The 72,089-nt window shown below is 36.2% G+C and overlaps 2 protein-coding genes, 1 long non-coding RNA gene and 1 pseudogene across 3 annotated transcripts; 2 read left to right on the plus strand and 2 right to left on the minus strand.

The window, feature by feature from the left end:
* Positions 1-18,395: 18,395 nt before the first annotated feature.
* LOC128133301 (uncharacterized) lies at positions 18,396-30,427 on the minus strand. The gene is made up of 3 exons (XR_008231738.1): positions 29,923-30,427; positions 20,640-20,865; positions 18,396-18,621 (listed from the first exon to the last, which is right to left on the minus strand). It is a non-coding gene; the product is annotated as an uncharacterized LOC128133301 (long non-coding RNA).
* A 3,231-nt stretch (positions 30,428-33,658) lies between these two features.
* LOC111877072 (transcription factor MYBS3) lies at positions 33,659-36,670 on the plus strand. The gene is made up of 3 exons (XM_023873609.3): positions 33,659-34,197; positions 35,571-35,779; positions 35,876-36,670. The coding sequence occupies exons 1-3, from the start codon at positions 33,927-33,929 to the stop codon at positions 36,431-36,433; spliced, it is 1,038 nt and encodes a 345-aa protein (XP_023729377.1). The 5' UTR covers positions 33,659-33,926; the 3' UTR covers positions 36,434-36,670.
* A 17,607-nt stretch (positions 36,671-54,277) lies between these two features.
* Positions 54,278-55,965, plus strand: LOC111877081 (probable protein phosphatase 2C 6). The gene is made up of 3 exons (XM_023873621.1): positions 54,278-54,577; positions 54,671-54,782; positions 55,664-55,965. Exons 1-3 carry the CDS (start codon positions 54,278-54,280, stop codon positions 55,963-55,965), a joined length of 714 nt encoding a protein of 237 aa, XP_023729389.1.
* Positions 55,966-63,672: 7,707 nt separating this feature from the next.
* LOC111906269 (uncharacterized) lies at positions 63,673-64,403 on the minus strand (annotated as a pseudogene).
* Between the last annotated feature and the right edge of the window lie 7,686 nt (positions 64,404-72,089).

Raw genomic sequence — 72,089 nt, forward strand, 5'->3', positions numbered from 1 at the left:
TCGGTCTCTAGAGGCTTTCAATCATTCATGAATCTGAACGATCTTCTCTGTCGTTTCTCGTATGATTTCCGGACCGGTGAGAGTGCTTTCAGGAACTCTTCCTCTAGCTAACTGGGTATCGCCAACTTCAGTCCAGCACAGAGGGGATCTGCACTTTCGACCATAGAGGGCTTCAAACGGAGCAGCCTTTATGCTTGTATGATAACTATTGTTGTATGAAAATTCGACAAGGGGTAAATGGATATCCCATGCCTTTCCAAAGTTAATCACGCAGGCTCTTAGCATATCTTCTAAAGTTTGTATCGTTCTCTCACTTTGCCCGTCTGTTTGTGGGTGGTAGGCTGTACTCATGTCTAGCCTAGTCCCCAAGGAACTTTGTAGTGACTGCCAGAATCTTGAAGTGAATCTACTATCTCTATCGGAGATAATGGATATCGGAACACCATGCAGTCGCACTACTTCCCTTAAGTAAGTTCTTGTAAGCTTTTCCATTTTGTCAGTCTCCTTGATGGGTAGGAAATGTGCGGATTTGGTTAATCTGTCGACGATGACCCATATGGTATCGAGTCCACTCGTCATCTTGGGTAACTTGGTTATGAAGTCTATAGTAATCCGCTCCCATTTCCATTCTGGTATCTCCGGTTGTTGTAGTAATCCTGACGGTTTCTGATACTCGACCTTAACCTTAGCGCAAGTAAGGCATTTACTTACGAAGGTAGCAATTTCTGCTTTCATGTTAGGCCACCAGTACAGTCTCTTAAGATCCAGATACATTTTATTCGAACTTGGGTGAACGGAATATCTTGAGTTGTGTGCTTCGGTCATGACTACGTTTCTGAAACCACTATGTTTCGGGGTCCAGATTCGGTCCATGAGATAGTAGGCTCCGCCACCCTTGACTTCTAGATTCTTTTCCATTCCTCGCAAGGATTCACCCGCCACATTTTCAGGTTGCAAAGCTTCCATTTGTGTCGCCTTAATTTGTGTGGATAAGTGGGAATGGATAGTCATAGTCAGAGATTTGACCCTCCGACCAGTGTATTCCTTTCGACTGAGGGCGTCAGCTACCACGTTGGCCTTGCCAGGATGATAACGAATTTCGCATTCGTAGTCATTTAGTAACTCAACCCATCGTCGTTGCCGCATGTTGAGTTCCTTCTGATCGAAAATGTGTTGAAGGCTCTTGTGATCGGTGAAAATAGTACTCTTTGTTCCGTATAAGTAGTGTCTCCAGATCTTCAGAGCAAATACCACTGCTCCTAACTCAAGATCGTGTGTCGTATAGTTCACTTCGTGTGTCTTAAGCTATCGGGAGGCATAAGCAATAACCTTCCCTCTCTGCATAAGAACACAACCAAGTCCTTGATTTGACGCATCGCAATACACTACGAAGTCTTCTATCCCTTCGGGGAGGGATAGTATTGGTGCGGTGCACAAGGCCTGTTTTAGCGTCTGGAATGCCTTCTCTTGTTTCGCTTCCCAGCCAAAGGCCACGCCTTTCTGGGTTAATGTAGTAAGAGGTTTCGCAATGCTAGAGAAAGTTCTTTATGAATCTGCGATAGTAGCCAGCGAGACCTAGAAATTGACGAATTTCTGTAGGTGTCTTTGGTGCCGACCAGTTCTCAATGGCCTTAATTTTGGAGGGGTCCACGTGTATACCTTTCTCGCTAACAACGTGGCCTAAAAATTCGACTCTACGAATCCAAAATTCGCATTTATAGAACTTCGCATAGAGTTTCTCCGTTCGCAGTGTTTCTAGGACTTTTCGTAGGTGCTGACTATGCTCTTCCTCACTTGGGGAGTAGACAAGTATATCATTGATAAAGACGATGACGAACTGATCCAAGTAAGGACGGCATACCCTATTCATTAGGTCCATAAATACTGCTGGTGCATTGGTTAATCCGAACGGCATCACTACAAATTCGTAGTGTCCATAACGAGTTCGGAAAGCTGTCTTTGGAATATCCCCCTTTAGAACTCGTAATTGGTGATATCCGGATCGTAGATCTATCTTTGAGAAGTAGTTTGCTCCTTGAAGTTGATCGAATAGGTCATCAATACGGGGTAGAGGATAACGGTTCTTTACAGTAAGTTTGTTCAGCTCTCTGTAGTCGATGCACATACGGAACGATCCGTCCTTCTTCTTTACAAACAGGACCGGTGCTCCCCAAGGTGAGAAACTTGGTCTTATGAATCCTTTTTGAAGGAGTTCATTAAGTTGACTGGAAAGTTCCTGCATCTCTGCTGGTGCGAGACGATAAGGTAACTTCGCTACTGGGGTAGCCTCTGGAATTAAGTCGATTCTGAATTCGACTTGGCGTTGTGGTGGTAATCCTGGTAGTTCTTCTGGAAAGATATCGGGAAAGTCGCGTACTACCGAAATGTTCTTGATGTCCTTCAGTTCTTGACTTGTATCAACGATGTGCGCTAGGAATGCTCGACAATCCTTCCGCAAGCACTTTCGAGCTTGGATGCACGAAATGATGCGAAGGTTTGTACTTGACTTGTCGCCGTAGATAACTAATGTTTCGTTGTTAGGGAGATTAAGACGGACTGCTTTCTCAAAGCACATGATGTCGGCGCGAAGAAGACTCAACCAATCCATGCCAACTATGACGTCGAAACTTTTAATTTGGACCGGCATGAGATTGATTGGAAAAGAATGGCCGTCTAAAGTTAACGTACAGCCCATGTATATGTAGTTAGTGTTTTCGGTTTTTCCATTGGCCATCTCTACAGTGAAGGATTTTTCTAACTTGCTAGGTTTAGGTTTAAGTAAATGAATAAAGTTTTGACTCACGAAGCTTCTCTCCGCTCCACTATCGAATAATATGCATGCATATGAATTATCGAGAAGGAACGTACCAGCAACTACAGTTGGGTCAGCTACAGCTTCGTCGTGGCCTATCGCCAAAACTCGTCCCACACCGCTGGTGCCTGCTGCCTTAGGGCAGTTCCTCTTGTAGTGGCCCACCTCGCCACAACCGTAGCAAGTCTGGCCTACACCCGTACTGGGAACTTGAGTGATCGGTTTTGCGGGGTCCTTGCAAAAACGGGCTGTGTGTCCCTTCCTGTTGCAGTTGGCGCACTGCATTTCCCGACAAGGTCCATGGTGGTGGTAAGTGCATTTGGTGCACTTTGGAAGGTTACCCACATAAGGCTTTGTGGGGTAGGGATTTGTAGGGACTGTAGTAGGTACAGTGGTAGCATTCACTGAAACCAGTTGTTTCTTTGCGGATTCTTGGGAAGATCCACCCTTCCCTTTATTCCATACTCTCTTCCTGTTGTTGTTGTTGTTGTTGTTTCCTTTCTGTGGTTCTGGTGCAGAAACGGTTGAGTTCTGATGACCTCCGTAGTCAATCAGAGATTGTGCCAGTTCCTTAGCACTTTCAAAGGTGTTAGGTTTGGAAGCTAACACGCTTGATCGTATTTGGGGCGTCAGTCCCCAGATGTATCTTTCTATTTTCTTGCTCTCGGGAGCAATCATATCTGGGCAAAGGATTGCCAGATCGCAGAATCGGTTGGTATAAGTTGCGATGTCGGTACCAACCATGCCGAGAGTCCATAGTTCGTGTTCGAGCTTTTGAATCTCTCCCTGTGGGCAGTATTCTCTCATCATCATGGCTTTTAGGCTCTCCCAGCTTATGGAGTTTGCCACTACCAGGGTAAGTACTTTAACGTGGCCATTCCACCAAGTTAAAGCTCTATCAATAAGGGTGAAAGTTGCAAATTTGACTTTGCTGTGCTCGGGACAGGAGCAGATTTCAAAGACTGACTCTGTCCTTTCAATCCACTGTCTCAGGGCTATCACACCACCATATCCATAAAACATCCGGGGCTTGGCATTAGTAAAGTCCTTATAGGTTCATTCCCGGGGTGGTCCATGACTCTCGCCATGGTTGGATGGGTGTGTGCCAGATCCCGAGCCATTAGTACTCGAGTTATTGATCTGTGACATGGCAGCTGCTACCACTGCGGTGACTGCTGCTTGGAACATAACAGCATCAAATTAAGGTGGTGGAGGTGGTGGTGGTACAGGTGCTTCCCCACCGTTGTTTCGCCATGGATTCCTACGCGGAGGCATCCTTCAACTATAGGTTGAAAAGGTAAAGATAAGAATTCCATAGAATAGAGAATTAATGTGTCTCATGAACTAAATTGCTATAGTTCAATAATAGATGCTAGTATGAGTCTTAAAATAGAAGAATGAAAGTTATTTGTAAGACTGAAAGTATGAAACAAGTATTTGGAGGCCACTCGATCATTTGTCTCTCTTGCACTTAGCAAGAGGTGTTTTGAGTCTTCGGGCATGTTGGATTTGTTAGGTTTTGAGCATTCTAACACTCCTAAGTGTACATGCAACCCTAAATACCTTGGATCTATGTTTTCTGGTATTCATCCTAACTAGCATAATAAAACTTTGATTGACATGAAATATAACAAGTTAGAATACATACCTCTTTGATGTAGAATGACTCCATGATGCTCGAGAGCCTAGTGCCCCAAGTGTGACAGCTCAAATGGTTCACACAACACCAAATGCACATGGAATAGATTAGAGAGAAACCCACACTTCATGAAAATCGGCTGGCCCTTTTCTCTCACACATAGTGCCCGATTTTGTCAACAATAAGATGCTTATATAGTTAGTGACAATTAGGGTAAACCCTAATTGTCATGGCTTTCCATGTCCTTGGATCCATGGGTTCAAATATACCATGGAGCATCCTATGGGTTTTAGCCCAACTTGATAATCCATGGAGCATTAGCCCACTATACAAGTATGGATGATTTACACAATCAACCCATATATTTAATTAGTCTTCTTTTTTTATCACTTAATTAATTCTAGATTAATTCTTGATCAATACTAATTAAATAATCTTATTAATATATTAGAACTTATAATATATTAATAAACCTTAAGTGTTATTTCTCTCATTTTAGTCTATCCAAATGCATGATGTCATGCAACCCAAATGGACTATGCCGGGTCGAGTCAAGTATATACCAATTATAGTTATGGACTTAGACACTAATCTAATAGGATTGTCCTTTAAAGGTCGAGATTGTTGACGACCGATATGTACGGGCATCATAGGTTTTCAGAGATTGCATCTTGAGATTGTACGACGAGCGGTATCTTATGTATTTGGTTCCCATTCCTTTGAGCGGGAACAAGGTTATCATCGGCATGGACTGGTTGAGCCATAATGGGCGATGATCGATTGTGCGCAGCAACTGGTACGCGTCAGGACCCAAGTAGGGGAGAGCTGGTGATTCAGGGTGAGAGGCCGCAACGTTGACCAACTTTGTGTTCGGCAGCGAGGGTTAAGCGCTACCTCCAGCAGGGTTGCGCAGGGTATGTCGCCTACATTACGGATACTCAGGAGGCGGGTAAGGCGACCATGAGTGATGTGCCAGTTGTGCGAGAGTACTCGGACGTATTTGCAGAGGAGTTGCCTGGGATACCTCCGGAGAGACAAGTGGAGTTCAGGATCGACCTAGTCCTTGGTGCGACTCTGATAACCAAGGCACCATATCAGTTGGATCCTCCTGAGATGCAGGAGTTGTCTACACAGCTGAAGGAGCTGTTAAATAAGGGATTCATTAGGTTGAGCGGTTCGCCTTGGGGAGCCCCGATCTTGTTTGTGAAAAAGAAGGGCGGGTCGCATCGGATGTGTAGAGATTACCGAGAGTTGAACAAGGTAACGGTGAAGAACCGTTACCCACTCCCGAGGATTAATGATCTCTTCGACTAGCTACAGGGGGCATCTTGGTTTTCCAAGATAGATTTGCGTTCATGCTACCACCAGATGTGATTCGGAGATGAGGATGTACAGAAGACAACTTTTAGGACTCATTGTGGTCACTATGAGTTTGTGGTGATGTCGTTTGGGCTCACCAATGCTCTATTCGCGTTCATGGACCTTATGAACCGCGTGTGCAGACCGATGTTGGATCAGCCTGTGATAGTCTTCATTTATGACATCTTGGTTTATTCCAAGACTCAGGAGCAACATGAGGGGAACCCGAGGGAGGTGCTGGAGACATTGAGGAGGGAGATACTTTTTGAAAAGTTCTCCAAGTGTGATTTCTGGTTGTGCGAGGTGCAGTTTCTGGTAGGGATGAGCATATGGACCGGGGAACCGGCCGAAACCAGAACCGGCACCGAAAGCGGAACCCTATGGAATCGGTCGGGCCGGGACCCGAACGTTATTTTTGTGGATTTTTTGAACCAGGAACCGGTAGGAACCGGAACCGATACAACCGGAACCGGTAGAACCAGCAAAAACCGGTAGAACCAACAAAAACTAGAACCGTATGATGCTATTTTTCGGGGACCGGTTCCAACATTTGAAGACACGAAAAGAACCGGTAGGAACCGGGAACCGGTAGAACCGTCGGGCCGGTTCGGTTCTTGATTTTGATCAAAGCCGGTTCCCGGGTGGGGTCCGGTTCGGGCCGATTTCGGTCCTTTTGCTCATCCCTAGTTTCTGGGGCACCTTGTCAACCAGAAAGGTATTCTGGTCGATCCGGCCAAGATAGAGCCTGTGATGCAGTGGGAGGTTTTGAGGTCTCCAACTAAGATTCGGAGTTTTCTTGGTTTAGCAAACTATTGCTAGAGATTCATACAGGACTTCTCCAAGATAGCAGTACCCTTGACTCGGCTAACGAAGAAGGCCATTGTATTTCGTTGGGGGCCTAAGCAGCAGACAATGTTTGAGACGTTGAGGAAAAGATTGTGCTAGGCGCCGATTTTAGCCCTGCCAGAGGGTACCGAGAAATTTGTAGTATACTGCGATGCGTCCATTTCAGGTTTGGGTGCAGTGTTGATGTAGAGAGGGCGCGTCATCGCCTACACCTCGAGGCAGCTGAAGCCTCACGAGGCGAACTACCCGACGCACGACCTGGAGTTGGGGGTGATTGTTTTCGCCCTCAAGGTTTGGCGACACTACCTTTATGGGGTCCAATGTACCATTTACACTAACCACAAGAGTTTGAGGTACCTCATGGATCAGCCGAATCTAAACATGGGCAGCGCCGGTGGTTAGATGTGGTGAAGGATTACGTTTGTGAGATCCTTTACCACCCGGGAAAGGCCAATGTTGTGGCTGATGCCCTTAGCCGCAAGGAATTCGTGGCCCTGATCAGAGACATTTGTCTGAGGATGACAGTAGTGACTCTGCTTCTGGAGAAGATCCGGGAGGCCCAACAGAAGGTTATGAAGGAGGAACGCCGGAAGTGTGAGCGGATCATAGGTCAGGTGGCCTCGTTTGACTATGACAGTCATGGGCTGCTAACCCTGCATGGGAGAGTATGGGTTCCATACTGGGGCGGAGTACGACATATTCTAATGGATGAGGCCCACAAGTCCATATTTTCCATCCATACCGGGGCGATGAAGATGTACAGAGATCTTCATTCTGATTACTGGTGGCCCTGCATGAAGTGGGATGTAGCCTGGTATGTCGAGAGATGTTTGGCCTGCAGAAAGGTCAAGGCAGAGCACCGGAGGCCTCACAGTAAGACGCAACCATTGGATATCCCTGTGTGGAAGTGGAAGGAAATTACTATGGATTTCATCACGAAGCTTCTCAGGACCGCACGGGGAGTGGATTCGATTTGGGTCATCGTGGATCGGTTGACCAAGAGTGCCCATTTTATCCCGATCCAGGAGAGCATTTCGACCGAGAAGCTGGTCGACGTCTACATCTGAGAGGTAGTAGCTCGACACGGAGTGTCAGTTTCCATGATTTCTAACCGAGATGTACGCTTCACTTCCAGGTTCTGATAGAAATTTCACGACGAGTTAGGCACTCGCCTGCATTTTAGTACGACTTTTCACCCCCAGACGGATGGTCAGAGCGAGTAGACCATCCAGACTTTGGAGGATATGCTGCGAGAGTGTGTCTTAGACTTCAGTGGTAGCTGTGATACCTACCTTCCCTTGGCAGAGTTTTCCTATAATAATAGCTACCACGCGGCCATCGACCGTCCTCCATTCAAGATGTTATATGGGAGGAAGTGCAGAACCTTAATATGTTGGGGTGAGGTTGGACAGAGGATCATGGGGAGTACCGAAGTGGTATTCAAGATGACAGAGAGGATCCAACAGGTCCAGAGTAGGCTCCGGGCTGCTCAGAGTCGACAGAAAAGTTATGCCGACAAGTGACGTTCAGACCTAGAGTTTCAGATAGGAGATATGGTTCTCCTGAAAGTGTCACCTTGGAAAGGTGTCATCCAGTTCAGGAAGCGGGGCAAGTTGGGCCCCAAGTACATTGGTCCTTTCAAGGTTTTACCCCGGGTGGGCAAGGTGACGTATAGGCTGGATCTTCCATCCGAGCTTAGTCAGATCCACAACACCTTTCATGTCTCCCAGCTGCAAAGTGCTTGGTAGATGACTTTGCAGTGGTGCCTCTAGAGGATATTCAGGTGGATGACAGCTTGAACTACATCGAGCGACCGATAGCCATCCTTGACAGGAAGACGAAGGATATGAGGAACAAGAGGGTCGAGTTATTGATGGTGCAATGGCAGCATCGCAAGGGCTTGGAATGCACTTGGGAGCCGAAGGAAGAGATGAAGGAGCACTACCCAAAGTTATTCCCAAACGCAGCAGACTTCGAGGACGAAGTCTTAAATAAGTACGGGAGATTTGTAACGCCCGGATCCTGGTATGTATTTTAAAATAAATTATTCATTTTTGCAAAGGAACTCGACGAGTTGTAGGCCCCAAAATCGTCGAGTAGGAATGGAATTTGGACGTGAGACTTGAAGTTTACTCGACGAGTCGAGAGCCTCAACTCGACGAGTAAGGTTGCCATAGTGAAACCCTAATTTTCAGGGTTTGCACCCTATTTATGATGGGTTTTGGTCCTAAGAACATCCTATGTGCTCATACAAACCCTAATGCTTGGATCTAGGTTTCTCTATTGTACATGCAAGTTATCCAAGACTATAAACTCTAGATCTAGCATATAACAATCAATATAACATATAATTAGGGTTTAGATCATACCTTGATTGTTATGTAGCAATAACAATCCCAAATCCTTCTTCTATTGACTTTAGAAAGCTTAGATTCACAAATGTCACTCCTCTAATGGTTCACAAACACCAAGAGCAAGAGGATGAAGAGGAGAGAGGATGGAGGCTGCCCAAAACCGTGTGAAACCCTAGAAGAAGTCTTAGCCACGTTTTTAGGTCATAAGGGATGTGTATATAGTTAGGCTATTAGGGTTATCTAACAAGGAAACCCTAATTTGGATGCTTAAGCCCTAAGTAACCCATGGATCCCTTTCCTTAAGGCCTTGGACAATTTCTTATGGGCTTCCCCATAGAATTCGTCCACTCCTTAATATAAGGCAATCCATGGCCCAAATTGCAATTATCTTATAATTATAATTCCAGTCCCTTAAGTTTAATTAATCTCTTTTAGTCACAAAACTAATTACCAATTAATTATTAACTAATATTAATTAAACAATATTATTTCTCCTTTAATATATTATTCTCACAATATATTAATAAATCATATTTAATCCTTTCTCTCCATAATTCATCCTATCAAGTTGCTTTGGTGAAGGCAACCCAAAAGGACCATGCACCATCGGGTCAAGTACATACCAAAATAGTTATGGACTTAGACTCTAATCCAACAGTCTCCCACTTGGATAAGTCTAATAACTATTATGCGTATGACTTCAGATCCTGATCTTCAATCGTAGCTTTCCAAAGTCGTTGTCAACTCTGATCCTATCAGATACGCGTGTCCTTTAGATAAGGGATCATATATTCCTCCATTCTAGATATCATATGAGACATGATTTCTAACCATTCTCTTTGTACTATTTCTCGACTTCTAATTTATGATGACTGGCTAATTGAACAAATCAAATTAGCCCTAGTCCGGCCGAGCATTTACATTTGTCATCACTAAATCATCGAGGGGCCCAAAGATATCGCTTTTATCCTACTTTGGATAAAAGGAACGGATAAACTTTGATACAATGCTTGCTTGCACTCACCCACCAAATTACACACAACAATATGTTTTATAACACCAAGTTACTAGTGCATTTACATATTATCAATGTGCAACCAATTTGCAAGATACAACTCACACATCTTGGTTTCAAGAATATAAAATGTTATCGTCTCACCAATCACTCGTGACACAATCCATGGAGTGATCCAAGTGAGCGTGGGTCTAATCCAATGCTCAAATCATATCCATAAGCACTCATGAACGTTGCAGCAAACATTTGCTTATGTCTAATACTCTTTAGACAATCCACACACCAATTCACGACAGTCTTCATTCATACTTACTTCCAACATATGAACGACTGTGGCCCGTTCGAATAATTTGACTGTTCTTAACCAATTAAATTATTCAGGAAGTCAAAACATGCAAAGTGAAACACAAGAATAATACTAATCCCATATGGCCTCAACCCTTTGAGCATAAATAAAACACCTTTTATTTATCACCATATCGATTACTCATTATTTGTCGTTTCGGGTAATCAACTTCTTACTTTAATTATTACACTTGTCCCATGCTCTTAGTATGCACACAATGTTTACCTATGGTTCTTACTTTGTGAAATAGATCGCATTGAACACATTTCCAATCATACTTATTTCACAACTCCAAATCCTTTTTCATAAGTGAAAGAATATCAAATTCTTGCCACTTATAGAATATGCTAGATTCCAACATTTTATGCAATGATCCTTTCGTAACATCACTGCACCAAAGTCACAAAGACTACTGCCAATGATATTACAAAGTTCTCTATCGGATATTGTTACAATACAACTCCCTAGATATGATGTCTCTCATTCAAAGTACATTCCTTTGAACATCCTTTTGCATAAAAGTTTCTAATCTAGACATAGATTTTCAATATTCAATTCCCAATATGGACACATTTCCATATTTTCCATATGACAACTTATAGAATCTTATCTATTTGTAATAGTGTCGATATGGTCCATCCAATATGGAAACATTTCCATATTTTCCATATGACAACTCATAGAATCTTTTCTATAATAATGTCGATATGGTCCACTCAATACCATGCTTCCAACTACTCACAAGCAACCAATCCTCGTCGAACTTTGGATTGTCCTTTGATAGTTGTTTAATTATTTTAGTCAAAACCGATTCTAGTCCCTTTTCCCTCTAAATGCGCTAGACATTTGGAAAATTTTAGAATGGTCAAATATCCAAGCATTTGCAATCGATCCTATACCCAAAGCGTATGAGACACGATGCATAATGTCTTACATAAAGATTTGATACTTTATCAATCTTCCGCCATAATATTTCATTTGCTATGTTCTAAAAATTCAAATTGTGAAGAGGAATGTCGTAATCATAATCGAAATTTTAAGAACACACTATATACCTTTGACTAAATTTATTAACATTTTGAAATGAAGCATAATATTCTCTCCCTTAATTATAGCAAAACAACTATTTCGTCCTTACAACTCTGCAAAGAATGACTCTTGTTTTCTATAATTAATATTGCCAACTTGCAATACTTTCCTTAATAATCATACAATCATAACATTTATGCTCCCACTATCATGATGATTATTATAAACATAACACTTATGCTCCCACTAGCTTTGACATGTATTCAGAAATAGCTTAACTTTCAGAAAACAATGCTTATTGAATTTCTTAAGTTCATGTTTCTAATACTTAGTGCTTTGATAATCTTTTATCAAGGATTCTTGAACTTATACACCTTTGCCTTAGATAGTTCATATGTGTGTCTAAACAATTGCCAAACCTCACAATTCAAATTATGGAAAGGGATACCGTAACCACAATCGAATTCGAGAATGCAATTTTTACAATCACTATCTTCTTAAAATCTTTCTTAGTGAAAGTATTTCCTCACAATCATTTTCAGGAAGGAGGAAATCTTATGACACTTAGATTTAAACGGTGTATATGTTCCTATCCATGTGAATTTGTCAAAACCAAAGTTTACGATAAATTCAAACTCATATGGATCGAACTTTCTTAATCTCGATTTCTTGCCTTATGGTAGCACAACTGCCCACCATGTCTTCCAAGTAGTTAAGCATCCCACCCTTTCCTATCAATGTACCTTTCATTGATTAAGGTGCCTTGCCTTTTATGCGTTCAAATGAGAACTCATAGGACTCACATGCATAATTAACTCAATTAGAATGGCACAGAAACAAAATAGTGTCAACACGATAGGTTGTAAACCTCAACTCGTGTGCTAGTGATGATCGATGAGGTCTATTTTGATTTGTTCTTGAAACCTTTCAAGAGCATTAAGACTCCCACTGAATCCTTGACATATAAGATTCTCTTGTCAATAAACATTTCTTGACAACCAAATATTCAAGAGTTAGTGTAGTTTTTATCAAAACACTTCGTAAATTGGTCTTAGTTGGTCTTTGTCTTATCCAAGACATCACAACGCTCCATATTTGATGAATGTTATAAACCTTCTTAATACTTGTCACTCAATGTCACAATCTTAACTCTAAGACTTGTTTGGGAACGAAGTATGATTGACCTCTTGATTTAACCATTTCTTCAATTCTTGATTCTTCTTCTTAGACATACAATTGTACTAAGACTCACTTAGAGGATCAATTGAGATATGGTTCTTAATCATCAAGACCTATCATAAAGCATAAAAGGTACTCTCCCTTCTTCATAGAATGGAGAAACTTTTATCTTTCTGCCTACTTGATTCTTTTTATTCGTTCTGCTATTGATTTAAACCTTTTCAATCAATTCACAATTACACTTAATCTTATAAGTGTAATCATATTTACTAAGCCTTTAGTAAACCATGACGAATATCTTTGTTACTCTTATGGTGGACTTTTATCAACACACAACTTTGTGTACTTGATCTCCCATTCCTTCACTTGACACTTTGTCAATGAATTAGTCTAATTTCCAAATATGAAATTTCTCATTCATCGTGCAACCAAGTTGCATGATTCCAAGTTTCTGTCCAATTGAACCTTGGGCGATGAGAAACTCTCCCTATTTGGTAAATTCTCGACATTTCCATAAATAACATAAATAAGAATCATATCCATTCTTTGTAGAAATATGCAAACATCAATTTTCATAACGATTTCATTGCAAGGAATTAAACAAATAAATAAGTAAGTCAAATCAAATTTTATTTTATTTATAAAAGCAGCGGAAAACATTTGTCCTTACAATGCAAAATCCATTGAAAACACTGTGTATTTCAAAAGAAAATTTCTAACAACTCTATCATAACTATCTAAGCTCAAAATCTAATCTTCAAGTCTATGCGATCAAGATCCATTTCTCGTGATTAGATTCATCTTGCTCTTTCACCAAGTTTCCTTTCTTTTCACCGATCCTGCAAAACATTCAAATGCAATCTTATCACATCATGTATTAAGAATCAATGAATAGGAACTTAACGAAGTTAGATAGTGGATTTTACCTGAAGCACATCCATACTCTTTGACTCTCCCATCTTCTGGACTCTTCAGGCTCCTTGGGCAGACTTGTATCCAACGCCCTTTCTCTTGGCAGCAAACGCAAGTCGGTTCTCCTAAAACGTCCTTGGAAGCATGGTCGGTCGACTTTCCCAACAAATACACTCCATTGCTTCGCCAAATCATTTCTGATTCAGCAACAATGTGCATGTAAGTTAGGTCAATGAGGTTGTCTTCATGATCCATCATATAATACTTTCTTTTGAATTCATTATATGATTCATGAAGTGACTGCAAAACCCAATTCACAGCCAACTCATCCGGGAATGACACACCCAACATTATCAACCTATCAATGTGTGATTTGGCACACACGGGTTTACCATCTTCATGTTTCATTTCCAATAGGGCTTTAGTGATATTGAACCTTTCAATTCTTCGATCTTGTGGTTTAGGGAGAACAATTGGAGGAGGTGGAGGAAATTCCTCGATCGAATCGTGGAATACCATCTTCATGTGGAATGCTTGTTCCACGGGATTTGGGAAGACCATAGTTGTCGAACTTTGACATCTACAAAACGGGAGAAAACGAATTCAAGTTAGTTGATTGATTGAGTCCTTAGTAAATCACCCAAATGAGATACTAAGGCTAGGACCCAACACAATATTCTACAACTTGGGAGAGGGATGTCGTAACCCAAATTGCAGAACATTTGAAGGTAAGTGAATGACGATTCACTAATTTCCACTATGAAAAACGAAAAAGAAAGTTAAGTTTTAAATCTATGAAAACTCCTAGATCTTATGAGATTCATTGAACATTTCAATGACATGTTTTAAATCTCGATATGCCCCTCTTATTTGTGACTGGGATGCCGAGGATCACAAAGCGGGTGTGAATAACCATGCAAACTACATGGTGCCCCCACATGTTATAGTCACCTATTCGATGTGCCGGTAAACCACACACGCTCCACCGAACTATGACAAACATTGAGTCACCCTTTGCTACCTTTGTTTAGAACCATTTAGTGTGCTGGTAAACCACACACGCTCCACTAATGTCTTCGCAGGGGTACAAAGTGTAATTTCATGGAATTGCATCAATTCACTTTGCCTAAGTAACTAAGATTGGGAATTTGAAAAACATTTAGTTACTTTAGTAATTCATTATATTTATAATGGAAGGTTTCGTCCTATCCTACCCGTTCGGCTAACGACCCTCCATTAGTCAAGAGTGCGGTGGGTAAGAGTGGATACCCATTCAATCGTCATTTTATAGGCAATTTCCTTAAACACCCCTTATAGACCAACTTTGTGAATGAGGCCTACTAACGGTAAGACTGACTTTTACTCATACATATATATAATGTTAGACTTTTAATGTTATATATAGTATAGGGTGTGTTTTACACCTTTAAAATATTAGGTGGTCAAATTTAACAATTATACTTTTAATTCAATTAAATTGTAAACCAAAACTTTTATGGATTTATTAAACCTCTTTTAATTATACACCTTAATTAATTAATAAAACCATAAGGGTGTGATTTGAACTTTTTCAAAACAATACTAGGGTTTTAGAATTTAACATTCCTAACTAAACTTTTAATCAACTTTTAAATTCCAAAACTTGAGGGAAAGTTTTGAAACATTTCAAAACATTAGGGTTTAGAATTTAAATATACATCAAAATTAAACAATTAATCAAAATTTAAATTCCAAAACTTGAGGGAAAGTTTTGAAACCTTTTTCAAAACATTAGGGTTTCAACTATTTAAATTTCAAAACAACAAAACTTTTGAGGTCAAATTTAAACTATAAAACCTAAAGGTGAAAATGTGAAAGTTTTCATAACAGAATGATCAAATAACAAATAATCTAAATTAACAATTAATCACATAATTATCCATATTTGATTTATTTAACGATTTCTTGCAAAACAATTTATCAATTTAATCAAGATAATTAATCAATTATCACAAAAGGAAACACATATTTTATTAATTGATAAATATCTTCAATTAGATCAAGAATATAGTCATATATATATATATATATATATATATATATATATATATATATATATATATATATATATCAAAAAATCGGATTTATATTGATCTAATATGATAAGGCAAGTATCCTCAAGCAAAAACAGCAAGAAATCCCGGTTTTCCCTCTTACTGACCAGCCGACTCGTCGAGTCAGGCATGGACTCGCCGAGTTAGCATGAACTCGACGAGTTCATCTAAAAAACTCGGCGAGTTCAGCCCCCAGAAACACAAAAATCGAATTTTTTTCAACATACAAAGCATCAATACAATAGAAACCAATCTAGGCTCTGATACCACTGATGGGTTTTGGTCCTAAGAACATCCTATGTGCTCATACAAACCCTAATGCTTGGATCTAGGTTTCTCTATTGTACATGCAAGTTATCCAAGACTATAAACCCTAGATCTAGCATATGACAATCAATATAACATATAATTAGGGTTTAGATCATACCTTGATTGTTATGTAGCAATAACAATCCCAAATCCTTCTTCTATTGACTTTAGAAAGCTTAGAGTCACAAATATCACTCCTCTAATGGTTCACAAACACCAAGAGTAAGAGGATGAAGAGGAGAGAGGATGGAAGCTGCCCAAAACCGTGTGAAACCCTAGAAGAAGTCTTAGCCACGTTTTTGGGTCATAAGGGATGTATATATAGTTAGGCTATTAGGGTTATCTAACAAGGAAACCCTAATTTGGATGCTTAAGCCCTAAGCAACCCATGGATCCCTTTCCTTAAGGCCTTGGACGATTTCTTATGGGCTTCCCTATAGAATTCGTCCACTCCTTAATATAAGGCAATCCATGGCCCAAATTGCAATTATCTTATAATTACAATTCCAGTCCCTTAAGTTTAATTAATCTCTTTTAGTCACAAAACTAATTACCAATTAATTATTGACTAATATTAATTAAACAATATGATTTCTCCTTTAATATATTACTCTCACAATATATTAATAAATCATATTTAATCCTTTCTCTCCATAATTCATCCTATCAAGTTGCTTTGGTGAAGGCAACCCAAAAGGACCATGCACCATCGGGTCAAGTACATATCAAAATAGTTATGGACTTAGACACTAATCCAACAATTTAAACATATTAACCTCCAAATGGTGGCCTCATTTCTAGCCTACATCACTTCAAACCCTAACCATGAAACCCTAATCCACCATTGAGTGTTCTTGAGCCATTTTTGTGTGTTCTTGGTGATTTTGAAGTTTAAGAAGGAAGGATAAGCTTGAGGATTCAAGAGGAAGCCAGTAGATCCGGAAGTTGAGTTGCATTTCTGACTTATTTGAGGTATAAAGCTGGTACCTTGGCTTTCTATTCCTTGGATCTCCATTTAGGGTTGTATTTTGTCATTTTTGGGCCATATTGAAGTCATTTTCGGGATTAGAGTGTATCATGAGGTTTTGACAACAAATCTAGACACCCATCAGCTTATGAGGCTTAAAGTTGTCAGCTTTATCAAGCCTTTTCCCTTTCTCATGCCCTAGACCTCTTGTATAGCTTAGTTTTGGTGTTTCTAGCTTCATGGCACCATGCATGAGCATAAAGTTAGCAACTTTACGTGGTAACCTAGTCCTAGGGGACCATATCTATGGTTTGGAAGCACTGAACTTGATTAGAAGTCACTGAATGGATTTGGACCAAGGGGGACTCGAAGAGTTGTTCATCAAACTCGGCGAGTTGGGTCATGGTCCCCCAACCTTTTCTGTTACTAGGCAAACTCGTTGAGTCTAGGAGATGAGTCAACGAGTTGGCCATGGTTTTGGGTTTTGAAGATTGAAGAACTCGACAAGTTCAAGGAGGAACTCAACGATTTGAGAGGGAAATGTCTCGACTCTGTTATGAGGAGGAACTCCACGAGTTAATGAAAGAAATCGACGAGTTGTATTGAGATTTCCAGGGTTTTATGGATCATAGAACTCGACGAGTTGATGGACAAACTCGGTGAGTTGAGTCAATCAGGATGTTGACTTTGACATTGACTTTGACCATTGACCAGAGTTGACCCTTAAAGGGGTTATGAGTATGAAATGGTAATTAAAGGAAATTTTTATGTGTAGGAGTTTGAGAGGGTTTGATCCAAAGCCAAGGACAGTTCAGCTACTACACGACATTTGAGGTGAGTTACCTTCCAATAGAAGTGGGTCGAAGGCACCAATGTTGGCCCACTAGTAAGAGTTATAGTAGAGATGATTGTCTTTGTGATAATTATCTGGTATGTTACAATTTGTTATGATTTATGTGCCAGTATGCTATGATATTGTGTGATAGTGGTAGGAGGTGTAGGATAGGCCCCAATACAGGTCGAAAGGACCGAAGGGGTATGGCAGCACTCTAAAAAGCTAGGTAGTATATGACTTATGTGTTTATGAGTTAGGATGTTATATGGTAGAAGTAGGGGTGAAATAGCCCCCAGTACCGGTCGAAAGGATCGAAGGGGTAGGCCAGCACCCTGATATGCTAGGCAAGTTACCGGTTGAAAGAGACCGAAGGGGTAGGCCAGCACCCTAATATGCTAGGCAGTTACCGGTTGAAAGAGACCGAAAGGGTAGTCCAATACTTGGATATGTTAGACAATATGTTTAGTGTATGGTATGTGGTATGATGGGGGAACTCACTAAGCTTTGTGCTTACAGTTTTCAGTTTTTGTTTCAGGTCCTTCTTCTTCGAAGGGAAAGGAGTTGACACGGTAGCAGCGCATTGCACACACGATTTTCCGCACATGAGATTCTTAGGATTTGTACTCTGACATTATTTTCCTATGATATGTTTTTGAGATGGTTGACTTATGGTTTTTCATGATATGAGATAACATTGATGGAATTTTCAGTAATCTGTTTTATGAATCTTTAAATTAAAAATGAAATTTTTGGTCTTGGATTTTGGGATGTTACAATAATCACATATGAATACAACATAAAAAAATTCGAATAAAAATAATTAACTATTATTATATAATAATAAATGAATAAGGCGAGATCTTTTCCACTTTGTAATGTTTGGTTGTATATTAACACTCCAACATCCCATTTGTAGAAACTACACACTGTCAAATAAAGAAGTAAATATAATTAACAATCAATTAAATGAAAAGGATTTAGAAAAGCACATATGAAGTCAAATTATAAATGAAGAGACATGAAAAAAATATAAAATACATATGAATTCCTATAATTGTAATTATATTCATACATGAATATATATATATATATATATATATATATATATATATATATATATATATATACATATCATTAATAAAAAATGAATACATTTCTAATCATAAATTAATATCATAGTATAAATTACATTAGGTTCTAAAATTGTTTGATTCCCCTAAATATTTATATCAATCGAGAAACAATTGAGAAGAAGTGAAGGGAAAACAAAAAATAACTCACCTACAGAAGTAATGCTTGGAAGAAAATCATATAGACAAGAAAATGATTAATCTTAAAATGGAATACTTCAAAATCATGCAAATTCAAAGAAAATCATAGTTAGGCATTTCATTAAACACTTACTATGCACAACAATCATTTTCATATCACCTGATATTATTTCAAAGCATGGTCAGAACCTGGTTCTAAGTTAAAAAACCGATTAGGTTTTTGTAGAGAGTGCGATATAAAAAGAAGAAGAAAACAGGGGAGAGAGGCGGTGGAATAGGGGGCTCCGGTATCAACTGAAGATCAGAAGACGATTCAAAAAATTGAATAAAGAAAAAACTAGTAAACATTTAGGTTGATGGTGGCTCCGGTATCGATTGAAGATCAGAAGGCGACAATTAGCGGTGGTGACAGAAGATCGGGTGGCGGCGTTCCAGTGTCGTTTGAAGATCAGGAGGCGGCGATTAGCTGTTACGATTGAAGACCAGGTACCGACGATTGAAAGTGTCGATTGAATTGGATGTCGACTGAATTTGATGAGAAGAAGGGCTAAGAAACGAACGAGGATTGAAGATAGTAATGGTGGCTGCATAGTGAGATGCACCGGTGAACAGATTCAGGTGGTGTATGGATGATGGAGGCATAACTATTAATGAAGCCCTAGGTATCCAAGGGATAAAGAAAGAGATGGGAATATGAAAGGAAATAGATGGGAGTTGAGAAATTTTAGGAGTTAGCTAAAGTTTTAATTACTGTTATACCCTTATGACAATTTTAAAGTTACACTTTAATTCCTAGAATTTTAAGAATTTACATAAATGGCCCATTCGATAATAACCTTAGATTTTGTTTTTTAAATGGTTCAGATCTGTTCTCGTGTTCTCAACCTTTTGGGTATTCTCATTTGATCCTACTCATATATATATATATATATATATATATATATATATATATATATATATATATATATATATATATATATATATATATATATGCTAGGCGAATACTCGCGTGTTGCACGCGGATATAATTATATAATTAAAATAATAACTTTTAACAAATTCTAATTTAATATCTATACATGAAAAACTAATGTCGGTAACAAAACAAAACATATAGTTAACCGATTAGTTTTATTAACCGTAATAGGTTTATATAATTGGTTATTTCTACTATTAATTGATGATATTATAAGCTGTTTTAAGTTGTGTAAATTATATATCAAATGTATGTTGATTTCTATATATAAAAAATAACAAAATTGTATGAAACATACTATAACTTTTAATAACATAAAAACACTACAACATCTATTATAACATTTACATCAAACAAAACATGTTAAACACTTATAAATCATTCAGAATGAATATTTGTAAATCAATATACATTTGATATATAGAAACATGGTTATCCAAAAAAAATCGCATTGAAATAAACATTGATGCGGCATAACTCATTTTTTTCAACTCTTTCATATTTGAATCACAAATCTTTTTAAATATATAATATTTTTTTATCAAAACTTACTTATATACTAGTAATATAATTACAATGTATAAACTAATGGAAAATAAAAAGACATTATCCAGATCTTAATAAAAGAATCATTTTTGTCCACGTGCCTTTTTTCAACCTAAAAATTTATAGAGTGAACTTTTGAATTTGCACTTACCATTTAAAATAAGAGTTTGTGATCAGGTTATATTTGAATTTCAAGAACTAATTTTCATCTTTCTCTCCAGACTTCTTAGCACTCTCTAAAGTAAAACCATATACCTCCCATCAGAACCATCCTTGCTACCACCATCATAGGTCTCCAATGCCATTTAGCATCACTCAATCCTTCGTCGTCATTATCACACACCTTTTGTTGCAATTTCGTCCAATATTTGACAAACCTGTTCTAATTTTACATCATCAAATGAAGAAAAACCGATAAATTGGTTAGCATATTCCTGTCATTTTTCATTTTTCTTTTGATTCTTATATATTATTTTATGGATTTCTCAAATTCGAGATTTTATTTATTGATTACCCCTAAACCATCCCCCCTCTCTAATTGTGTATATGTGTTTGTATTTACAAGTACTGAAATTGTTTAACGATTTCATCTTCATCATTGGATATATGGTTACAAGTATAGGTATATCATAGGTTTCATTGTTCTTTTTTCACTTAGTGATTTGAATGGTGAGAAACAACACCGATCTTTATGTATTGATTATGTCAGTTTTAAAACAAATGTTGGTATGATTGGCTTTTATTTTAGATTAACGACAACCTTTTCATTTTTAGATCGACTGATAAAACAATGCACCACATGTGTTCGACAAAATGTGTCAAAGAATTATTTCATGTCTTCTTCTATATCAATCAAAATAGCAATATTAAAAAACTAAATGTTTTAAATTGTTTAAAAAAAGTACTTATAGAGTTTGGATTTCTAAAATTTCACATTCTAGAAGATTAGTGGCGTCTTAAAAAGATGAATATAAGGTCTCGTTTGATAGCTTTTGTTTGAGAAAGTGTTGTTTGGGAAAAAATTTTGATTGGGAAAGGAACCATGTTATTTGATTATACATATGACTGACTGTGCTGAATGATGAAAAATGACCATATTACCCTATTGTTCTCTACTATGATGGATGAAGTTGTTGAATGATTATAAAAACATACAAATTGTCATGAAAAATAAAAATTACACAATAATTGAAACGTCCCAATGGGTTCGGGTACGGGGGATCGAGCTTAGCCAATGTGTCCTAATGGCTCAATGTACTGAGCAAGGGGTCGGGCCTAGCCAATGTGTCCCAGTAGGATTATGTTTGTTTCTGATTCCTTCTTTGACATGCATACATAGTTATGTGTTGATACCGTTTGTATCTGTGTATAGGGGTAAGGATTGTTTGATATGGTATCGTGTATGTGTGAAATTCACTAAACTTTGTGTTTACCATTTTTCCCTTTAAAAATATTGTTTCAGCTACACAGGCTGATAGGGCATGATCGTACACACTAGCTCGAGGCGGGTTATTTGATTGATTGTGTTTTCATAAATTTTAGAATTATAATTGACAACGGTTTTTGGAAATTGAATTAATCTTGGGTTTGGTTTTAAATTTATTTTGAATAAAATATATTAAATGGATGATTTATGTTATTTTAAAAAGTTCAAATTTATTAGAAAATTTGGGATGTTACAAGCTCACAGGTTTTAACTCTGTGTATTTTTATAACAAAAATATGTTTATACAGCATATAGTTGCTTCACTAGCTTATATAAAATGTACTTTTTATTACTGATAGTGTATATAAAAAATATATAAATATTATATACTTATATCAAAATATTACTTTTTTCTAAACCAAAAAGTATAAAATATAGTGTATAAGTATCTACTTGACTTATAATGGTTAGCATAGTATATTATGTATATGTATTTATATTGTTTTGTGTTCAACCCATGTATCATTATCTTTGTATCTTGTATATATATATATATATATATATATATATATATATATATATATATATATATATATATATATATATATATATTGAGGATAATTAATGAAAAGGGTTTTGACAGGAAAATAAAGTCAACTTCATGGTATCAGAGTAGATATAAATAAACCCTACCAGTCGAACACTTCTTGTCGACAACTTATCTTCTCATTAATCTTATTCTCCTCTTTCAGTCTTCTTCTTCCTTATATTACCCTCAATCTTCTTCTTCCTTATATTACTCTCAATATGTCTGATTTTACATCTGACAAACCCTCATCTACAATCAACATAAAACATGTTGTTCCATTCGCCTTGGATCTTGAACAGATGAATTACGATATCTAGCGAGAACCTTTTGAGATTCATTGCATCGGTTATGGAGTTGATCACCATCTCAAACCTCCTACTCAATCCACCCCAGCCGAAAATAGATAAGGATAGATGCCACTGCCAAATGGATACGCAATGACTCGATTGTTCAATCATGGCTATACGGTACCCTCTCCATCTCTCTTCTCAATATGACATTCAAGAAAAATGCTATTGCCTTTCAAGTTTGGGAGAATCTTGAGAAGGTTTTTCACGATAATAAAGCTTCCAAAGTCATACAACTCGACAGAGAATTGCGAAACATCTCCCTCGGTAACTCTTCCATTACTGATTACTGCAATAAAATAAAAACTCTTGTTGATCGCTTAGAGCACTAGGACGCAAAGGTTCCTGAAACAAATCTTGTGGCATACATGCTTAATGATTTGACTCAAAAATTTCGTTATATTGCTAACAACTTTAGACATCGTGACCCACCTCTTACGTTCTGGGATGCAAGATCACTTCTAATCTGTGAAGAGCAACAAATCTTGCAGGATGAACAGCGTGATGCTTCTATTATTCACTTAGATAACTTGTCTTCTCCCAATGCCCTCATTGTTAAATCTCAAAACATCAATAACAATCATGGAGGAAGTTAAGGGGATTACAGTGGGCGTCGTGGTGGCCGAGGAGGTGTCACTACGATAATCGCTCCAATATCATGATATGGACATATTTAGTCATATAATTCATGCATTATCTTAATACCTTATGTTGTTGTTGTCTCATTTAATGAACAAAAGGTGCTTAATTAGTTTATAATTTCATTTTTCAGCAACAATTACATGCTCGGATGGAAAAGGAAGCGGAACTAGCGATTGGAAGCTTGGATCTTGGATTTTGAAGAAAGAAGGATGTTGTTGGACAGCTTGACCCCTCGTCAGTGTTTTGGCCATATCTCATGAACCGTATATCCGATTGACGATATTCAAATTTTTCTGAAAACTAGACACAATTTCGGACGACTTTCGTGTTTTGAAAAAATGCTGATTCCAAACGGAATCGACGAGTAGGCCATAAACTCGACGAGTCACTTCGAACTTTCGCGATTCTGGACGCGCTGACTTGCCGTACACGGGTTTTAAGTGACGGACTAGCTGAGTAGGTCACTGGACTTGACGAGTCACCTATGTTTTGTGAAAATCTATATAAAGGGACTTTCAGATCGATACCCTAGGATAGAGATGAACCCTTGGAGGCCAATTGTCGACTAAAGGTGTTGCTGGAGTGTAGGAAGCTAAGGAATCAACCCTACATTCAATTTTAAGGAGAATCAAGTCAAAATCAAGTTTACTCATACCTAATCTCTTGTTTGAACTATGTTTTTACCAATTGATTTCGTTTTTGAGCTTGTTTCTGTTGTAATCATGAGCTAAAACTCATAACTTCTGTTTAGGTAGATGAATTTATGAACATGGATTGATTATTTGATTAGGATTAATTTTAATTGGTGATTATGTTTTATTAAGCTTGTTAACAAACCTTATGTGTTAACAATAACTATTCTTCTGTTAATAAATTAGTAATTAAGTTGTATGAACATCTCTTAGTTATTAATTTCATATGATTTATTGTGACCACATAGTTGTATGTCTAGGAATAGCGAATGTGAAACTAGAATTAACTAGAAGATAGGTAAGTTAATGTGTGAGCTTGTTTGATGAACATCAACAAGAGGTTAATTGAAGGGCCAATTTAATTAACCATTACAAGTCTTATTTAACCCGAATCAATAACTAGGAAATCTGTTAATTTAGACAACTGGCCACTGCTTGAGTTAATTTTTTTCCTAAAGATTAGTAATAGCGAACGTGAAACTAATCATCTTAGTCGGTAGCCAATGAAGAATTAATCCGATACATTGAAATCATCCATGGGAATAAATGAGTCGAACCTAAACAGAAGTCCTCTTTATTATTGAATATAGTTGATTTTTATTTGCTTAGCTTTTAGTTTCTTAGTTTAAGTTTTAGTTAATTGTTTAAGTTTCTAGTCTTGCAAAACTAGAGAAACCCCCCTTTCTATTACTTGTTTTATTTAGATAATATTAGCATTTCTTTTAATTGTTTACCGTTCCTTGTGTTTGATACCCTACTTACCTGAACTAAACTGCTAATCGATAGGTACACTGCCTTTCGTGTGTTCGTCTTTGTGTTTAAGTTAGTAAGATTAAAACTAGTTGGTTTTACACGCATCATATCACCAGTTTCAACAACACCGATGGCAGACTGAATTTCAGTGGAGGTCAACAACATCCAAGGGGAGGTAATTGGGCATATGGATGGTATCAAATTCATCAGCCCTCAATAAATGGGTATTCTCAACAAGGCCTGTTACTAACTCCTCAAGCTATTAGGCCAAGACAATAACCGATCCATCAACAACATCAACTTTTTACATCTTCTCAGCCCAACAGCAACCCAATTCAGCGACAACGGACTTTTCAGGTCCAAAAACAAAGTCACAAGCCCACTATTCTTCCCCAAATGTTCAACACCATGACGTTAAATGATCCGGGTCAAGTTGAATGGTTCATGGACACTGGTGCCACCTCCCACCTTCACTCGGATGCAGGTATTCTCAAGTTTGTTTCGGTTAAAAATAGTAATTGTTCTTCATCTGTGTTAGTTAGTGACGGATCTTCTATTTCTGTAACTAACATGGGTGATACCACTTTTCCACTTTCCAATCATTATTGTACTTTGCACCTTAAAAATGTTTTAATTACCCTTTCCATCATTAAAAATTTAATTTATGTTCGTCGTTCTGTTCGTGAAAATAATTGTTCCATTGAATTGGCTCATTTGGATTTTGTGTGAAGGATTTCCGCACCAAACAAACTCTCCTTTGATGTGATAGCTCTGGTGATCTCTACCCCGTTACTTCTCCAACTACTCAAGCTTTTATCTCCATCACTCTCACTATATGGAATCAACGTCTTGGTCATCCGGGTCATCATATTTTCAAACATTTAGTTAATGGTCATTTTATTTCTTGTTCTTCAAGAAAAGACTCTACTTTATGTCATGCATGTCAAATGGGAAAACATGTTAAATTGCCATTTAGTTCGTCTACTTCTGTCTCTCAGTTTCCTTTTGAATTAATTCATTCTAATGTTTGGATATTTCCCATTGAAAGTTTGAGTGGAATTAAATACTATGTCATATTTTTGGATGATTTCTCTCATTATGTGTGGGTTTATCCCATTCGTGCCAAATATGATGTTTTTGACAAATTCATGCATTTTAGTCATTTGTCAATAAACAATTTGAAACTGACATTAAAACGTTTCAGTGTGATAATGGAGGTGCGTATGACAACAATAAATTTCATATCTTTTTTGCCCAACATGGCATTAAAATGCGTTTTTCATGCCCATACACTTCTCAAAAGAATGGTAAATATGAACGTATGTTACATACCTTAAACAATGCCATTCGTACCCTCCTGTTTCATGCAAGACTTCCTCCCATATATTGGACAGAAGCTCTTCATATGGCGGCCCATATTCTCAACATCCTTCCATCCACCACTCTTGGCAATGACATGCCTTTTCATAAACTTTACAACAAAAATCCTACTTATGATCACCTTCGTGTCTTTGGTTGTCTTTGTTTTCCTCACATCAATGCTCTTCACAAACTCTCCTCACGATCCACCCCATGCATTTTTCTCGGTTACCCTAATAACCATAAAGGCTATCGTTGCCTTAATCTGGACACTAATCAAATCATCATATCCCGCCATGTTGTTTTTGACGAAACTGTGTTCCCTTTTGGATCCATGACACCCAAATAAAGCCCCATCTTACTCCTTTCTTGACACCTATGACATACCTCACCCTCTTTCTTCTACTCTGTCTCCTACTCCCATATTCATGAATGGTGCTCCTCACGAGCCCTCCTCAGATCCTACACCTACCACTCCTTCCTTGGACACTTCCACTACCTCAAACTCTCCTCCCCTCGGCTCATATCATCCAGTTTTGCCTTCATTAAGTCCTTAGTTCTCAAATACCACTACATCCTCTATGCCTTTTAATTCCCCTGTCTCTACTTCATCACCTCAGTTGTCCAATCTCCCCTTCAGTGTCACCCAATCTCAACATTCGGTGGTTACTCGTGCCAAACAAGGAATTTTTAAACCCATTCACAAACTCAATCTTCATGTTGACACCTCCTCTTTTGTCCCAAAAAATTATTTACACGCTTTTAAAGATCCTAACTGGCTCAATGCAATGACTGAAGAATATACTGCTCTTATCTCTAACAAAACTTGGGTACTTGTTCCGAGACCACATGTTGCTAATGTTATTAACTGTATTTGGCTGTTTAAAAAGAAATGTAATGCATATGGATCTTTATCTCGCTACAAAGCTCGTCTGGTTGCTAATGGGCGAATTTAACGACCTGATATTGATTATGATCAGACTTTTAGCCCCGTTGTTAAGACCGCCATTAAGCGCACTGTTCTTACCATTGCTGTCACCCACAAGTAGCCTATTAGACAACTTGATCTGTAGAATGCATTTCTTCATGGGAACTTACAGGAAACTGTATACATGCAACAGCCACCGGGATTTCGAGATCCTACTCAACCAGATTTTGTGTTTCTTCTTCAGAAGTCTCTTTATGGTCTCAAGCAGGATTCTAGGGCATGGTTTTAGAGGTTTTCCATGTTCATTTCACGCATTGGTTTTGTTCATAGCAGATGTGACACATCTTTGTTTATCTACAAACACGACTCTCATACAACATACTTATTATTGTATGTGGATGATATTGTTCTTATCAGCTCTCCCCCTGAGTTACTGACCCACATCATCTTTTTATTGAGCTTAGAGTTCTCTATGACAGATCTTGGTGATCTTCACTATTTTCTGGGGGTTTCAGCTACTCGCTTGGCCGATAAGTTATTCTTGTCTCAACAAAAATATGCCACTGAGATTCTTGATCGATCTGCTATGTGTAATTGCAAACCCGCTTCTACTCCTGCTGATTTATCTACCAAGCTTGATGGATCTGGCCCACCTGTTGTAGATCCCACTTTATATCATAGTTTAGCCGGTGCTTTACAATATCTCACATTCACTCAGCCTGACATTACTTATGTTGTGCAACAGATTTGTCTATACATGCATGACCCACGGGAGCCTCACTTCACTGCTCTCAAACGCATTTTGCGTTATGTTCGAGGTACTATTGCTTATGGGTTTCAGTTATATTCTTCACCCAGTCGTTCTCTCGTGGCATAGTCCGATGTTGACTGGGGTGGGTGTCCAGTGACTCACCGCTCTACTTCTGGATATTGTGTCTTTTTAGGTCACAACCTTCTCTCGTGGTCCTCAAAACGTTAGAACACCACATCTAGATCAAGCGCTGAAGCTGATTACAGGGGAGTTGCAAATGCGGTGGCTGAAACATGTTGGACTCGCAATTTACTTCTTGAACTTCATTACATGTCTGGCAAAGCTACCATCGTCTATTGCGATAACGTTAATGTTGTTTACATGTCCTCCAATCCAGTTCATCATCAGCGCACCAAACATATCGAGATTGATCTTCATTTTGTTCGAGATAAAGTTGCCACCGGTCATGTACGTGTTCTTCATGTACCGTCTTTGTCTCAGTATGCATATATTTTTCAATGTTTTAAAACCCGGGTTTTTAGTTGACCCGGTGTGATGACCGGTTCATGGGTCAACCGGTTCAACCGGTTGAACCGTTGGGTCTACCCCGTTTATGATTTTTTTCTATTTTTATATATTTTTACTTTCATGCATAATCCATAAACATATAAAACCAATAATTTGATGTCCACAAAGTTTAAACATTGAAAAACATTAAAGAAACTGCAAACGGCTTGTTGTTTTGGCGTTCGATACTTGTATCCAACTATCCAAACCCTATTAAAACGGATCAATCCGGTTTTAACCGGTTCGATATAAGCGGTCGAACCGCGGTTTAGGGAAAACCCGGCCGGTTCGATCCGGTTCGTATTTTTACAAAAAACCGGTCTCAATTGACCCGCCTTCTACACCGGGTCACGGTCCAACTGGTTCAACCGGCCGGGTCGACCCGGGTTTTAAAACATTGATATTTTTACAAAGAGTATGCCCTCTTCTTTATTCCTTGATTTCATATCCAGCTTAAACGTTTGTGAATCACCTCCGTTCAATTTGCGGGGGGCTATTAGCATAGTATATTATGTATATGTATTTATATTGTTTTGTGTTTGGCATGTGTATCATTATCTTTGTATCTTGTATATATATTGAGGGTAATTAATGAAAAGGGTTTTAATGGGAAAATAAAGTCAACTTCAATAATTATTATTATCGGACACGTGTATGAGTTGGGTATAATTGTTTACTTATGATATAAGTTTTATACCGACAAAAGTTCGTGAACCCTATGTTTAAGTGTTTATGATACTTATACACAACATAGATACTTGTATATTGTACAAGTATGCATGTATTAGAGCGTGTTTGGCGCTACATGAAACTATAACCGCTGCTATATGACGTTTAGACCTCTGCTTGGTGCTTGGTGCTACAAGGGGCACATAATGGTTGTAATCCAAGCAAATCTAGGTTTTAACCAACATAAAACCAACAATACCAAATATATGTACAAGTCTAAATACATATATATATATATATATATATATATATATATATATATATATATATATATATATATATATATATATATATATATATATATATATATATATATATATATATATCATTTTTGTTCAAAATATAGCGATAAACAACTATTTAACGATTATAATTATATAACTATAAATAAACATCTATCATTTATAATTATAATAAAGACTATATTTAATGTTTATTTAGACATCAAATATATAAAAATGTGCATATGCGGATCAACACGAGTGGGTATCGGTTAAAATAGTTCATTTCATCAAACCAATATATAATATGATTTTATAATTATATAAACTATTAAACTATAACTTTAATGTTTATATAAAAATAACGACTAATATGCACGTATTCTCTCCCGAAAACATTAAAGAATTTAAAATGGGGTCGTGAACTCACTTTCGTAGCGTGTGTTGAACCATCGGTGAGTTCGTTTCGGAAGCTGAATTCGAATTGTGACTCGGGATTTTATGGACGACACATTGTTTTCATAAAATGTCACCCAAGGGTTGTAGATCGGGAAAAAGCGAGTCGAAAAAACTGTTCGCCGAAAAACTGCCCGGAGGCTTCCGAAAATTTTCTAACGGTGTTGTCGTTAAACAAAAAGATGGTTGGAAAAGTTTTGTAGGAGAACTTAAGGAGAGAGGCTTATCATTGCTTGTAGAGGGTCTCAAGGAGGTCCAGTGGGCAAATTTTGGTGTCGTTGGTGGTGGTTGATGACGACAGCTGACGGTGGTGGGCGGCTGATGGTAGTTTTGAGATTGTTTTGGGCTTTGAGTTGTTGCTTCGCCGGAGAGAGGGTGGCCGCTGGTAGGGGAAGCGTTAGAGAGATGGTCGGGGCTGCAGAAGGTGGATGGAGGCAGTGGGGTGGTGCATGGTGGAGAAGGCGGCGGTTTGGCCGAATTTTGAGAGAGAAAGAGGAAGAGATCGTGGAGAGAGGGGCTACATTCTCCCTCTTTTTATATCCATTAATGAGATGTGGACCAACACAATTGCGACTAGTGGCACCTCCAGTTTCACGACATGTGGCGCAACAAGAACATGACACCTGGCGGCTTTTTGATCCACATGCAAAAATTCGACAAAAAACGACATCTCACAAATTTTCCGAAAACATTAGTTCGATGTCCCGAAAATGGTGATTCGAATATGTAAAAATATCTACCTAACGATAGACGTAACTATGCCAAAAATGTGTTTGAAGTCATTATTCAATATTTTTCCGTTTGTTGTGATTCGAATTTGTTTGTAAAATGATTAAGACTTCGTGTTAACGAGATTTCGAGAATGGAATCAAATATTAGGCTATGGCCTGATTCCAAAATTATGCTAAAAAACACTTAACGAAACGCGTAGCTATCCCTGCGAATCGATTTAAGGTTCGTTTATGGACAAATCACTTATAATATTGATTTATTTTATTTAAATGGCCGTAACTTTTGTGCATGATCCCTGTTTTTGATGTTCTTTATATCCATGGAATCGTGTTCTCATGCTCTATCTGTTTAGTGTGCTATTTGTTCTTAAAAATACTTAATGACTTAATCACTACTTATGTATTGTGAATAGTGTTATGTTTGTCGACGATCCACATCCATCAAAGACTAAAGTGATATTCCATATGCACTTCCAAGTGTAAGACTTCAATTACATTAGAAAAGTGGAATATATTACATTAGGTGTATTACAAAGGGTGTTCATGGTGACTTAGACCAGTGAACGATGACCTAATTTTAACAGTTGTCACAATGACTTGATTAAAGATTAAGCCCCACCTCTCACTATCCTTCCATACAACATTAAAATATCCTATTATGAAGCGCTTCACCATCAAAAATTTTAATCATAGCCAACACTGACATCCATGACTCTTGTTTTTATTTTCAACATCTTGAAAGCATAAACACTTACACTTAAAAGTTTCATGTTATTAAAACCCAAATACCATCCCCTCACAACTGTGTTTTGAGTTGTTGTCTTTGGCACAATCGAGCCTAAAAAAGAAGCAACATACAACCTTCTTGTATGGACCTATTTGGGGTAAACCCGATAGGACACTGTGATGTAACAAAAGAATCAACCACTTTCTTACATGCTACTTCCTAGTGATCATTCCTTTGAGCATCCCTGTAACTTTTTGCAATTCATTTAACATTTCATTTACTTGAATGACACCATCACAAATAAAATCCGTCACTACCAATACTTTCTCTCCACTTTTAATTCATTGTCATACTTTCCTTCCTTTTTTGGCTTTAAAAAACCACGTTCTTCATTTATTTGTTTACCGTTCTTGCCTACGTGTTGTTTGTCTACAAATGAAGGAAGCCAACCGATTACTTCTTTTACTCATACCATATAGTTTTCTCTTCAACTACCACACTGACCGTATCATCCATTATATTCATGTGATCAGATTCAACACACATTCTTGTGGAATAGTATTAGTCACTTCCTCATCAGAGATAAAATATTGTTCCCCGCTTCTTAACCACCTTCACAAAATACTCCTCACACCAAGCCTTTAAAGGAATTCCTTCCACATCTAACCACATTAATCGTTCACGCTGATAAAAATTTCTCGACCAATAGATCAAATTAGAGAACCAAGACTTGACACTAACATGCTTAAGTAACTTTTAGCAATACTCACCGATTCAAACTCAAACAACACCCACAACCCACCAAAATATTTGAATTTCAATTCATTAAAACCTTTATTACAACAAAGATGCATCATATTTGGGGTAGTATGTAAAATTTTCACCTCATCATACAAGATACTAGCTTCACTCCTAACATCAATTACGCGACCCGTCGATTTAAGGAGCATCACATTATCCTTTCCATTCTCCTGTTTTGTGTTATGACATTGTCCTCCTTAAACACTCACATGTGATTTAATCCCCTTCAATTAACATTATTATTTTTAACTAGGTTAGTATGATCAACACCATTTTACACCTTTACAGTTCCTTCAATTTTAGGATAAGATACAAATAACTTGAATGTTCCAATCCATATATCGCAAAAGGAGTTTCATAAGTTTGTCTATATCATTAATTCCCATGAAACAAATAAACCTAAATCTTTTTCCCATATTTGATAACCGTGGTGCAACAAACACATCAACCACTACCCCATATTTTTTTTCCAATCTCCTGTAATTCCGTCACACCAACATACAATGAAAGTTTTATAACGTAAATTAATTGCGATACCTTTGGAGATTAGAATGATTTGAACTCATGTTCGTGATACGTTCTTTCAACTAAAATGGCTTAAAAACTCATTTCCTTGGTTCACCATATTTCATCCGTTGATCAATCACAACCCATTCCCCTTCCTATGAGATGCACACTTGCTTCACAACCTCATTATATTTGATCGTCCCATCTATAAACACATACCCCGCTCGATCACTGACCAACGACTCCGATGGCTTTTATCACTAGGTTAGAGAACTAAAATTTTATATGTATGTAGATGTGTGCAATGGCTAGTAATGTGCCTGATAAAGAAGTTAAAAACAATTAATACTAATATTCGGTAAATTTTACACTTCAATGCATTAATTAAAGAAAATCTCTTAAAAATTATAGTAATTAATAAAAAATCTTCTCGACTTGGAATATGTAAAATTAATATGAAAAATCCAAATTGATATAATCTAAGATAAAATTCTGTCTTAAATAATATATATAAACTATTAAAAAGTTTTATTTATAATAAAATAAAAAGATAAAAGATCACATTGTTTGTTCATAATTTAATCTAACAAATATTTTGATATCGTGTTGAAATTTAAATCACATTTATTTATCCATGATATCCGATTGAAATCATAACAAAAAGTATATTATCATAAATATCATTTATCACATAGTATTTTGAAGTAAAACCTATATTTGTACAATCTTTTTTATTCAATACAAATTTAATGAATTCAACAAACAAATATACATACCATTAAGATATACACACGAGATGACGAGATCGATATCATAGTTTCTTTTTAACTTGAAAAAAAAAATATTTAAATATCGAATTACAAATAAAAAGATACTTTTATTAGTACTTTGATTGGTAGAATGTGAGCAAAGTAAAGCACGACGTTATCTGATTAATAATGATATGATACGACGACCGACCGACCCGTTCGCGTTCCGTAATTAAAACCAAATCCAAGCCCCATCATCCTCCATTGATAATTCATATTCCTTTTTTATTCTTTCATCCTCCATTTCATCCTGTTCGACACAAACACACACACACACACACACGCATGCAATCGAAATTCAAACACACACAGTGGAACAATTGTGGATGTTAATCTCAAAATCTCCACACTGGTAAATCCCTCCGGTTATCGTTGGCCGTGAATAGGCCGAGCCGAGTCTACCATGACTCGGCGATGCTCTCATTGTAGCAACAACGGCCACAACTCACGCACATGTCCGTCGCGAGGCGGTGGTGTTAAGTTGTTCGGCGTTAGACTCACTGATGGCTCAATCATGAAAAAGAGTGCTAGCATGGGGAATCTCTCCGCTCTTTATCACTCGTCGTCTCCGGCCGCCGTCTCGCCCAATCCTAGCTCCCCCGCTACCTCTGACCCCGTCGAGGGTTACCTCTCCGACGATCCTTCCGCTAAACGCCGCGCCGATCGCAAAAAAGGTCAGTTTTTAGGTTTTACTCCTGTTTTTCGATTTTTTATTTTTCGCATAATTAATTTCCAATTTCCAATTTCGCCCTTCATTGTTATCGAAATGTGATTGGAGGATATTGGATGATGATAATTCCTTTAACTACAGTATACTATTTAATTGTTCAAAATGATGATAATTAGGATTTTAGGATCCTGATCGTTGATTTATCATGTCTTTATATGTCTTATCTATATTCTATATTATCTTAGGCTTGTAGATATAGATTAGATAAATGTAGTGTGGGGCTTTTGAGTGGATGCCTTTGCTTTTATCACATTTGGTTTTGTTTTGACCATGTTTGTGTCCTCATTTGCTTTGCCTTTTTGTTTTTTGTTTGTAAAAAACTATAGCTGAAATAACTATCTGTAACCCTACAGTGACAAAACTAAGCATATTTGCCTGAATTTTTAGCATATCCTAATGACATATGCTGTATATGACCTTAATGCTTTAAGCCCAAAATAATGACTTAATACATACATACATACATACACAAATCTTTAAATAAGAAACAGTTGAAGATATGCAGTGATAAGACTAACATGTAAACGGATTTGGATAAATTGTAGAAACATAAAACCAAGTATTGAAAGATAGTTTTGATAAATTCTAGAAGCATAAAACTATTGCAGTCTTATTGTCTCAAACCTGTGACCATTTCATCAATTTTACTATTATCAACCAATTATTGACCAAGTGTTGTACAAGTCTCCAATCACTTAATTGTACTCAATAAGTCACTCAACATCTAATGTCAATCCTACGTGGCGTCCTGTTGGCAAATGTTCAGATTATGTCCATGTCGTGCTGACATGGCGTCCACGTGAACTTTTGAAGATGAAAAATGGAAGAAGGCAGTGAAATTCATAATATAGATAAAATTAATTTGAAGTTTCAATGAAATTAAACTATAGACAGGTGTATGCACTAATGCCATGTCAGTGCCATGTGGACATAAAGTGAGCGCCATGTAGGATCAAATACTGATTTACCTAAAAACACATAGTCAATAGTAGGTTGCCATTCTATGACATTTAACCTACCACATCATTCCACATTTATCATGTGTCTTCCCAAGTTTCCCTTCTTTCAACAAGTTTAAAGAAGAAAATTTTGCATAACATTTTGACTTCTCCAATTAAGCAAATCTAAAAGGTTAATTAGGTGAGTAGTCAGCTTTCTGAAAAGAGTGTTTACACCATTAAATCAACTAATACAAAATTCACGAAAAAGCTAGCTTTTCAGCTAATCTGTCAAACACAGTATCTTTTAGCTAAAAGCTAACTTTTCAGCTAGTCTGTCATACAGTATTATGAAAGTAGTTTGTATGTGTAATTACAGGTACTCCATGGACAGAAGAAGAACATCGGTTGTTTCTACTTGGTCTACAAAAATTAGGGAAAGGAGATTGGCGTGGCATAGCTCGTAATTATGTGTTATCCAGAACTCCTACACAAGTTGCTAGTCATGCTCAAAAGTATTTCATACGACAATGCAGTGCTACACGAAGAAAAAGACGTTCTAGCCTCTTCGACATGGCTCCAGATACTGTTCGTTTTCCTTCTTCCTTCTTCATTTCGAATTTGTAATTTCAAATCCAAATTCAATCAGCATAACAATCATGTCTGTTTCATTTGATTTCACAGGCGGCGGCAGAACCACCGGAAGATCATTTCATGCTACCTCCGGCAGCAGCTACAGCTACAGCTACAGATCACGCCGAGAACTCCAAGTGCTCGTTGAAACTCTCGTTGAAACCTGATTCTGATCAGTCCATGGAAATGAAACACGAGATGAAAGAAGAAGAATCGTCGGCGACGGCGACGGCAAATGTGACTGTGACTGGGAGTGAGCTTCCGCCGATTATACCTGCGTTTTATCCGGCGTATATTCCGGTTCCGTTTCCGGTATGGCCGTCGACGATGACTCCGGTTGAAGAAGGAAATGGTAAAGGCGGAGGAGCGAATGAATCTCATCATCGTGTGGTGAAACCGATTCCGATTTTGCAAAAGGAACCCTTGAATTTAGATGAACTCGTCGGAATGTCGTCGCAGCTAACTTTAAAAGAGACCGCCGACCACCACCACCACATGGAACCGTCGCCGCTGACGTTGAAGTTGTTGGCGGAACCCTCGAGGCAGTCGGCGTTTCATGCTAGCTCCGGTGTAAACAAGCGCGACGGGAATGCTTTCCGGGCGGTTTAATTAATGGGCTTTGAAATCCGAAACTTTTTTTTTATACTGTTCCGGTTCATGATATTTCTCTATTTTATTTTTTTTTAATACTTTGTTATTACCCTTTTTCAACGTTGATGGCATGTTAGATTAGTGTGTTTTGTTTTTGGAATATATTTAATTCTTTCATATAGGAAAAATAATATGTAGGTTGTGTTTGTTAATAATTACATTTATGTTTTCTTATAAATTTTCATCATATAAAAAGTGTTGTGATTGGTACTTGGTGACAAAATGAAACTCTATTTGGTAAAATAGAATGGGAAAATGACTCAAGAGAAAACCAAGTGTTGATTTTATATATATATATATATATATATATATATATATATATATATATATATATATATATATATATATATATATATATATATATATATATATATATAACTTGCTATTTGTGTTTATTATAACTCTTTTGACCAGGTATCGCTTTTTTTTTAAGGTTTCCGGTGTCTGTCCTTTCCAGCAACTCTCCGGTCACCTTCTCCGGCGAGACTCTAAAACATGAATATTTTGGCAAGTACTTGTTTGAAATCAAATATGGAAAACAATGATGTGTGTGTGTGTGTGTGCAAGTGTGTTGGATTTGAGAAACCCAAATCTGATGGGAACCTCTTCATATCTCTACAACTGAGCTAATACTAGTGGAAATCCATTTGTGTGTGTGAATGTGTTCATTTGAAGGTCCATCCATGGAAGTCAAGAGTTATTGTATGTGTTTGTTTCCAGAGAGAGGGAGGCTGGGAAGGAGAGGACCTAAAGATCGATTCAAGAAAGAGAAAACATATAAATCAAGATCGATTCAAGAAAGAGAAAACATATAGGTTGATCAAAGATCTGCAAATCGATTAGGGCTTCCAATATTCGATTTTTCTTCTTCCCTATTTTCCAGATCTGCAAACTGCTTCAAGGAGAAGACATATGATTCTCTATTTTTAACACACACACACATACATCTTGTTCTGAAAAGGATTTCAATGTTTGATTTCTTCGTTTATGCTTAATTTTTGGGCTCATGTTCAAGAACACATAGAGCACATAGTTTATGCTTAATTTGTAACATACACACACATACATCTTGTTCTGAAAATGATTTAAATGTTCGATTTCTTCGTTTATGCTTAATTTTTGGGCTCATGTTCAAGAACACATAATGGGTTCATGTTTAATTTATGAGTTCATGTTCAAGAACACATACTGTGTTCTTCAGCGTGTTTGAAGGTCCAGAAAGTGAACAATTGGTTGAAGTGTGTGTCAGATATGAGAAAACAAGCAGATTTCATCTTTGTGTTCGAGTTCTCCCTTTCCTTTTTTGAACATGATTCGTTAAGCTCTTGGATCTGTAAGGTGTTTCAGTTTTCACACACAAACACAATTTCAGTTTTCGATTTCGATCTTAGATTTTGCCATCCTGTACAAACGAAAACCCTAAAAAACAATTTTAGTTTTTGATTTCTCATACACAAACACACTTTCAATTTTAAGTTTTCAGTGTGTATGGGTTATGATGTGATGATGCAACGTCCCAAAAATAATGACATAAAATTTTCGTTTTTAGAATAATAAATCGTTAATACATATCATTCCCATAAAACCAATGTAATCAAAATTTAAGAAAACTTCATTAAATTAGAGTAATTGTCACACCCCCGAACTAGGACGGCGGAAACGTCCAGGGGCGGATGAAGTCATTGTATAGTATCATAAGAGTTGAATATAAATGAATCATAGCAACCCAAACATCATACATTGAGAATACAAGTTCACATAGTTTTACACACTGTGTTTGTTCAAAAATAAACAACAAATAACCGAAATGTAGAAACCCATGATTCTGCAACTCCTGTTCTCAAAGATTTGGATACATTTTAATGGTTTCCTATGAATACAAGTGATTTTGAAAAACTTCAACAATAATGTTAGTGAGTTCATAAGCATTTTTGTATGAAAAGGGTTTGTAACTGTTTTGTTTAAAAATGGTTTTGTATACTTTCAAAAAATCTGATATTTTCTATAAAAATGAGCTGTAAGTCTTATATCCAAGAATAAAAATGTATGTAACTCTTTTGTATCTTTTCCTTGTAAATATGATAATGTATGTTTCCAGAAAATCCAATATTTTCTTATATGTGAATTGTAGTCTTAAACCCTAAGACCAGAAATGTAAACAATAGTATACTGAAAGGTAGTATGAAGTTTTATATTTTTATAAAACTGATGAAGTGTAAGCTTTCCGTAAACCAAGTAGTATTGTTAATCCATATGTGAGTTATTATAACCATGCTTAATATGACTGTTATGTCTGAACGACATTCTTCAGGCATCAGAATCAGTAGATTTTTGTTGTAACACCGTAAAAATTTAAACATTTTTTTTTCGTATTTTAAAAACCATATAATTTCATTCACATCCACATTTTTAAAATATTGTATCATCATTATCTTAATACAAAACCCCAAGATCAAAATATATAAACTCCAGTGTGCGTGTGTACGAGTCATGCCGGCGCCTTCCCGCGATTATTGCTGGCACCTGAAACACCACACATAACACTGTAAGCATATTTGCTTAGTGAGTTCCCCAAAATACCACGTAAACACATATCAGCCATTCAAGGCTGTAACTCTGTTGACCCTCTGGTCGAATATCTCCGTGGGACCCTCTTGGTCCCATAACTCTGTGGACCCACTGGTCCTAACTCTGTAAACTCTGAATCATGCATATCACATATCACAATAAATCACAACACATAGTAACATGCAAATACCCTGGCATATAACTCTAAAATACTCTGTCACATAATTCTATTACCACACTAGGTAAAGTATAGTGAGAAGACTCACCTCAGATGTCTCGGTAAATCTCTAAATCGGTAGAAATGTGATCTAGCCTCCGCCTAATCACATAAAGTAAATATTCTCATAAATATAACTCTCGGGACTAGACTCAACCCTCTTTAGGCACCCTCAGCAAGCAAAAGACCATTTTACCCCCCTTTTAGCTCAAAGGCCACATTGTTGACCAAACCCTAAAAGTCAACAAAAGTTAATGGTCAAACTTTGACCCGACTCGTCGAGTGCACTTGGGCGACTCGGTGAGTCTACACGTGTCCACTAACTCTTTAGTCCCGCTTGGCACATCGAGTTCCTCCCCTTGCTCGACGAGTCACACCTGGCATGAATCGCGGGGCCACCCCGACTCAACTCGCCGAGTCTCAAGAACAACTCGACGAGTTCCGCCTTGAACTCCAATCCCCTAATCCCCCTCTGACTCACTGAGTTATTTCCCCAACTCAGCAAGTCTACTCACTGAGTGATTTACGGGAAACCCTAATCCTACTCGCCGAGTCTGATCTTTGGACTCGGCGAGTTCATGCCATGCACAAAATCCATAGACCTCCTGAGGTCAGATATGTTCCTTTAATCCATAGATCTGACCTTCCCAAGCATGATAATCACGTAAAGTTCAGACCTTGACACTGATATAACATCTAGATGGTCTAACTTGGTGATTTAGCCCCAAAAATAACATCCTAAGTTCATGGCTCCCAAAATAACTCATAAAGCTCCAAGGGTTAAGGTCTCTGAACTTCTTTGAGTCTAGATCCAAAGCATAAACTCGAGAAGGGACCAATTGCTCCACAACCCTAACTCTAAGAATCAACACCAAATCTGAAGAAGGTCCGAATAAATACCTCAAGATGACGTCTCTGAACTCTGAAATCACCAGAATCGCACCTCCTTCAGCCTCCTCTTGCCTTGGTCACCTCCTTCTTGTAATTACACCAACAAAATGATCAAGAATGGCCTCTCCTTCCTCACAAATGCTCTAGATCTCTTAGGGTTTCTCTCTGGGGTTTGGTAGCCGCAAATGACGCCTAAGGGCCTTTAAATAGGTCCCAAACCTAGGAAATTAGGGTTTCATTAAACAGTGTGGACTCGCCGAGTCCACTCATGAACTCGTCGAGTCCAGCTGTGAACCCGGATATGAATCCACGACCATACTCGTCGAGTCCCCTCCCAATCTCCAAAAAAATAAAGGAATAATTAATATACATGGGATTCCGGGTGTTACAATTCTCCCCCACTAGAATTAGACTTTGCCCTCGAAGTCTCACTCTGCAAACAACTCTGGATGCTGCTCCCGCATTTCACGCTCCGACTCCCAAGTCAACTCTGACCCTTTCCGATGCTGCCACTGGACCTGCACCAAAGGCACCTCTTTGTTCCTCAAAACCTTGATCTTCCGATCCCTAATCGCCACCGGTCTCTCAATATAGTTAAGGCTCGCATCTACCTGAATATCTTCTAATGGCACCACTGCCGACTCATCGGCTATACACTTTCTCAGCTGCGACACGTGGAAAGTGTCATGGATCTGACCCAACTCTGCACGTAACTCCAAACAGTAGGCTACCCTACCTACCCTTGCGATCACCCTGAAAAGACCAATATATAGGGGCCCCAACTTGCCCCTCTTCCTGAATCGAATCACTCCTTTCCAAGGAGAGACCTTCAGGAGCACGAAGTCGCCGACCTGAAACTCGAGCTCGGACTGGCGCTTGTCCGCATAACTCTTCTGAAAACTCTGAGCGGTCAACAATCTCTGTCTGACCTGCTGAATCTGCTCTGTCGTCTGAAGCACGATCTCAGTACTACCCATCACACGCTGCCTGTCACACCCTAAAACTGAGAACGACGAAAACGTTCTGGAGCGGAGGACGTCATGTAATGTATCACAACAATGCAAAGTAGTAAACAAGCAACAACATCATCCATTGCATTAATAGTATAATTTTAATTACATTTGAGTTCTTTCATAGTATAATTCTATAAAATGAATATTCAAAATAAAAGACGAGTCTTGACCGCTCCGTCTTCACAGAACCTGGTAGTCGTACCTGTCTATGTGTGTCCTGGGAATACAAGTTATTTTGAAAGCGAGTATCAGCAATAATGCTGGTGAATTCATAAGTATTTATGTGATTTGATTTGTAAAGCTGTAAAGAAAGACCTATAAATGTTGAAGGAAAGTTTGTACCAATGAACATGTTTGTAAGTAATTGTAAACGTTTGAAAACCCTAGAAAATCCCATATTTTCTACTAGTATAAAATGTAGCCTTCTACCAAGACCCGACTATTTTGAATGTTTGCTTCAGAAATCCAATATTTGTTTATAAGTGGGTGGTAGTTTAAAAGTCCCAAAAATAAACAAACATGGTGTTTTTCATGTCTAAAATAGTAGATTTGTGTACGTATATAATCGCTAAGGTATTTGATAACCCCGTAAATCAACGTGTTTTTAATACTCCATGTGAGTTTTATAACCATGCTAATGACCCAGACTGCCTGTAACAACGTTCTTCAGGCGTTGGAATGTTATGATGTTTGTCACCCCAGGTCTGCCTGCCTAGCTGTAGCTAACAGCTTAGGTGTGGGATTGTCAATCCCGTATAGATCTATACACAAGTATCACGCTCCCCCTACAAGGGATTATGGTATATAATACAGGACTTAATAATGCATACTCGAAAGTACGTGAAACTTCTCACAAAACCTAGTATAAAACAGATTTACGTATGAAAATGTCCATTTGTTATTGTATATGAAAATATCTCTTTGATATGGTACTTGTAATATGTAAAATTTCATGAATATCTAGTACACTATCTTATGTAATCGTATCTCTTGTAATTGTATGTCTTGAAATTGTATGTAAGCGTATCTCTTCATATAGTATGTAATGTATTTGTATAGACTCATGAATAAACTGACTCTTGTGTGATCCCTTGTACTTGGGATGGTAAGTAGTATCTCCTAACTATACCTATTATAGTTTCTAGTATTGTATGTGTATAACCGAAATATGCCTTTGCTACTCAAAGGTACTGAACCAACTGACGTAAACTTTTATGTCTATATATGTACTTATGATATATATAACTAATATTTAGACGACATTCGGACGAATAACCGATGCCCTAAAGCCACATCCCAACGAAGAAAAGGAAATAAAGCGAGCTAGCCGTCCTAAGTCCTTCAAACATTACTTATATAATGATACTTATATAGACATGCATTTGCCAATATAAAAATATAAAATAAGTTTTGTAAAACCTTTGCAAAAGTTTAATAAATAAGAAATGATGACTTGATGTCAGTTTTTAAAACGATTTGAAAGTAGTTTGTTTGAAACACGATTCTAACAGCATTTGAAAGAAAGCATAAAGTATGTAAGACAGTTTGATAAAGAGTTTTTAACATGTAAAAATGTTTGTCGTAAACTATTATGGTTTTTCCAAAAGTTTGTTTCGTTTGTATAGTAAACCCTAGTGAACTGCTCACTTGTTATGTAAAGTGTAACTTTTGTAGTGACATAAATGAACACATATACTCAAAGTATAAATAACTTGTTTGATTCGTATATGTATAACAACATATTTAATTTCAAAAGACAAGATGTTATCGTGATATATTTTGCGTACGAAAGGTTCCACGTAGTAGTTATGAATCACATATGATTTACTTGATAAAAAGAGTATATAGTGAAACTTTAATATAAAGGAGTGGAAGTTATGAAATTGTAAAAACTAAAAGAGTGGAAGTTATGAAATGAATGATATAAAGGGATTTAATTACCATGCATCAGGAGCAAACTAAAAGAGTGGAAGGTGTGAAATAAATGATATAAAAGGATTTAATTACCATGCAGGAGCATGTTTTGTTTCATCATTTTTGCCAAATTTTCATTTGGAACATATTTATAAGTACGTAGGAGCAAAATAATTGTTCCTTCATGCCATGCTCTAAATTCACCATCCATAGTTCCATTCGTAGCTTCAAAATTTCAGTTATATAAAATGTGTGATGTGTTATTAATTACTTTGAATGTGAAAATGTGTTGGAGTTTCAAATGCATGAGGTGTTTGGAAATTTGTGTGGGGGTTTCAAATGCATGAGGTGATTGGAAAATATATATATATACTTTATAAGTATAGTATGAAAGTATGATATGATATAGATATAGATATAAATATAGATATAAAAAGATTTCATTTTTGTTAATAAAGAAGATAATCCTTTAGATTTCACCTTAATATTTTCTACATTATTCTTAGACTTACGAATATTTTCATTTGACCTAATAATGCAACACCCAACGTTTATGGGTACTTTTTAGATGTAGTTAAATTAGATAAAAAAATAAGTCAAACTATAAATAATAATAACTAATGATTACGTTTAATAACGTTACTTGATAAAATAGAAGTTGTTTTAAAAAATTATTAATATATGAGAATTTAGTAAAGTCTAGAAAATTAAAAGTTGAATTAACTCCATTTTGGATTTATTTTGTCAATAAATAAGTTGATTAGGGTTGATTTTGTAAATATAATAGCTACTCATTAGTTAATGTCATTTTGGGGGTGAAAATATGGAATTGAGGGACTATATGTGTCAACATAGCAAAGATAAGAAGATAAACCCAACCCCATACTCTATTCCCCACTAGTATTAAGACACATGTATTACATGTGTTCATTTTAAAGAAAAAAAATATGAAATTTTAAATATTTGAGAAATTTGAATTTGTAAGGAAAAAAATATTGAATTATTAAAATTAAATTGTTTATTTTTCTTTTAAATTAAACAAATAATTTAGATAAATAAATAAAGGAAACTAATGAAACTTTAATTTAGAAATTAAAATTAGAAGAAAGTCAATTAATGAAATTAATATGCATTTATTATTACATTTATTGCAATTATCACATTTAAATGTTATGTGGAAATTAATAAAATGAAAAAAACCACAAAATGTCATGTAAAAAAATTAATTGAAAATAACCGTAAAATGACATGTGGCCAAATCAATGAGAGTGTGACATGTGACAAAATAGTTCTTTATTTATTAGGGAGGATATGCGATTTGGAGAATAGGATAATGAGTTAGAGTGACGATTTTTAAAGTTGGAAATGAATACGATGTGTACTTGAAGATCTCTTGAAAGATTTGCACTTAGAGCATCAAAGGAAGTTAAAAAAAATAATGACCCTTAATCATCTTCTGCACTTTAACATCCTATGGTTTGGATTCAATTCTTCTAATCCAAATTCTTAAGATATTAATGAGTTATAATTTGTTTCTAGGTAAATGGTAACGGTACAAATTTTAGGTTATACTTAATAATAATTTATCTAACAAATATATTATTTATTTTCATATCAATTTTATAACTTTTAGTGTGACCCCTATAGCTCATTTATAATTAGAGAATTAGTAGTGCAATAAATTGATTGTATATTGCACATTATATCCAACACATCATCCTCACCACCACTCGTACCACCTATATCCGTTTCATTATATATATTAATATTTTCATCCAACACACAAATATCAAGAAGAATTTGACCTGCACAGGATGTCTCTACATTTAATTCCATTAAAAAAAAGGGAGAAATATTGAACTTTAAGACGTCTTTCGGAAACTTACTTTCTACGAACCACGAAAATGTTATCCCAACATGCTATCATTTGCAATAAATACAAATAATAATCAAACTCAACGCATCAAAGCTATAAGATCGAAAACTCTCCAAAATTTAAGAAATATTTATGAAAAATAAATAAATAAATAAAGGTAACATACATTATGTCTCAATGTATAAGGAAGGAATACAATTCTCTCCTCCAAACACTACTCATCATCAACACTATAAGAACAATCTCATGATATTCGTGAACCTTCATATAACAACCTCTCATTTTTACTAAGGGCATCTCCAACCCTACACCAAAAATCCTATTTTCCACTAAAAATTACACTATAACGCCCCAACCCTACACTACACCTAACACTATATATGGAGTTAGAGAATATAATGATACACTATTCATCAACACTCAGTATAGTGTTAAAGTTTCATTTGTACAATTTGGTCCTTTAACTTTGAACATAGTTATGTTTTGGTTATTTTATATAATTATAATGTTTATATAATAACAATATTAGATTTGTGTTAAATATAACTTTGTTTTATTTAATAAAACATTTTATGGATGTTTTGTTCATAAATATTTGATAATATAATTTATTAAGCATTTGTAATAAAAATATATTAGTCAAGTTTATAAAAAGCTAATAAACATAAAGGTTGTTTTTGTAAAATTATAATAGTTGGATAAAAAGAATATACCTAAAATATTTTTTTTAGTGTTAAATATAATGTAATGAGTTGAAGTAATTTAATGTTTACACTATCTTTTACACTATAATTATAAGTATAGTATAAAAAAATGGTGTTAAGGGTTGGAGATGGTAACCATCTCTAACCTTTAACATTATCTTTTTACACTATATATAGTGTAAACACTAAATTACTCAAACTCATTACACTGTATTTAGTGTTAAAATAAATCCAATATTATATATAATGTTACACTAAAATCCAACATTAAATTACTCCAACTCATTACACTATATTTAGGGTTAGAGATGCCCTTAAAACTTTATTTTAACGAACACAAGTGGAGGCAAATTATGATTTTTTTTTTCACAGCATCATGCATTTGCATCGTAAAGGTAAAACAACTACCCTCAACCCAAAATAACTTATTCTTCTAGTTCTTATAAAATCTAAAAGGCAAGAAACATAGGAATCAACACTAGAGCAACTAGAGAATTGTATGGTAACAACAGAAAACAATTGAATCTTTGGAGGCATATTCAATGAACGACAAAAAAGTTTGAACCCACTCAAATGAGAAACAGTATTTGGCTCAAGTTAAATGAGATGAGCGTGATAATCACTTATCACATGACTAAAAAATGATCATATGGTAAGTGTAAACCTATCTTTAAAGATTTGATATAAATACCAACCTTGTGAGGAAAGGGTTGGTTAATGGAAGAATGAGGATCATAAGCCTCAACATCGTGGATGGGTGAAATATTGAATTATCTATAATCTCTGACACCTTTGATGACGTATGAGACGAATCCACTTCTCCAAATATATACGAGACATAATATTTGGAGTGAATAACAACAATGGAGAAGATGCAAATAAGATTACTAATAAAAGAAATCCTAATCATCATACATGTTTTAAGGAAACTAAATGGTAAGATAATTATATACTGATATTAATTCCTATTTATGCGATACGACTACGTTTAATGTGAGAAACGACGACATGCCTTATAAAAGAATGTATACAGACAAACAACTATATCTATAATGATTATAGTCCTAAATGCGATATTGTTCTCTCTCAATCACAATTCAAACCGGAGGATTAATGGTGGACCCCTCCTTTGACCCAACATCGTAAGTTATGCTCCATAACATATGACCATGGTCCAACAATTAATCGAACAAGTACAAGCGTGCTACTCAAGATCGTCCAAAATCTCACTAGATGACAAACCGTACATTTTATAACTATAAACAAACCGCTATCTCATCTCGTCAAGTATAAAAAAATAATGATTATCTCCTCAAACCATTCCAAACATCATATTGTTGTCTCAATATCTTAATCTATAGATACCCAACTAAATAAATACCAATACACAAACCAAACATATCTACTTATGGACACGCCTAACCTAATTGTTTGCTATACAAGTGATACAAATTGTTGGGTCACAACCTTTCTTCTCAAGTACCAACACTAGCTAACCCATTGAAAGTAATGTAATGATTAACAATGTTGTTGTGTTAAGCCTATCAGGCATACAACATGCCGCACAAGGTGGCTACATCATCGGTTCTCCACCATAGAAGAGGGGTAGGAGAAAGAATGAAGAAATGACGTGACACAGTATAATTAAGGTCACGCTTCTCCACGTCTACAAGCTATCACATCAACACCATGCCTCCCCACACTAAGAAGGGACGACTTCAGAAAGCTCTATATCATCACCACACTCTTGGTGTTGGGTGTATGTCTGACTTAATCGATACATTTTGGTGCTAGCATACATACTTGGCTAACAAGATCTCTAACCTATGTAGTTATCGTGGTCAAAATTTAAATAGCGGTCACATGCAGCTATTTGAGATCGCGGTTATCGCGGTGGTATAGCGGTGATATAGCGGTTTTTTAATCTTACTTATAATTTATAATTTTATATTATATTTATATATAATTTATATATTTGGTTATTAATACTATAAGTCTATATAGAATTAATATCATCAAACCTAGAAAATTATATAAAAACATAACATAATATTCTATTATAGTAATATGGAAACTAGGTAGTGTCAAAGTGTCAAAAAGACTTTAATTGCATTTCATGTGTTCAATATCGTATTAGTAGGTCCTAGTTGATTTAAGGAGTTAAGTCTCAAGTCATAGCGTCATAGGTGTGGGTCGATTTACAAAAAAACATTAATGGAGTCCTACCATTGCACCTCAAATCTTCGTGAGTACAGAAAGAGATGACAAAGAGAGTTATCGGTAGACGTAGTTGCTTTGAATGTTTTTAATTATGTTAGTTGTTCAGGCTTTTTAAAATGAAATTGTAGTGAGATCATTAAAACTAGCTTTTCATTAACAAAGTAACCAAATGGCCCAAAATGTGAATGAAAATGGAATAGCGCCCGTAGCGCCGCTATAACGGTTATTGAAATAGCGGTAAATAGCGCCGCTAATAACTTAGGTGCTGTTTGTTTTTCTTTAAAAACCTCTTCAAACCACTTATTGTTGCGCGGCGCAGCACACGCGCAACACTTTCCCTCTCGCAACAGTTTGTTTTTTGGAAGACTTCAGACTACAAAACCTCTGCGCGTGTGCTGCGTGGCGCAGCACTTGACTTGCCTCTTCTAACCTCTTCAGCTTTCATTTTTTCTAAGTGTTTTTTTAAGAATTTTTGTATAACTTTTTTTTAAAACTTTGATTTTCTTAAATTTTTATTTACGGATGTGACACAATTTATTTTTATAATTTCCACGATTTTTTTTAACATGATTTTTTTTACCGTTTTATTAATAATATTTTCAATTTCAGTTGCATCTTTTTTAACGTGTGTAATTTTTTACGAACTTTGTAGACAATGTTTGCAATACTTTCTTAATTTTTTATTATTTTCTTTTTTAATGCTTTTTAAAATTAGTTTTTTTTTTCTAGAATAAAACTATTAGCTTCTTTTACATTTTTTTAAAGTTTTTTTTAAAAAAAAAGTTTTATATTTTTGTTTTTTTACATGTTCTTTTTATTATTATTTCAATGTTTTAAAACTAGAATTATTAAATTTCGGTGTTGAGAATTATTTTCAGTTTATAAAATTAGTTTATTTAAATTTCAGTTTACTGCAGCAGTCTGCAGATGTTAAAAAACAAACATGCTTCTTATTATAGGCTGCAGCCGTTTGTTCCAGTTCTTCTGCTACAGAGGATTGCAGAGATGGTCCGCAGACTTCATGAATTTTCACTTCGAAAAAACAAACACCACCTTAGTGTCTAACAAAGTGTTTCTAAGAGGAAGGTCATAGGTTCAATCTCAGAGCATACCCTAATTTGCTGCTCTAGAAAAAAAAAGACATTAAATGTTTATAGGAAGTTGTTGGAACATAAGTAATTAATGCTAAAAATAAGAAGTTTCAACAAATTTTGTCTAGATTTGTAAAAAGAATCTTCTCTTTCATGAGTCAACAAAGTCAAATATAACGTATAACATGTGAGGTCATCAAACGTCACTTGTTTTTTTTTGTACATCTAGTTGTAAGCATATAATTGGACTGTCATCTCTGAATGTGAAACCTATGTAACATTAATGGAAAAAAATTCATGCATACTTACAACATTGCCATCTATCATCGAACCTTCCACGCGTTGATAAACAAACCCTTTAATTTGCTTATAAATTCTCTCAAACGCCTTGCAATTTGCATTACAATCCACAACCAAATCACTTGCACTCCCCCCCTCTAGCAAAATGGCTTCCGGAAGCAGCTCTTCAGCGAGCGATGGTTCCAGCAGGATCTCGGAACCAGATTCTCCGATTGTCCAAATGTCTGATGACAATTATTTCCATGACTTGAAGGTGGTGATCGGATTACCTGCGGTGGCTGCTGGTGGTAAAGACGAGATGGGTAGCAAAGATGGCGATGGGGTGGTGGCGCCTGCAAATGAAGGGCAACTGTGCATCGGGAGGAACAATGAGTGGTTACTCTGTGGGTTTTGTACGGATCAAGGCATGCGAAGGTATATGGAGGATCGGTATATGATTATCCCGACGTTTCTTTCCCTCGGCTGTAATACATTTGGTGGTTGTACGGCCCCTCAGTGTGAATATGCAGTGAATATGTCTCCGGTTCACTACTTCGCCGTTTTCGATGGCCATGGTGGTTGGCAGGTAAGTAACTAAGATTTTATTATTTTTACACACCCTGTTTTTTACTCGGTTTATTTGATAAATGGAGTTAACTCTTTGGTTTTCCTTTAAATATTTTGTATAATGTTTTTTTTTAAGATAGTTTTTGTATAATAATTAGGAAAACAAAATTTTATCTTTATTAATTATTTAGAGTAAATTAAATGGACATTCATTATGGTTTAGATCTATATGGTTCTTTGACTTTTTTTTTTTCATTGGAACGGTTATTTCAAATTTGTCCATATCTTATTAAATTTATTTATTATTTGTTAACAATTAATAGTTTTAGAAAATTAAATGTGTCTCACCTCCATTCCATCCCACAAAACTCTTTGTAAACCTCATATCCATTTAACTCTTCTCTCAAATCAGACATCAAGAATCCTAAACAACCGAACAATCATCCTTAGCCCACCATAACTAGACCACCACTAGAAACCACTCAATCATTGTCGGAAACAACCGGATCCCGGTTGGAAACGGCCGACTCCTTTTATTCCTTCCCTCTTCTACCATTTCTCCGGTCCTTCCTCCCTCCTTTCTTCTCCCCCCTCCCATGATTAAGTCCCAAACTAAAAGAACAAAAAAAAACATTTCTCCAAACCCTTTATTCACTACCTATCGAGCATTCGTGAAATTGAAACTCTCTCTATATATGTAACTTGATCAAATTACCTGAAACATAAAATATAAATATCGCTTTTTGTATCTACATTTGCTTAAATGACAAGAAAAATACAATCGAATCCCCCAATTAAATCCCTCCTGGATGTTCAAGATGATTGAAAGCCCTCTTTGTATTTTGCATTATAACAAAATAGTAAACAAGAAGGGAAAGAAGGGAGGCAAAGACAACAACGTGTGCGGTGAAGAGGGAGGCGGACGGGTGGTGGCGGCGTCGATAGAGGCTCAGTTGCATATATGGCAAGAAAGCTAGAAAGAGTTAGAAATAGGGGGCCACATGTTTTAATAATATTTTTTTACAGATTAATAACATAGAAATAATAAAAGAAATCATCAAATCAATAAGAGTAAAATAGTCATCAGTTAAGAACCAAATATAAGCAAAACCATAATCTAAGGAGTGTTGAGTGTTCGAGTGAAAATAAAAAGTTAGGAACCAAACACCCTTATTATCTAAACCATATGGACCATTCATATAAGTTACTCTATTTTTTTTATTTCCATGATAAATTATTTTTGTATATTAATCCTTTTTTTATTAAACAACTTGTATTTTACTCTAGAAAAGTTGAAACATCCTTATATTCTAACTGGGACAAAAAGAAAGAAATCTAGTTTGTACATTATATTTAAAATTAGAAAACTTAAATATCATTTTACATTTTCTTTTATAATTATACGTCTATTCATATAAAATTATGACATGTAGATATCATTAATTCTCTTTTTTAATATTCTCTTTTGATATTGACATTTGTCTTGATCTAATAAGTAGAAAAAAAGAGTACAATAAAAAAGATAAGATGATATTCTTAAAATTAGTATACATATATAATCCGGATAACCTGTTGGTATAGGTTGTCTTAAATTTTTAGTACGTGTTAAAATTCAAGAATTTTACTTATTAAAGTAATTAATTTTTTGGTTTTCACATTAGGGTAATTATTTTTTTGGTACACATCTAGGTAACAAATTTTTTGGAAGTGTTTACATATGACAATTATAACCGGTTGCAGCAGGTTGCATCCGGTCATAATGATCATATGTGAACACTTTCAACAAATTCGTTACCTAGATGTGTAAAAAAAAAAGTTACCAAAATATGAACAAAACAAAAAAATAATTAACCTGATAAGTTAATTTGTATTTTTATTAAGGTAGTCGATGATAATATTTGCAATATTAATAGATTTAGTTAAATTTTCTTAAAACAATATTTATGACAATTTATGAGCATTTATGTTTCCAAATACTTTTACTTATATATAGATATTTAATTAATGTAGATAACAAGAACAATGTCATCAATGTAGATAACAACTACTTATATTTTTTGTGTTTTAAATTACTATAATATATGGAACAAACTTCATTAAAAATGATGTTGTTTTTCATGTTATTGGTCTTAATTTCTGTTACTTTTGGTCTCTAATAAATTTAAATGTTTATATTTAATACCTTCAATAATAAAATTCTATAAAACGGCAATATTTTTTTTTTTTTTTTTTAAAACTTATATACAAATATTTAATTATTTATCATCCAAGGATATGCATGTGTACAGTTTCATACCTCTTTGAAATAATTACATGATTGATTTATGAAAATCTTAGATTGATAATAAGATTGATGTTATTGAAACAATTTATGTTTTAGTGTTTGCCTTAACCGTTTTAAAGATACAATCCTTGAGATATTAAACCTATTTGAAATGATAGTAGTTGTAATCAAAATTGATGATAACGATTATAATAAAGACCCATAGATGTTAACAAAATTGTAACAAATAGTAGTGATGTAGTTTTTTTTAATAGGTATAAGCTCTTAGAATCTGCAATGTAGGACTTTAGATAAACAAGAGGGACAATTGGATTAGTTTAAGTTGTTCCATTAGATGCGATTATAAGTGAACAATGAAATAAAACCTATTAAAACAGACTAGCAGTCCACATAAATAGATTTATTTTAGATGAGTATTTCATAGCTATAACAACCGAAGACTCAATTGAATTATGATTAACAGAAAACATGATGACCATATATAAGTACTTATGAGATTGAAACTGATATTACATGTAAAGTCTATTAAGGTCAAAACGTCATCATCATCTATAAAATTGATCAAGTCAACACTCGATCAAATCTAAACCACATAAGCAAGTAACAATCTCAACTTGGCCATCAATTGTAGGTCAAGAATATACTTATTTAGAGTTACAATAAATGATAGGAACATAGATATGAGTAACATATTATCAATAAACAATTTTAGTTAATCATTTCAAGAAATAGTATAACTGAAAGCAATCCTAAAAATTGAATAATCGTCAACACTTCCACACATCTTGATAACAATAGAAAGTAATTAGTTTTTCAATAACAATATAGATATATTAGTAGTTATTTAAAAAATAATAATATCAAATAACAGTTTGATAACGAGGGTTGAAATATACCTTCAATTTTAAGTTTTATCATAAACAAATATATAAATTTAAAAGGAATAATCATTTAGTAGCTGTTTTTTATTTAAAATAACATCTTCATAAAAATAAATAAATAAATTATACACTTTTTGTCTTTGTCTACTAAAAATAGAAATTCGTTGGTTTATGGTTCATTGAATAAAAACTATTTACTATTAGTATTTTAGTTTATGTGAAAATTGAATATTTTAATAAATTAGTAAAATTTTGGTTCCAAATTGTAAACTAGATAAAAATCTAATTTCACTAAATATTTCGATAAAGATATATTTTTATTAATATTTAGGTTAATAACTTAATTGTATATCGAAAATTTATATTTTATATTATATAAGTATATTCAATTTCAGTTTATAAAAAAATGAAAAAAAAACCTAATAAAAGTTTAGTACCAAATTGAAAATACGATAAAAATATTATTTTATTAAATATTTCGATAAAGACACATATGACATATCGATAAAGAAAATAGACAATCATATGAAATTAAGTCTTCAAAATTCATCCCCGAAGAACCCTAGTCCCTAAATCCGCTGTTTACCGGAATAATAATATGTTCTTCTGGCATCACATTTCAAAGCTCTTTCTGGAGAACTCATTTTTGCGCCATTAATGGCATGTCTGAATATTGAAGAAGAAAAAAGAATACACAAATGTCGTAGAAGAAACGGTAACATTCAATTCCTTTTCGTGGTTCACGATGACAGATAAAATTACATCAATCTTTATTCAATCTACGATCTTGATTGAGAAGCTACCATATCATTATATGAATATCACATTCTTGTAATTTACTAATTTGTTAGATTTACTTGAACATAGAGAAGATTTAGGGAAGATTCAAACGAATTTATAGTTCAATAGAGGTTACGCACTGATGATCTATTTAGATTTCAAGTCCTTACTTAGGTTATTACATCTATTGTCTGTTGCGAGTTGATCTTTCCATTTACAACAACATAAAACATGGTGTAGATCAATCTAAATATGAGGTGTAATAACAAAGATTTATCAATGTGCTAGAGTACTTATCAAATCTCAAGCAATTCAGATTTAGGAAAGTAGATGAATAAATATGCATGATCAAATATCAATCATTTACTTTGTTTATGACTTTATGTATGAATGAATCATGCTAGTAACTTACCTACCGAAATTGGTATTGATTGTCATTGGTTAGTAGTTATTTTCTTTTTAAGGTGTAATGATCTGTTTTACTTATTTCCATTAAAAACTAACAATTATTTCATTGATGATGATGATGATGATGATGATACAGGCGAGTGATTATTGTATGAAATCACTGCATACAGCATTGAAAGAAGCATGGGAGACTGCTGACACTACAACCGAATGGAACAAAAAGTGGGGTTCTGCATTTTTTAGGGCTTATGAAAATGTTGATAAGGCATGTGAAATTGAAACTGATGCTGGATCAACTGCATTGGTTGTGCTTCTTTCATCTTGCCAAATTGTTGCTGCGAATTGTGGTGATAGTAGGGCTGTTCTTTGTCGTGGGTCCCACACCATTCCTCTCTCCGAGGACCATAAGGTCTTTTCAATCTCTTATCTTTTTCTCAATGTCTTCTTTTTGCTTATTTTTCTCTAACACAATCACTAATTCTTCTGTTTTAACTTTTAACAGCCTGATAGAGAAGATGAGGAGGAGAGGATTGTTAAAAGTGGGGGCTGCATATTATCAGATGAGTGGGGTACACCGAGAGTGAATGGTGTGCTCGCAATGTCAAGGGCAATAGGTTTATAAATATTCCTTATTTTTATAAATTTTGGTTTCCTTTTTCTTGTAGGACATATATCTTATCATATTCTAAGACTATGTTTGGCAGACTAGCTGAAAAGCTAGTTGTTAGCTGTTAACTGAAAAGCAAGCTGCTAGTTTATAAGCTAACTTTCAAAAAATGATGATTGGTAAAAACTAGATGAAAGAGATAAAATGACATAAAAAGACATTGAAAAAAATGTTTCTATAATTAATTAAGGGTATATTCGGAAGATTTTAAAAAATCTCTTAAATAGCTAGCTTATCAGCTACTTTTTAAATTGACATGTCTGGCAAGCCAAAAAGTAGCTAATAAGCTAGCTTTTTAAAAAACTACTTAGACTAACTTTTTAATAGCTTTTTTAAAATCTTCTGAATATACCCTTAATTAATTATAGAAACATTTTTTTCAATGTCTTTTTATGTCATTTTATATCTCTTTCAGCCAGCTTATCAGCTAGTTTTTACTAAACGTCATTTTTTGTAAGCTAGCAGTTAGCTTTTCAGCTAGCTTTTCTGCCAAACATACCATAAAAAGTAAAAAGTAACTTATAGCCTAACTTTTTAAAAAACTACTCAGACTAGCGTTCGCGTTTCAATGAGCTTATTAAACTTTTTTAAAATTCTTTTAAATATGCCTTTTCTTAATTAAAAAAAAACACAATCTTCTTCATGCACTTTTATGCATCTTGCATATATACGCTAGTTTTACCAAAAACTATTTTTTTATCAACTAGCAGCTCGCTTTTCATCTATCAGCTAGCTTTTCAGTTAGTCTGTCAAACATAACCTAAATCTACAGAAACGTATGATTACAGACTAATTGTAATTATATACTTGTGGTGTTTGAAATGTCAGGAGACAAGAGGTTGAAACCGGCTGTAAGTGCAGTTCCCGATTTGACTTTTACTACGAGGTCAGAAGATGACGAGTGTTTGATAATAGCTACCGATGGTTTATGGGATGTCATGTCCACAACATGTGTTGGAAATTTTGCATGTCAAAAGTTGCAACAAGAGCGCAACGTGGAAAGAGCTAACAAAAGTCCATCGCAATATGTTGCAGAGTGTCTTCACCAAGAAGCGCGTTCGAGATCCAGCTCTGATAATTTTTGTGTGATTGTTGTTGACTTGAAGTCAAAGCCACCAACAAATCCCTAAATTTGATTTTATAAGGTTGATGATTTAGAACAACTATCTATCTATCTATCTATCTATCTATCTATTTTGCTTTTTATAATAATACTCAAGTACTTTTGTGGTTGATATTTGGAGGATGATATAAAATGGTTTCAGACTTTTAGTTAATGTTTCTAAGTTACAAATTTAGTCTTTATGGTTTGGATTGAATTTGTGATTTACTACACTTATGTATATACACATATAGGGAGTGGGGCTTATAGGCTTTAGTTGTTTGTTCGATATGAGATCGTTGGAAAGTGTAGTTGAAAGAAGTGTATATAATAATAATATGATGGAGAAAGAGAATCGCTACTTCTATTGTCCCCTAAAAGTTACAAAATCATATTCTGATCCCTCTTCCCACCCATCCTTGATAAGCTTTTGTTCTTTAACAAAAAGCATGAGATGTGACTATACAATATGAGAGAGAGAGAGAACATCATGGGATACTTACACTTTGTTAAGACCACTTGGTGGTTGGATCTTGCTCGCATAACTTAACAAGCTGGATGTTGGGAATCAGATTAAGACATGATAATGGAAATCGTCAGTTTCAAAACAAATTATGTACATTCACTTAACAAATGTGTCACTAGGCCAATGTAAAAAGTTATTAAGTTGTTAAAATAAAAACTCTTAGGATTATAAAATTCAAGTAGGATTCGTGATATTTAGGAAATGAAGTTTGTGTTTCTTTTTCATCCTAAGAGCATCATCATATGAAAAAGAGCATCATAATGGTAAATCTCTAAGCTTATTAAGTTTATCAAATCAACAAAAAAATTATCTCTTAAATTCCTTATCTTTTTTTTTAAAGATATATTTTATAAAACGTCTTTATTTAACTTTTAGTTTTTAAGAACATGTTATATTTGATATGTGTATTATTTTATTAAACATATAGCTATTTTATACAAATATTGAATATATTTTGTGTATATTAGTTAAAAAATAATATAAAAATATAAAATATAATTAAAAGGGATAAAAAAAATGTTATTAAAATAAGGGAATTAGATGTATTACTTTAATAGTATAATAATGAAAGTTGATTCGTACAAAATAATTTTTCTTCATGCATAACAATATATACACTAAAATGTATTTTATAAATCTATAAAACATAAATTTTTGTGTATGAGGAAAAACTATTATGTACGGATCACTTCCTTATAATAATGGCTAGAAGAACGTTCAACAATTAATAAATAGTAACAAAATAAATTTCAACTTCTTTGGTATTAAAGTGGTTGTTCGAGTAGTAATAAATCATTCAAAAACTTCCGTCAGAATGCTCTAATCTAATTTCTAACTCAAAATCTATAAACTCACTATATCGGTATAAATAAATAAATAAATATTTTTATTTACTTTAAGGGTTATTAACATAAAACCTAAGCGTCGACGTGTCCTATGTTTGCGTTTTGCATCGACGACGTTGTTTTACTATGATCACCGGTGGGGAGATCAGGGTGCTAATGACAACCTATTCAACAATTAATATTTGATTACGAAACGTTATTATGGTGTGCTGACATCATCGGTGATGATGTTAGTTCATTTAAACCTAATGTGGGATCGACATAATAGGAATGAAATTTTAGTTTCAAGAAAAAGGGATACCCGAGAAAGGAATAGGAATGAAAGATGTGTGAGGGAAAAGTTCGAAACCAATGAGAAATTATGGTAATTCAATGGAATGCTTCTCAATTTGTTTTTACATAAACAAATTTTCATCATAAATGGAAACATAAGATTTGAGAAAATTATGTGGGGAGTACAGGGTGGTTGTTGACGTCTACATTGAAAGGAAGCCTTCAAAGATAGGTAAATGTTTTGCATTTTTTAGGTTTTTAAAGGTTTATGACTTGGCCAAATTAGCAAAGAAGCTGAAATAAATTTAGATCATGTATTTTCATCTATTCGCAAGTATTGCTAGGTTTGTACGAAATGATAAAAAAAGATACCAAAATATATAGGGACACTTTAAATTCGAAAATAAATAAGCAAGGAAAAAGGATGAGAGTTATTTAGCTTAGCAAAATAGATCTTATGCCAATGAAGTTACCACGATGAAAGGTAGCAATGATTCAAAGAAAGGTATGATTTATTCATATATTAATCAGAAAGGTATGGTTTATTCATATATGAGGGTAATGAGTTAACGATAGAGGATTCCGAAGCTACTGGTTAATAGGAGGTCATAGCAGATAAGAGTATGATAAATGGAGCTATGGAAACCGAGATGAATATCGTGTATGATAATAAAGCATGAGATTTGGTTGATTGGACATATGACTGTAAAACAATAGGATGTAAACATGATTTTAAGAAGAAGAAATACATGGATAGAAAGCTACATGCATACAAGGTAAAACTATTTGTAAAAGGCTATACTCAAACCCAATTGATTGAATTTGAAGAAACCTTTTCACCTGTGACAATGATAAAATCTATCATGATATTGGTTTCCAAAACAAATTTGATTTTTAAAATATGGAAAACGGGTGAAATAATTGCTTTCCTAAATGGAAAACTAAACCTTATGGTTTTATACATGCCAAGTATCCAAATAAAGTATGTACGTTTCAGAGAGATATTTATGGATTCAAACAAGCATCTCGAAGTTGCAGTAACTGCTTTGATGAGAAAATCAAGGTGTTTAGATTTGTCAAGAGTGAAAATGAAGCTTGTGTATAGGTCAAAGTTAGTAGGAGAATTATAGTCTTCTTCGTACTGTATTTGGATGACATACTACTCATGAGAAATAATGTTCTAACCTTCACTGTGTAAAAACTTAGCTTGGGAATGGTTTTTTATGAAAGACATGGGAAATGCACTATACGTCTAGAGCATCAAGATCTATAACGATGTATATAGACACCTCATTGAGTTAAGCCATAATACACACATAGATTATGTCTTGAAGAGGTTCAAGATGTAGGATTACAATAGAGGACTCATATTTATATTATATATGTTGGCATTGGCATTAAGCAGATCTCGGTCTCCTACAATGTCTGATGCACTCAAATTTAAAATTGGATATGATGTTCCAATAAATATACATGATTCCAAAAAAGGATGCATACCTATGTAACATCCCTAAATTAGGGATAAAATAAAATTGTATGAAATAAATAATCAAATAATCAAATAATAAAATAAAATAAATGAATTTAAAATTTAGAGTAATAATGATCGATATTTTGTTTACTTATAAAGTCAATTTAAAGTGAATGAATATTTATTTGGGTCAAATCTATGAACTAGGGATAAAATGGTAATTTAGACAAGAGCCTAGTGTTTGACCAAGATTTGACTAGACTAACTCTTATAAGGACCAAACAGAAAAGAAACTTACTAGGGATAGATTTATAATGTAAATATGAAACAAATTAGATAGTTGAATTCATTATGGGAAAATGTTGGAAAGAGAGGAATGGGGGTATAAGTTATCAAGTTAGTGAAAAGTTAATAAGCTAGATATTCCATCCTCTTCGAGTTCTTCATTCAAATATATTGATAGAGAGATAGAGCGAGGGGAAGAAAGGATAAATGATGATTTAATGAGACCGGAAGAGACTTAGTAGCATAATTGAAGAAGCATTAGAATTAGAGAAGCCAAGGTTCATAAAGAAGACATTGGAAATGTATAAATTTTCTTCACCTTCTTATTTTCGAGTTAGGATTTGGAGGTTTCTCCAAATCCATAAAATGTTGGTGATATAGAGTTCTAATTAATTTTCTATGCTCACTTCTAAAATCTACTTATTAAACTCCAAGAGAACTCTCATGTGAAGTGCTGCTATAGAGTTTGGGGTTTTATGAGCCTTTGAAGCTCCATTAATGGTGAATTTTATTAGTAATTTGATTTGAAGAATTTGATAGTTAATCTAGATTCTATTTTGAGGTTTTAATTTTTTGGTTTTTATTCAAAAATCATTTTCTAAAAAACTAAAAACAACAACAGAAGCTTTAAATTCTTAAATAAACATAAAACTATTTATCCTACCAAAGATCACTTTGCATGTAAGTAAAGATTAAAACAACCATATAAAGAAAGAAATTGATAGAACTTTAGGAACGATATATTCTAAGATGAAAACGTCATTTGAATATATGAATGTTTTGGATGAACACAAAGATGTAAATAAGATCTGATTTCGTTAGAGGTTCGAGAGAATAATTATTTACAACAGATTGTGCAGAAATATTCTATGTCTAAAACTCTTACCTATCTACTAACTAATGCTCCTATATATAGGCGTCAAATAAGCACAAGAAAGGAATCCTATGTTGACAGATTAAATAAGACTCCGAAATCGGAATTACAACACTCAATTTGGAATCAAAGAAAAGACACTAAACATTACAGACACTTACAACTAGACACAATCTAATTCCAAATCCCAACAATCTCCCCTTTGTGTCAAGTTGTTGTAGTGGTCTTTTCTTTAGTCTTCTGCACTGTTTCAAATACCTTCGGAATAATCTTCATTAAAGTCTTCCGAATGACTATCCACCACTTAATCATATCTGAAATACGCTTTATATCTCCATCTGGGTATTACTTGTTCGCTTTAGCCTTTGCAATGATTTTGTAACAACCATAAAAATTCATAAAAATTTAAACTTTTTCAACCGACCAAAAACCATCATTATTTACATATTGTTTTCAAAATAGTTTAAACATCAGAGTTTTCCCAAAATGATAAAACACATTATGAGGAGGTGCATGATCACGCCTTAACCTTCCCGCGATCCTCTGAGGTACCTGAAACATAATTCAAACTGTAAGCCCAAAGCTTAGTGAGTTCCCTCAAAATACCAATACATAACCAATAACACAAGTATAATAACAACATACTATGGGCTGTAACGCATGTTCCAGGTATCAATTGATTTTTTTTATGTTTTTAGGGTTTTGTACTGGGACTCGACAAGTTGGGGAGCCCAACTCGACGAGTAGAGATCGATTTTGGATGCGGTACTTAGAGTCTTGTAACACCATGAATCCTAGATGAGAATTTAAGAGTTATAATGTACTTTGGGGAACCATCTCAACGAGTTGTTTGGTCCCGACTTGTCGTGTAGGGGATGAGCTGGCCACGCGTGTTTTGAAGCCTACTCGTCGAGTTGGGGGGTGTTGGACTCGACGAGTTGAGTCTGTAATGAGCAAACCCTAATTTTAGGGCTTGCACCCTATTTAAAGGCCCTTAAGCCCTCATTTCCGCCTCCCAGTCCATTTAGACACACTAAGAGAAACCTTAGACGAGCTGTAGTCATTTTGAGAGAGAGAAAGAGAGAGAGAGAGAGAGAGAGAGAGAGAGAGAGAAAGAGAGAGAGAGAGAGAGAGAGAGAGAGAGGCTAAAGATCTAGTGTTCAAGTGCATTTTTAGAAGAAGAATGAAGAGCAAGAAGGTTTGGAACGGGAAGAAGCTGTGGGTCCAGTGTTCTTTCGGTGCTAGCTGTCAATTGGAGGTAAAAAGCTATCTCCTTGATCATTCCTTTTGTTAGATCTTTTTCTAGAAAGTTTTAGGGCTTTATCCCATCCATCTTTTGGTTTGGAGCACTACTAGAAAAACAGCCTTTTACGACGCTCATTGCGCGTCGTAAAAGGCTCAGACGACGCGCAAATGCGTGTCAAGGAAGGCCCTGTCATAAAGAGAGACGACGCGCTTTTGCGCGTCGTCTATAGACGACGCGCATTTACGACGCTCATTTGCGACGCGCAATTACGACGCGTGTTTACGACACGCAATGCGTATCAAGGAAGGCCCTGTCATAAAGGAAGATGACACGCATTCGCGTGTCGTAACCTTACGACGCGTGTGTTAATGACACGCAATGCGTATCAAGAAAGCCCATGTCAAGAAAGGCCATGTCATAAATGAAGATGACACACATTTTTGCGTATCGTAAATTTAAATGTTTAAAAAAAATAAATTTATATATTTATTAATTTTCAAATTAAATTTGCATTTAATTTCTCATAATAGAAATAAAATAGCATATACAAAAAATACAATCCATTGCATAATATAAAATAAAATTTCATACTCAAATCATAAAAGGTAAGATGAAAAACAAAATCAAAGATATAGTTACACCAAATTCAGAAAACAATTACCCTAGCTACATTTGTTCTATTTTCTATCCCACTCCAATCCACTTCCCTAGCTGCATGTGCTATCAAACTCCATCTAATTGTCCTTGCACAACCGAACAAACAAACATGACTATCAAAGATATAGTTATGTGAATTTCAGAAAAAAATACCCACCTGAACATTTGTAGAGTCTATATCTATTCGTAGTCGTCTGGTACTTCAGCAAACATGTATTACCTTTGAGGATGAAAAACATTAAGGTTGGATCCATGGAAACTAGAAATCAAATTTTCAACTTATGAGAGAAATTAAAAGGTAGAAATTGAAGCTTACCTACCTGTTGTAGCATCCACATAATACTCCCACATCCATTTCATATAACATTTTTTACACAACTTCATTTGACCACCATATGTACATATATTAAATTCTCAAAGCTCTGTTTTAATTTGCTTTTTAAATTGCATGAAACATTGAAACCCATGTTAAGCCTTTATATCATATAAAAATTAAATAACAGATTGTAGTTGAAACCCATGAAAAATGCTAATTCTTGAAAATTCATTACTCCAAACTTGTTTAGACTGATCATTACAACCACCTAGAATGCTCCACACAGCTCCAAAAAGGTGGCAGCAAGCTCCACACAGCTCCAAAAGCATGGGAAAAAATTTGAGACCAACAAACACAACAACTAAGCAAAACACAGAGCAGGGGTAAAATGGTCAAAAAGGCAGAAAACACTTCAAAGTTCAAATAGCAACCGTAGCAGGTTAATGATGTAGCTATAAAATTAGCAATTAGATACCTAAGAAAGAAATCACAAGTTTCCCCAAGTTTCCCCTGTTCCAACAATTAATAAAATCAATAATTCACAAATTAGGTTAATGATGTAGCTAATTTTTTATACTCACAAGAGAATAAGGGAATAAGTGATGCAATCGATTTCTACATGACAGAGTCAGAAAGAAGACCGGGTGTGTTGTTGTTCTTATAACATGCCTTGCTTCAGAACCCACACCATGTACTATCTCTGGTTCACTTTCCTGCAATATAAATCCAACATGAACAGATTATCAATAACAACTGATGATATATAAGAATTTTATGAATGATATATAAGAAAAGTTATGATAAGGGAAAAGGAACTTGCACTCACTCTTTCATCATCATGTTCTACCTTGTCGCATCTCAAGCATCTCTCTCCCGAGCCAGTCAACTGAACTAGATAAATAATTCAAGCCGGTAACAACTCTGGAACTGCCAACTCCGCCATGTCCAAGGTTGGTAGAAGCCATTTAACACCTGATGAATAGCACAAAGGTGGCAACGACTGTTTCTTTAGTAACTTCCAGGAAGTTTTTTATAAATGTCAACCAAGGGTATAATGGACCAAACTTGAAATAAATTTATATTTATCCCTGACATGACGTTGAAGTTTTCAACCTCGAGTGTCAATACCAAGCATATCCCTAGAACTTTGTGCTGTTGGATCGATGTATATCAGGAGCTGTAAAATCAAAAATAAAAAACATTAAATATGAGTAAATGCAAATTGTAACTTACCAATAGACATTAAATATGAGTAAATAAAAAATCAAGAACATCATCAACCAATAGTTTGATACCAATAAATTCATCACGATTAGCAAGGCTTCTAGCAAGGCTAATTGCTCATTCACTATAATCTATTCCAGTGAGATCAGAGAACCTATTTATACTAACATCAAAAGTAATAAAGAATGATTTATCAATTATCATCGTACCAAAAGGAGGAATAAGTGTTATTATGTATAATACTATACCCCTGTTTAGCAAGCTCTTGAAGAAGTAGCCCATTGCCTGTTCCAACATCAAGAACACTCCATCTTGCTAAATCTTTATCCTCTTGACTAACAGACTCAGAGTCATCAATTTTATGTTGAATTTGTAAATGTCTTTGTGAAATGTCAGCACATAGTCCTTTTTTCCATGAAGCAACCATTTCCATGACATCTGCCCCAAACCTTTAGAAAGAATTTAAAAAGTCATACAAAAAAGCATCTTGTCAAAGAAGGTATATGTCATAGTCAATTAGATATGCATACCAAACTTCACCAGCATCCCCATGTTCACGAAAATTTGTCAATTCATGTGCATATGTTGCATCCCAGTAACTTTGATACCCCAGATGATTACCTTGGTTAAAGCTTTAATTTACTAAACCTTCAATTGGAACTGAAGAAGCATAGGGCACTACCCTTGCTGTTGTAATTGATGATTGGGACCCATTTTGCCTAGCAATAACAGATCACAGATATGACCATTATTGCAACTAAATGAGCTTCAATTCCATTCCATATCTTCAATTCCAACTCTCAAACGCTAAATGGTAATTTTCTCCAGCACTAGCAACTTCAGGGTAAGATTGACAAGTTGATTTAGTTAATGAAGAATCATGATCTTGAAACTGAATTTCAACTAAACAACACATGGGTGTCTTCAAAGTCAAGATCAAGAACTAAAGACGATGGAATTTTCTAAAAAAGAAAAACATTAAGAACAAGAACAAAGGCAAAAGGATTGGATGTTTAAGAATCATAACCCTAATTTGTTTACTAATCACAGATAAAAATGCCCAGATTGGGAAGGAAAATAAACATGCAGGTTCCAAAAATCAAGAAACCCGAACAATTTATGAAGATCTTATAAAATCAAAGAGCTAAATCCAGATAAATTCTAACACTGAAAGAAGAACAAGAAAGGGGTTTGAAAGATTAAAGATGAAAAAACATGAAAGCAGAAATTATACTCTATGGAGGAGAGACTTACCTAAAGTTGCAGGAGAAGAAGTGTTTATGCAATCAGAGTAGTTTTAGGGTTTCCTTCGGTTACTCCCTTCATGTCTCCGACAATCTCCATCTATGGAGGAGAGAGATGAGAGAAAACACGGTGGAGGGGGAGAGACGAGAAGGTGGATGCAAGCGCTTTCCAGAACCAGAATCCAATGTTGGAGAAGATGCAGCAGATGCAAGCGCTGTTGTCGTGCGATGTTGGAATGGTGGAGTCCGAGAGAAAAAACAAATTATGATGGGTAGCTATCATTGTTGGTGATGTTCGATTCATCAGAAGCCCTAGTTCTTCGCTCAATCGTCTATTTTGTGAAAGAAGACATTACCATTGCAAATGCGTTATGTTTGATTAGGGTTTACACAGAGAAGGAAGTGAAAGTCGATCGCAGAGGAAGGGGTTGCAGAGAGAAGGAAGGGAGAGAATGAAATCGATTTGGCGGGTGTAGAGAGTACACAGGGAGGATGGCGGGTGTTCAAAATTTTGGGGGATTTCATTTTCCCTCGGACACGCGCATTTCTTAAAAAAAATATAAAACGACATTCACAGATGACGCACAAGTGCCTTCCGTGTTTTTAATATTTTTACATCAGACACTAATTTAAAGGCACTCAGTAATGCGCGACATAAATCCTTAAATTTTTTGAAGAGATGACACTTTTTTAATGTCACTCTCTAATGCGTAACATAAATCAAAGAGCGTCGTGTTTTGCGCGTCGTAAAAGGCTGTTTTTCTAGTAGTGGAGTTGTTGAGTTGGCCATGGAAGTTGAGACTATAGATCTGATCTATATAAGTCCCTGTGAGCCCAAAGATTCGAGCTTTATTAAGCTTTGGGCAAGTCTTCAAGCATAAAGACCTTTATGGAGCTTGTTTCGGCATCTTGAGCCCTATATGCCATGCATGAATGTAAAGGTTGTAGCTTTATGTGCATGATTCAGCCTTAGAGGCTAGATCCAAAGTATGGGACCTTATTTATGTCCAAAATTTTCTGAATGAGGAAGTGGACTGAATAGACTTGACGAGTCGGTTAGGGTTTACCCGATGGTTTGGATGCACGACAGAGTCGGCGAGTTGATGAAACAACTTGACAAGTTGAGAGGGTTTTACCCGTCTTTGGATTCAGAGTGTACTCGACGAGTTGATGAGACAACTTGACGAGTAGGTAGGGTTTTGCTGATCCTTTGGACGTTGCATGGACTCGACGAGTTGGCTAGCAACTCGGTGAGTAGAGTCGGGTTTTCGCGATTACTGAGTTCTGAGGGAATCGACGAGTCATGAGTTGTACTCAGCGAGTTGAATCAATAAGGATTGTTGACTTAGGTGTGGACTTCTGTTGACTTTTAGAGTTGGATCAGTTTTGACTGTTGACTTTAGGGTTTTGGTCAAATGTGGATATTGGAGGCCATGGAGGGGCGGAGACTTGACCAGCAGCTCGAGTGTGAGATATTTTGTTTTACTCTGTGAGGTGAGTCTTCTCACTATACTTACCATGAGTGGTATCTTTGTGCGACCAGAGGGTCCTATGTGCTTACTTGAGTTATATGATATTATGCATTTTGTCTGTGTGATATATATGCTATAATCTATGTTTACTGTGATAGGACCGGAGCGTCCAAACGAAGTTGTGGGACTGAAGGGTCTTCACTGAGATACTGGACTGGAGGGTCCAAACCGAGCTGTAAGACCAGAGGGTCCTCACTGAGACTAGGGGTGCAAACGAGCCAAGCTACTCGCGAGCTACTTGAGATTGGATCGTTAAAAGCTCGACTCGAAATCGATTTTAAACCAGCCCGATCCGAGCTCGAGCTTAATATTAAGCTCATTTATTAAACGATCTCGAGCTCAAGCCTATGCCATTAAGCTTGATTAGACTCACGAGCCTAAACGAGCCTTTATATAATATAATTTAATATTATATATATATATATATAAACATATTAGGGTAATTTTGGATTTAGGGTATTAGTAAACGAGCTCGAGCCGAGCTTAAGCTTATTTAGACACGTCAAATAAAAAATTAGTCGAGCCCAATCCCGAGTCGAGCTTATATAATTCTTTACGAGCTCGAGCCGAGCTAAGTACAAGGAAGCTCGACTCGAGCCGAGCACGAGATCAAGCCTTATATAACTTAAACTAGCCCGAGCCGAGCCAGGCCAGGCTCGGGCTCGTCTCGGCTCGTTTTCACCCCTAACTGAGACACATGATTGGAGGGTCCACATCGAGACACATGAGACCTGAGGGTCCATGCCGAGTCATAGCCATAAGAGGCTTATTATTTGTGTATGTGGTATTTTGGGGAACTCACTAATCTGAGGGATTCGGATGTACCTTCGGGTGTGTCTGAACTCAAACTAAGGATTTGAGAAAAAATTTCAAAAGAAATGATTTTTTCTAAAATGAGAAAGCGTTTTAAGAGAAAACGAGTTGAAGTAGTGTGTACATTAATCCAGAGCCCAAACGGTGATTTCCCAAAATACCATTACTTAATTGTGATTATGATATATTTACAAGATATTAGTGATGCATGCTAGAGGATAGACTAGGTACTTCATATTTTCAGGCTAGATTCGGCTGATTTGTGATGCCTTAGCCTAGGAGTTGTTGCTATGTGTTTTGTGCCTTGATTATGTGCTGAGTAGGAGTATCTAGCAGGAACCTTTTAGAGAGAGCTTTGATTAGTGGAGTAATCTAGGAGAGATACCTAGATGTGTTGTTGGAGGAATCTACTAAGAGGGTAGTTAGATGCCATGAGGGGTGGGGTTTCTTGGGTCAACGATGCCTTTTGAGTTGTGGATAAAGCGAGAAGAGTTATATGCCAGAGTGGTTTTACATGATGGTGGAGGTTATTCGATGCCCGAATGCTGCTTGCTTTGTGCTTTGTAGAAATCTTGATGATGAGAGTCAGCTACCGAGTGAGTATCACGATATTTAGGAGGTAGATGGTCGGCATCATCAGGAGTTCTTCAGCAGCTGATGGCAGAGAAATGTGAGAACCTAGGAGGAGCCTAGGAAGATACCTTATTTAGATGAGTACGCTGATAGAGGAGAGTATTCGCTGGAGAGCAACCATGTGCAATAGGATTGGTGATCGAGAAGGTTGAGCAACTATTTAGGAAACCCTGGATGATCTGTGTGGAATGTATGGGTAGATGTGGCAGGTAGTATGGTCCCATACTACTGAAAGCAGAGGACCCATACTCGAAACAGGGAGGATTCCAGAGGTTCTAAATAGTAGGTAGTAGGGAGATAACATGGTTCGGGTACCATGATTCGTAGCAGAGTGTGTTGCCATTTTTAGCAGTTATTCGACGATGGGTGTTTAGACCGAGAATGGATATGGTAAACTATGGGGCCACAGGGCCATGTTGGTAGAGCTTCGACAGAGTGTACCTTGTGAGGGGATTGAGTTTTAGATCTCGAGGAGTTAACTGGTGGGCTGCCAGTTGGAGTGGTAGGACTTGTGGAAAAGTGGTGGTGATACGCGGAGGAGGATTGCGGTCTGGGTTGAGTTCTCGACCGATGGTTGAGATGTCACATCCTGTGACGAAGATTACACTATTTCCGCTTCGCGTGTGGAGCGAACGAGATAACGAGCTTCCAATTCTAGAGTTTGGAGGTAATTCCATAGGTTATCATATAGTTGCGATGTTTTCACCAGAGTAATTGTGATATGTTGTTGCGAGGTATTTATTATACCGTGAAAGAGTCATTGGTGGGGACTGAGATGGATGAGGACAAGGAGTTGCCTTAGTTGAGTAAGGCATACTTTTTAGCAGCAGATTCAGGTGATCAATAGGAGTATACCGGGGCGGCGGCCCTCGTTGCGTACTTTGTGTATTGACTATGAGAGTGAGGTCTCTTGCTTCTATGATGATCCACGCGATGGAATGTTGGTTGAGGGACCGAAGACACAGTGTGTGATAATGCATCACTTCCATATTGAGAGTCATGGCTAATTCGGTACAGTTGGGATATCCGGCGGTGTGTTGGTATGAGATTTCGGGATGACTAGAGGGAGTCACGTGGGCAGGATTCCGAGGATTTCAGCTGAGATTCAGGATTCGGGATATTTGGAGTTTCTTGGTCTCTATCGGGAAGATCATCGAGTGTTGCGAGGTATGATTCCAAGATTCAAGTGTGATGTACCTGGTGAAACAGCCTATGGAGTAGACTGTTGGTATGCCAATTGGTGATGGTTCGAACCCTGAGTGGGGGGAGAACCAGGTATTCTATTAAGAGGAATAGCGATCTATTCAAGTGAGGTTAGAGAACTGGTTATGGAGATCTACGGTACGGACACATGAGACTTGGGTTATTAGTGGATGAGGCGAGGTGCATAGCGAGATGATGCATGTTGTACGTGTTTAGGAAAGGATGAGTGTATCCACAACGAGTAGCTTTTGGTCAGGAACCTTATTGCAGTTATGGATTCTTCAAGTTTGTAGTGGATGAGTTTGAGACGGTTGGCTTGTTGGAGTTCAGTTTCGACTGTTGAGAATTTCTAGTTCGATGTATGGGTTGTTTTATGCACTCTAGGAAAGGCAGTAGTTGTTTTGGCAACCAACTTCAGTGCCGATATGAGTATTCTTGCATAGGTTTTGAGCAGTAGAGGATGGGGTTTCAGATTGTTTTCAACATGTTCTTAGTCATTGGCGCTTCCTCCGTGTTTCAATTGGCGAGCTGGAGTATTTCGAAGATACGAGATGCGGTGAGTGGAAGATCAGTGGTTGAGGCAAGACATCGCGAGGTTCTGTGATGGTGTACCGAGGTATCCGAGTATGATGCCTAAAATTTTTGGATTATTTTGAGGCTTGATTTAGTGAGATGGCAAGTAGAGTTTCGAGTGACTAGTGTTCCAGTGGGAGCCCTTCAACTATTTGTCATTGGACGGAATTGTCCAAGAATGTGAATTGTAGTAGGAGAAAGTGCTTTGTTGAGGAGATTTTCATCAGGAGTAGTGATGCTTAATCTGGGTGGGTGTGTGTACCTATCTATGATGCGACTGCGGAACATGAGTTAGTGAATTCAGTGGGGAGATGACTTGAGGATGAGATTATGGGGTGGTAAGAGAGCGAGTAGATTCAAGTGGGAGTAATCACTTGGGACTATTGGGGAAAAACCATAGGGGTGAGCCCACGGCGAGTGAGAGAGTATTGTGAAACTGCGGGGAGCCGTAGCCTTTACGAGTCAGTGAGAGAGTTTCGTAAGCCTGCAGGGAGCTGTAGCTTTCATGAGTTAGAGAGAGGGTATCTTATGACTGAGGGGAATCGTAGCATATGTGAGTCAGCGAGAGAGTATCGTAATACTGCGGGGAGCTGTAGCATTCATGAGTCAGGGAGAGAGTGTCATAGGGCTATGGGGAGTCGTAGCACATGTTAGTCAGTGAAAGATTGTTGTATAACTGCGAGGAGCCATAGCCTTCACTAGTTAGAGCATGACACAGAGAAATTCTTAGGCTTAGGTATCCTTACCAATTGAGTCTTAGGAAACTGAAGGCTGGACCAGGGGCAAGACTGGGGTCTCCAGGATGGTCGGGAATCGTTATATCCAAATTGGAAGAGGGGTGTACGCATAGATTTGTGGATCATAGGGTTTGAGTTGAGTCTCAGGTTGGAGGTGAGTGGTTTCAATTTTTCCTGTTGAATCAGACTTCCGAGTTTGAGTTTGGCCATATTTGTGTAATAAGTAGGCAGGATGAGATTCCGAATTTCCGGATGGGTTCCTTTTGAGAGGTAATAGTTTCCATCAGATGTTTTAGACATGTGTAGGTCAGTACATTGTTTTGGGAAGGTCCACGAGACGCATGGAATCAGTAGGTGGTAGACGACAAAGGTTGGAGGTGAGACGACTTCATATGGGGTTGTAGTGATTCGCTTGAGGTAGAGCGAACTTCGTGATTTTCTGTGTCTTGATGGGTTGAGATAGCTATTGTGAGAAGGAGTCCGCAAAGTCGTTTCATTAGGAGTGCAATAGGTATCCTTTGGAAGTTCCACTATTGGGCCGGGAGCTGACCTTGTTCTCAATGTTGGAGGGGTATTTGAGAGGAATCTAGGGATTATGAGTATAGACGTCAGAGGATGGTTCCGAGCGGGCATGATCATTTTATTGTGTCTGAGGACACAATATTGAGGTTCATTTTTTAAGATGGGTTATGATAGCAGTACAGGTGGTGGGTCCCTAGTGAGATGTGACCCTTCCATTCCTTTTGAGCTACGATCTGGATCGATTGGTATATCTGTCATGAGTGATCGTTAGCCAGATATTGGTCAACGACTTGCATGGGCGTCTAGCAGGGAGACAAACCACTAAAACTTCCAGGTTCTGGAGAGTCAAAACTGGTACCTCAACGGCAGAGGGGTCCATCCTATTTTGGGATTGGGAGTTCCTGATTAGGTTTAGGTGTCTTGGAAGGGAGGTTGTTGTATGATATGAGATTTTTGGTGGTGCTTCTCGGGTTATTGCGTTTGATCTATGTGTTTTCAGGGAGCGATTTCGAGGGCGAAATCTAATTCAAGTGGGGGAGAATTGTAACACCCCGATTCCTGAATGAGAATTTAAGAGTTATATTGTACTTTGGGGAACCTACTCGACGAGTTGGTTGGTCCTGACTCGTCGTGTAGGGGCTTAGTTGGCCACGCGCGTTTTGAAGCCTACTCGTCGAGTCGGGGGCTGGACTCGATGAGTTGAGTCTGTATTGAGAAAACCCTAATTTTAGGTCTTGCACACTATTTAAAGGCCCTTAAGCCCTCATTTCCGCATCCCTGGCCATTTAGACACACTCGGAGAAACCCTAGACGAGCTGTAGTCATTTTAAGAGGGAGAGAAAGGCTAAAGATCTTGTGTTCAAGTGCATTTTTAGAAGAAGAATGAAGAGCAAGAAGGTTTGAAACAAGAAGAAGCTTTGAGTCCAGTGTTCTTTCGGTGCTAGCTGTCAATTGGAGGTAAAAAGATATCTCCTTGATCATTCCTTTTGTTAGATCTCTTTCTAGAGAGTTTCAGGGCTTTATCCCATCCATCTTTTGGTTTGGAGTTGTTGAGCTGGCCATGGAAATTGAGACTATAGATCTGAGCTATATGAGTCCATATGAGCCTAAAGATTCGAGCTTTATTAAGCTTTGGGCAAGTATTCGAGCATAAAGACCTTTATGGAGCTTGTTTTGGC

This window comes from Lactuca sativa, chromosome 4 (genome assembly GCF_002870075.4).
Source record: "Lactuca sativa cultivar Salinas chromosome 4, Lsat_Salinas_v11, whole genome shotgun sequence".
NCBI lineage: Eukaryota > Viridiplantae > Streptophyta > Magnoliopsida > Asterales > Asteraceae > Lactuca > Lactuca sativa.

Excerpts from the sequence above, each read along its gene's own strand:
- LOC111877081 (XM_023873621.1), top strand. The coding sequence starts at position 54,278 with ATGATGATGATGATGATGATGATACAGGCGAGTGATTATTGTATGAAA. Across the intron at positions 54,578-54,670 it reads CTCTCTCCGAGGACCATAAG|CCTGATAGAGAAGATGAGGA; the intron begins GTCTTTTCAATC and ends AACTTTTAACAG. Across the intron at positions 54,783-55,663 it reads CGCAATGTCAAGGGCAATAG|GAGACAAGAGGTTGAAACCG; the intron begins GTTTATAAATAT and ends TTGAAATGTCAG.
- LOC111877072 (XM_023873609.3), top strand. The coding sequence starts at position 33,927 with ATGACTCGGCGATGCTCTCATTGTAGCAACAACGGCCACAACTCACGC. Across the intron at positions 34,198-35,570 it reads CCGCGCCGATCGCAAAAAAG|GTACTCCATGGACAGAAGAA; the intron begins GTCAGTTTTTAG and ends GTGTAATTACAG. Across the intron at positions 35,780-35,875 it reads TCGACATGGCTCCAGATACT|GCGGCGGCAGAACCACCGGA; the intron begins GTTCGTTTTCCT and ends TTGATTTCACAG.